At 39.0% G+C, this 72,089-nt stretch overlaps 2 protein-coding genes and 1 long non-coding RNA gene across 3 annotated transcripts in view; 2 read left to right on the top strand and 1 right to left on the bottom strand.

Annotated features, from left to right (window-relative positions):
• The window catches only part of LOC148212992 (uncharacterized), a 7,971-nt gene extending 945 nt beyond the window's left edge, over nt 1–7,026 (bottom strand). The window contains exon 1 of the long non-coding RNA XR_015789486.1: nt 6,826–7,026. This is a non-coding gene — a long non-coding RNA (uncharacterized LOC148212992). The remainder of the gene's footprint in view (nt 1–6,825) is intronic.
• A 19,920-nt stretch (nt 7,027–26,946) lies between these two features.
• On the top strand, nt 26,947–27,471 carry LOC111023348 (uncharacterized). The gene has a single exon (XM_022300769.1). It carries the CDS (start codon nt 26,947–26,949, stop codon nt 27,469–27,471), a length of 525 nt encoding a protein of 174 aa, XP_022156461.1.
• A 32,681-nt stretch (nt 27,472–60,152) lies between these two features.
• LOC111023350 (subtilisin-like protease SBT4.14) lies at nt 60,153–68,761 on the top strand. Its single transcript, XM_022300771.2, has 10 exons — nt 60,153–60,242; nt 60,335–60,435; nt 60,993–61,090; nt 61,260–61,403; nt 61,919–62,024; nt 63,446–63,962; nt 64,862–65,187; nt 66,419–66,527; nt 66,961–67,174; nt 68,069–68,761. The coding sequence occupies exons 1-10, from the start codon at nt 60,153–60,155 to the stop codon at nt 68,608–68,610; spliced, it is 2,247 nt and encodes a 748-aa protein (XP_022156463.1). The 3' UTR covers nt 68,611–68,761.
• Nucleotides 68,762–72,089: the final 3,328 nt, after the last annotated feature.

Here is a 72,089-nt window from a genome sequence, read left to right as displayed (position 1 = left end):
ATACAATAATAGAGTTACATTAGTACAACCTTAAATATTTGCTATTTTTTCTCTAAAGATTTCAAGTTCATAGCAATAAAAGCCATATCAAATAAACTAGAGCAATTTTTTTTCATGAACTTGAAAAAAGTGAGATCTAACCTTTAAACACCTCTATGGCTGAATGAGAGGAGAATAAATTTTAAAACAAATCTTATACAAAAAAGATAGGGGAAAAAAAACTTAAAAAGGAGAAATAGAATTCTACAAAATCCTACGAAAATGAAACCTCTTTGTATTTTGCATCAGTCATAGACAAAATTGTACAAAATCCTATGAAAATTAAACAACAGTCACTACTTACACCAGTTTAAATGAAGGACTTGTCTTACATCTTGGCCATTCCATGTAATGAAATGTTAGTTGAAGTGCATATTGGAACATTCATAGCAGTTTAACACAAAAAGCAAAACTACAATTAAAATAAATCACTCAAGCTCACATGTGCAGGGAGTGAGAAGGGTGGTTATAACATTCTAGCGAGAAACATAGGCACTGATCCATTGAAATTGTTAACAGACAAGTCACCAAGTCCCAAGTAATTACATAAATAGAGCTCCAAAAGTAAATTAAATCAACATAATATTCACATATTAAACTAGATCAACCACTAAACGGCCATGGCAAAACTATATATTTAATACTTTTGGCTATGGCAAAAAGTTAAACATACTCCTAATCTATGGCCAAAATTAAGAAGCCAAAGTTTGCCAGACTAATAAATACAAATGTGAGGCAGTGCCATATAAGAATAGGTTAAAGATTCAATCTTCCATAAAATCTGAAGCAAGCATAACTATATATTTTCTAAGGTTAACTTCTTGATGAGCTCTAATAATATTGCTTTATAAACAAATATATGCAAGTGGCTAGAAATGGCTATGGACTAGTAATTAAACGAATATAATATAAGAAGGATTTGAAGTTATAGGAATAACCTAAAAAAGTGTTGTTTTTATTGCATGGAATTTAGAAAAACTATTTTCCTTCTGTAAATATAACTTATGATTTTTTTAATCCTTGTTTACAGCTGTCTTACCTCATAGAGTTCTTCTTTTTGTCCAATATAAAGAAACAACATAGTACTTCAATTCAAACATCAATGAATCAGTTAAAAAGCCACAACCTTCTTAAAAGAAAATTTTTACTTCACTTTTTTATACATTATAGTTTGTCACTAAGCCCAAGTTAGAACTAAATGCAACCTACTGAAAATAAAGTTAATTTCACTTCAATTCTTTTGTATATTATAGTTTGTCATAAAGCTTAAAGTTAGAAATAAGTTATAACTAAATGCAACCTCTAATAATCTCAATTCTGGTTTTAAATGGAGATTTCCCACTAAACTTTGTAGGCATTTTTATCATCCCATAAATTCCCTTTTTCAAATTTTGGACATATTATTTTCCCACAAAGTAGCCTGCAACTGCATGCTTAAAGCAAGCCACATATAGAAGCTTTATTTTCTATATTTTCTACTTTCTTTTTCCAAAATCACTTTGTAGAGTGACAGTCACGTGATCCCCTTGCAATTAAAGAGACACCTCTGTTCTGTTTTTACCTTCCCTCTTTGTCCACTATTTTTTGGTTAATTCCATCCATTTCGTTCGGTTCACATTAAGTCATTAACAAGTTCTTACTTAGAAAATTGACCAAGAATATTTTAAATAATCAGTATCTCATATGATTTGTATTACATTTCTAGTTTATCCCCACCCCTACATGTTGTTGAATTCAAAAAAGAAAAGCATGGTCGGTGGCAGCAATATCAACGAAATATGCAGATCAGAACTTACCCATATAGACTTTGCATAATAAATAACTCAATTGGGACAATGTATTGAGAAAGTTGCTTTCAAAGCTTGAACATCCTTCTTTTGAGCTAAAAATTTTTTGCAATATTCAAGGAGGAAACCAATATTCAAATGGGTTGGGTTTTGAGACCTAAATTCTTGGTATCCCTTTCACATTACCAATCTTATTTTCATTTTCTGTCTGGAGCCATTTTTCTTTTCTTTTGAACAAGAAACAAACTTTTCCTTAATAATATGAAGAGGAAAAATTTCAAAATACAAACTCCTAATGGAAGAAAAAAGAGGAAAAACAAAAAACAAGGAACAAAGCTAAAGAAATACAAGATAATAGAACAATAGACCAAGACCACAAACATCAAAATGCAAAACCGACGCTAAAGAATCTAAAGCCATAGCAAAAATCTGAAAGGGCGGAGACTTTCAAAACTTTCTTCAACAGAGCTTGTCACTCCAAAAATGAGTGACTACTTCCCTCCATAGCAGCAATAACCCGACTCAAGGAGGACGAATGGCCAAGATCGCAGGACTCGTGAACTCCTTCCTTTGAGACCTACCTAAACAACCAAATCACCCAACTCCACTAAAACTTGAACCAAAACTTTTGTAGTGAGAGCATCATTGAAGAGTGAAACCAAGGCAAACAATCCTTACAATTGCAACTCCAAAACCCTTGAATCACTCAAACTTCCATCAAAAAGTAGTCATTAAAAGTCCAACTTCTTTAAAACTTTAACTTAAAGACCTATGAATCTTCAAGAAAGATGAAGAGACACGACCATCCAACCCCAGGAATTAGAAAAAGAGTAGAACTCTTGATTTAAGCGTATAGAATCTTCAAAAACCTTACAAATCATTACATTGGTAGCACCTAATGAACATTTCATCAAAGACATTTGCTGCAAGTTAGTTGCTTGAAGAAAGATTTCGTCTGAACAAAATTTAAAAAGAGTTTCTTGATCTTAAGAACGATTTTAGAAAATCTCGAAGAAAAAACTAACAAGGAGGATTATAAATAGGGACAAGAGTTAACCCTACAGCCGCAAAATATGGAGGAATTGACATTGCCTCTTCCATACTTGGGATTTTAACATCTGAAGGCACACCGACAACCTTACCTTGTTCCAGATCAGAATGGAGGTCAATGGACTCATTGTTCAATCCAAAGAAATTAATAAAATCTTCTGCAAAAGAGTTATCTGAGAGGTCTTCTGAGCAAGTCAAATGATCTTCCAAAAAAGGTGTAGAGTGCTGATATTAAAATTATTATCATTGTCTGAATAGAAAAGAATCCACCTAGCCTTTCTTTATTCCAGCATTGGTTGTCCTAATGGATTCAAGAGAGAGAGAGAGGCGGGTGGACCTGAAAGGATGTTTTTTCCTTATTTGAATCGATAACATACAAAAATTAGGATGGTGTATCTGATTACCCTTCCGAATCCCTTCTCTTTCCTCATTAAAATTGTTTTCTAAATTGGTTTGATTTAGACAAGCTATCATTAGAAAATCAAGACCAAATATATTTCTCTTTCCACGTTAAATGACAACTTTTCGTAATTCAAAACCGAAAAATATTGAGGATTGAGGCTTTTGCCATTCGGATTTAATTCTCTTTCATCGTTAGTGCAATTTCCTAATTCAGTTGGAGTGATTCAATTGTCCTTAAAGCTTCCACTTCATCAGAAAATTTCGAGAAAGGCTTCCTTCTTGAATAATTAAAGGGTAGGGGGAGGAATAAAATTTCTCCTTCACAATTTATCCAGTTCAATTCTAGGGCTGCTCACACCTGTCGCAATAAAATTCAAGACTGTTGTTTCCTCTTTCGAAAATCTTCCGCAAAATATCCGGATCAAAATTAGGGATAGTCTCACCTATTGCAATAAATATCGAGGCTATCGTTTCCTTTTTTCAGAAACTTCTCCAATGAATGGTAAGTCTTTTTCGAATTAATGACTCCTTTTTCCCTACCCACTTTCTTCTTAAAAGCAGCCTCACCTCTAACCAATAACTCTTCATCTACCAAAACTTAGTGAAACCTTTGCAGATCCATCTCGTTTGAAGACTCTTGAATCGAAAGCTTCATATAATTCAAGTTTTGTTGATTGACAGATTTAAACAAGGCTTCCACACGAACAACAAAACTCCAAATTTCGTATGTGTGTCTATTGAGGCTCGAAGGAAACCACAGGTGTTCAAGTCCACTTTAATTTGAGGCTCTGAGCAATCTAGCAAATTTAGAGTTTATGATGAAATCTTCTTTAATCCACCAAGCTGGACACCAATGGCTTGAAAACAATGCTTGTTTCAATATTCTAGAGGTAAATCACATATTTTAACCCAAACTCCATAAAAAACCATTACTTCATTTCTACTATAATCTTCAAAACTCCATTTTTCTAGCTTCACGTGAAGGTCACCTAATTTTCTCCATTTGCCATTGAGCTAGTTAGAATTTAGCATTTTACCATCCTCAAACCTTATCAAACTCTTATCAGCAAAAAAGGGATTAACTTGACAATCTTGAGAGAATTTTTCTTTTAAATCATCTGCTATTTTCGTCCAATTATCATGTGCACAAGTCTTGTGATTACCATGACATTTTCCCAATCTATCTCTAACACTTCAGTCTCCTTTCTGACCCAATAGTGCTTCAAATTCTTGAAATGCTTCGAGTCCCCCTTTGTAGCAAAGACTTTCACACCTTTCCCATTGAACATAGCCTCGTCTTCTTCTCTAATATTCCTTCTGTTTTTCCCTGTTTTTCCCTTCAAGAATCTCCGCAAAAGATAGCCCTATCTTCCAAAATTCTTTTACCCTCAAAGCTTCCAATGACCTTGAAGTTTCTTTCCCTTAACAACTTCTTTTGCTCGCTCAAATCCATAAACATCCTCTTTTTCCAGATCTAGCAGCAATGACAACCCCCTTTTCCTTCCTACAGTTGGCAACCAAACCACCAGTTCGACATGCCGTCTTGCATCATACTTTGATTTTGTAATCTTACACATACAAAATTCATCTCTTTTCTAATTAGAAAATAAATACTGCAACAACTGCATCAACTGAATCATCTGATCCTCAAACCAAGCTAACTGTGAAAGTTTCAATGGCAAAACCTCTTTTTGACTAATATCTTTCACATGAAGCCATAGAAAATTGCTTGAAAGACTCATATGAAACCATAAAGGAGAGAAGAGGGAGGAGAGAGGAGAGAGCGTCCATTAAAAAAAGGGGTGGATACTTAACAGTTGTATTTCCACAGGTTTAGAATGTGCCTTTAACTTTAACCCTTGGCTAGAAACCTAATTTTCTGTTCACTGGAACGGACATTTGGACTTTTGGAAGGAGAATTGGAACACTGCCTATAGCCATTTTGAAATAGTAAAATATTATAATGGGCCTAATAACAATCCATGATAATTAAACAAAACAAGATTTAAAAAAAAAAAAAAGAAGATAAACTGATAACTCAAGAAATGGAAACTTACAAAGAAAAAGGAAACATCAAAAACTCAAATTTTATAGGATAAGTTTAATAAAAAGTTAAAAACATAAACAGAAATGCAATTACAGAGATGAACAGAGAATGAAATGAGAAGAAATTAGGGAAAAATGTGAACAGAATGGCACAATAAACAATGCTTTTGGAAGTCGATAGTATGTGAAAAGTTTTGTGCGTGACTACATGGGAGGAAATTCAATCATATTGGGGGGTTTCTCTTTAATATTTCACCAACAACTTATTTATAAATATGTAGAGCAAGAGATTAAAGGAGATAAAACAAATGTTGAAGAACTGTCCTGCTCTAGTTCTGTTACGTCAACTCCCCACTAAATAGAGACACCAATGACTGGACAACTCCTCCGACCAGCCACCACTCTTCAACTTGCCACCAAACGAAAATGCCAACGGCTGGATGATTGTGAAGACAATTTTACAGAGCGGTGAAGATAAGTGTCTAAGGTGGTTAAGCAGCCAAATAGGAAGAAAAAGAAGGGAGCGCGAGAGAAATATTTAAGGGAAAAGGAGTGAAGATAAATTTTCCCAAAGAGAAGAGAGAGATTATGGCTTTTACGAAGGTTGGAAAGGAGAGAAGAGAAACTTTTACGAAGGTTGGAAAGATTGGGGCCTTTATAAAGGTTGGAGAGAATAGAAGAGGAAAGGAGAGGGGTAACACTAATTTTTTTCATCCGGGATTCGAAATTTTTCAGCACGCTTTATTTCCACCTTTTTTCCCGGCTTTTTTGTCATAGCCTATTTCTAAAAGGCTATATCAAAGAGCTATAAATGGTGATATTTCTTGTAGTGGTGGTTGAAGGTTTTCCTACAAAATTTAATAAGATGAGGCTCGCTTGGTTTTAAGAGGCAGCAGGTTCTTCTGTTGAACTAGGTGCCGTTACTCAAAATAGTGTTGCTTAAGATGATAAGGTAACACCTAGGCCTGCTATATGCATTACATATGTAACGGTAACACATAGGCTTAGTAAGAAAGTTTATTTCTGTTGGATGTCAGCCACGGTTAGTGGGGTTTGTATTTGATGCAATTAGAGCAAATGGGGAGGGTGTGCAGAATAGAAGCTAATTTTGATAGTACCAAGTCCCAACTTCTCAAATTGTCTAAAAGTGTTTGAAATTCAAAGTGATTAGAAATGAAAGTAGCAACTAACACTGATCTTTTTGTATGATAACTATCTAACAATATCTAACAATCTTCATTAATCAACATCTTTCTTGAGTTAATAAATTATTCCTTTTTGTGATCCCCTTGGCTGTTTGAGGATATCCCATCTCCTACGTCCTCTCTTTTTCTAATGAATTCATAATTAACATAAATAAGCATATATCCCAACCCTGGGACACCATCCTTTCTAGAAAAAGAAAATTCTGGACGTAGTACAAAAATTTTCTATTCTATATATATGAATAGTAAAAATAGTCTTTACCAACAAATGCAATTGGTAATTAGTAGCAACTTACTATGCTCAAAAGAAACCAAAACCTCTGTTGCAGACTACCATTAGCTGACAAATAAATGGAAGAAAATCCCCAACAGTAACAAGATTGAGATGAATGTTCCTCCCATTAGAAAAGATTGGAGAACTTTTTCCTTGTTCCTCGGGCTCATTGAGGTGAGCTGGAAAATAATTATCTCCAGAATAGATTCACCATCCAAATAATATACCTATAAATATACACACAATAATAAAGAAAGTTCAATAATTACTTCATATTTTCCCATCATGATCATTAGTTTAAATGTGCTTTAATTGTCAACTCGGCTCCAAAAGCAAGTGAACTTATGTAATTCGAGTATAATTTACTCTTACCTAACATATAAAGCAAAAAAACGGTGCTGAAATGTTAAGTATTCTTGGTTAACTTGGATAGAATCCTCATTCACAGCAACAAAATTTTTTCTTTATGTTTTTGTTTTTTTAAGATTGTGAATCCTGATAAAGAATTAAGATTGTGGAGGGAAAAACTCTAAAAAATTTACATCTTTTCAGAATGGTACATGGTTAAGTGGCTTATTGATACATTACAAAAAGTTGACGTTCCTTATAATCAAAAGATAAAAGGGTAAGCAAGAAATAATAATGGAAGGTTTGATCTAGGTAAGAGAATCTCTAATCATAGAGGTGGATTGTGAAAGACCCCCAATCACTAACGTCTAAACTAAGAAGGGTAAAAGGGAAATATTTTTAGTGCTTATTCAACGAAGAGTACAAAGAGAAATACTCCTTGACAAGTTAGTTATACCTTGTATTTAGGGGAGGATAAGTGAGTGGGGTAGGCAGATATCCTTTTGAATTGTGTTCGCATAGGGGAGAGCAAGCCAGGACTCTCAAATAGGTTGAGCAGTTTGTACTATCCTTTTACCACCTTTTGGTCTTTCAACGAGAAAAAGAAGAAATATACCTAACATATTGGTATCAAAGCACCTTCAAGCCGGATGAAAACTGGAAAAATAGCCAGAAGAAGCTGGAAGAACGATTGGACCTTATCGGTAAAGAACTTGTGGGAATCAAAGTGCAGCTCTAGTAGAAGATCTTACTCTTAAGTTATCGATGGAGCATATGGCTCAGAACTTCAAGTGGTTGTCATCTAGGTTGGAGGAGACAAAACAGTCCAACAAGGAAACATGGAGAGCAACAGCAACTCTTGTGTTATAGTTGTCAAGTGGGAAGTGGAGAACAACCTCTAGAAAGATGATGACCATTAAGGAAGAAGGAGCTCGCCTGAGCTGAGGGGGAATCTTTCCTACAAAAGTGGGTAGGAAACTATCTGACCAAAGCAAGTTTATGAAAGTGGAAATGCTTGTGTAAACTCGAGAGGACCCAAATGCATGGCTATTTTGAGCAGAATGATACATCAATACCCATATCAAAGAGCTGATTTGCGGGTTTCAAAAGCTCTTCTACTCTCTCTTTGGAGTTCGGGCAGTCCAAAACGAGTTAATATGTTAATTTGGATTCTATTATATGGCAAAGTCAATACAGCAGATATTTTGCAGAGAAAATCTCCTAAGATGGCTTTACAGCCATCCATTTGCTTTTTATGTGCAGAAAATGAAGAAAGCTTAATCATGTCTTCTTTTTCTGCCCTGCTGTTTGTTGGAATCTAATTCCTTTCCATACAGGCATCTTTCACTTGATACTCCTCGGTAACTTGATTGACGATCAATTCGGAATCGCTGAGAATAAAGAGTCGCTTCACGCCCATTCTCCTGGCGATCTTCAGTCCATTTATCAATGCCACGTACTCGGCTTCATTGTTGGAAGCTCGAAAACTGAACCGGAGTGCGTACTCGAACCGAAGACCACCGGGGCCGAGGAGCAGTATGCCTGCCCCAAAACCTTTCTCATTGGATGAACCATCCACGTAAAGTGTCCACTGGTCACGGACATCGCTCCCTTGCTTGGGTGGCGTCAGCTCGGCGACAAAGTCTGCGGCTGCCTGACCTTTCAACGTTGTTCTGGGCTCGAAGGTGATGTCGTGCTCACTGAGCTCTAGAGCCCACTTCATTAGTCAACCCGACGTTTCAAGCTTGTAGAAAATCTGCCTCAAGGGGAAGTTTGTCGGAACGATTATCTTGTGCGCCTGGAAGTATGGTCGGAGACGACGCGCCGAGGTTACCAAGGCTAGAGCCAACTTCTCAACACAGGGGTAACGGGCCTCGGCCTCGGTCAACGATTTGCTTGTGTAGTAAACAGGGCTCTTTCGTCCTTCTGCCTCCCTGATAAGTACTGAGCTCACTGCATTTTCCAACACAGCCAAGTACAAGTAGAGAACGTCGTCAGGCATCGGCTTGGACAACAACGGAGACGAGCTGAGGTACTGCTTCACCTACCGAAGTGCTGCTTCGCAGTCGTCAGTCCATTCGAAACGACCCTTTTTCCTTAGCGTTAGGAAGAAAAGGTGGCACTTGTCAGTGGAACGAGATACGAAGCCGTTCAAGGCTGCCAGACGGCCATTCAACCTTTGTAGCTGCTTAATATTACTCGGTGCCTTCATCTCGAGGACTGCTCTTATCTTGTCTGGATTTGCTTCAATTTCGCGTTCGTGGACCATGATCCCGAGGAACTTCCCTAACGAGACTCCAAAGGCGCACTTGCTTGGGTTGAGCTTCATCTAATACTTCCGAAGTACGCTAAAGACCTCTGCCAGGTCGGCCAAATGTGAGCTCGTCTGTTTCCTCTTGACCAACATGTCGTCCACATACACCTCCATGTTCCATCCGATCTGTCTGGCGAACATCATGTTGACCATCCTCTGGTAGGTCGCCCCGGCGTTCTTCAGACCGAAAGGCATGACGTTGTAGCAATACAGCCCTTGCTCGGTAACAATGGTGGTGTGTTCTTGGTCGGGCGCATGCATCCGAATCTGATTGTACCCGGAGTAGGCGTCCATGAAGGAGAGGAGCTCGTGTCCTGCCGTTGCGTCGACGAGCTGATCTATCTAAGGTAGGGGAAAACTGTCTTTCGGACACGCCTTATTCAGGCTCGTAAAGTCGATACAGACACGCCACTTGCCGATAGTCTTTTTAAGTAAAACAACATTAGACAGCCACACAGGGTAGTGAACTTCTCTTATGAAATTAGCGCGTAGCAACTGCTCGACTTCTTTACAAATTACATTACTTCGCTCGGCATCGACAGGCTGACGCTTTTGCCTCACAGGCCTATTGCCAAGATCTACATTAAGCCTATGCACCATGATGCTTAGGTCTGTGCCTGGCATGTCGTCATGAGACCATGCGAACACGTCGGAATTCTCCTTCAGAAAATCGATGAGCTCTTCCTTTACCTCGGCCCCCAGCCTGCTACCGATGCTGACCTGCTTATTCGGTCCCAACAAGGGGACAAGTTCTAGCTCCTCAGCTGGGGTGCCGCGGCTGGGCTCTGCTTCATCGGTACGTAGTGGCGCGGTTGCTTCTGGCTCCATGATTACCGCGCAAGTGTTAGTTCCTTTCATCGCAACTTTATACCATTCTCTCGACGTTGTTTGCTCTCCTCGGACTGTGGCGACTCCAGCCGAGGTCGAGTACTTCAACACTTGGTGGTAAGTAGACGGGACCGCTTTGACGTCGTGAATCAGAGGTCGGCCAAGTATGACGTTGTACGCCGAGCTTCGGTCTATCCCAACAAACTCCGCGACCTTGGTCATTTGCTGATCTCCTTCACTGACAGTGACAGGGAGTGAGATGCATCCTTCCGCGCTAACCGTCTCCCCGGCAAAGCCGACGAAAGGCGTCGAGCTGCGCTTCAAATGTTTCCTCTCCCATCCTAGGGTCGTGTAGGTCGAGAAGGACATTATATTAACTGACGCTCCGCCATCAACAAGAACTCTTCTGACCTTCACGTGGTCTATCAGTGGGGCGGTCACCAGAGCGTCATTATGAGGCAGGTGCACTCCTTCGCTGTCCTGCTCGTCAAACAAGATCGGCATCACAGGCTCCTTGGGGTACGAGGTACTAACCTCGTGTGCTGCCTCCCGAGCCAGAGCTTTTCTCTTCTGCCCTAACTGTCCCCCACTCGGGCCCCCATGGATGGTCTTTATCACTGCAGGACGATCTTTCTTGCATCTGGGTGGCGGTGTTCCCTCTCGCTTCTCCTCCTGAGTTGACCCCTCCGGCTCGACTCTTTCTCTGCTGCCAACGTACTTCTTCAAATATCCTCTCCGGATCAGATCATCAACCTGCTCCTTCAAGTGGAAGCAACGAGAAGTATCGAGGTCGTGATCATTGTGGAATCGGCAGTAGAGCCACTTGTTTCACTTCCCCGAAGGTCGGCGGAGCTTTTCTGGGGCTACGAAAAGCACCTCCAAGTCGGTATCTTCGACTGCCGCGTAGATCTCCACGATTGAGGCGTTCAGCGGAGTGAACTTGTCAAACTTCAACCCTCGACGATCTGAGGGGGCTCTCTCATCGCGGCCAGCCAAAACGAGCTCCGATCATCAACACGTTGCTTCTTGGGAGGAGGGGACTTTCGGTCCCGATCTTTACCGCGGCTGCTCTGCCTGGCTCCATTGGCTTTCCACAGCTCCAGGCCATCAATGTACTACCGAGCTCAGGCGAGCATTTCGTTCAGCGAGGTCGGCGGACAACTTCCGAACTCGATCGTCAGGTTTCTGTCATTTACCCCATTGTGAAGTACATCGTGGCGATGTTGTCGGTGCAACTTACCACTTTGACATGCTCGTCCATGAACCGAGCGATGTGAAGGGATGAGAATCCCAGAGCGGAAGCGGATCTTCGTTGCTGATTTTTAGGACACAAAACCGAAATTGAAAGAAGGAAAATACAGGGGAAACCAAATACCTTTGAAGAACTTTTCTTCTACAGTTTCCCACGAACACCACCACTACGTCTTCCTCACTATCCTCTTGGGTCTCGGGATCGTGCTTGTGGTAGTACCTTGATCGAAGAGAGGGAGAGATTGAGAGAGTTTTGAGAGAAATTGGATTTCATTCTCCAACACTTGGAGAAGAAGAAGAAGGGTCCACATCACAAAACCTCCCACTCCACTGCAATTTTGCAGGGCAGTTTAATAATATTATTATTATTAGTAATAATAATAAATAATAATTTATAATACATATATATAAATATATATATCATAATTAATATATATATATATATAATTAATTAATCAAATTAATTAATTAATAAATATAATTAATTATTAATCCAATTAATAATTAATAAATATATATATACATAAATAATTAACACTTAATTATTTATTATAAAATTAGAATCATATTCTAAAACATTTCTCTCGTATAACCTATAGTTTTAATTTACATCTTATGCACATTATTTTTAACCTATAGTTTTAATATGAATCTTATTCATATTAATTTTATTTGGATTTCATTCAAATAATATCTCTCATAATATATAGTTTTAATTTACAATTAACTATATATTATAATGTATCAATATACATATAATCCCTTAAGTAATTTGAACAATTCCAATTCTTCCAAAACCTTGCTTCTCGTTTTACCCGTTATGAGCTAGCAAGGGGACCTAATGGACCTACAGATCCGAGGCTCCAACGATGCAAGATTAATCGGTCAAACTCATTGACCGAGTTAATCTAGATCCGTTAATACGAGTCATTCTACTAAAGACCCGTAGTTGCACTCTTCTCACTGCAGAATGTTTTCGTGTCCATGGATATACGACCATTAATGACGAGTCAATCCTTCACGAGTGTTCGTAACTCAAGTTGGGTCAAATTACCGTTTTACCCCTGAGTTACATCTTTATCCTTAAACACCACTGCTCCTCTAATGAACAACCCGGTTATGGTCCAACCAATGACCGGAAGTCCCTCTCGGCCAATGAGATGGTGGGGCCCCTTGTTCAAGTCCCGGAGTCAGCATTTAAGGGAATACTCATATACTCCCCTCAAGTCGGGGAGGAGTGAATTCCATCTTGTGAAGTTATGTTCCCAGCTCCCCACTCGGTCTCGTCCCCAAAATGGTAGGAATGTTGAGTCGGCGACTCGGGCCACTCTCACCGATACAAATCAAAGGACGAGCCCTCATGTGCAGGAGTCCATAACTCACTCAGGATTGAGAATGAGTTGCCTGGTCATCCTAAGAAATAGCAACCTATTAGTTAACGGTGTTACATCTAAAGATTGCCTATTTCGTGGTCCGGTCTTATACAAACTCATTGTATAGGATACCCCCACTCGCATGTCTCCACACGAACGACTTGGATCGAGTCGTCTGTAACCTTTACAGAGTGGGCCGTATCCATAGGGTTGCTAGGATAAGGTACCAGCCTTATCCATATACTATAGACCCTTTAGGTTATTCACGGGACATTATCCATTCATATATCAGGGTATATCAAATATATACCCTGTATATCAACTATCTACCCAGTATATATACTGTCCCGATTACATCAAAAATAACCTTGGATGTTTAATTTATTGGATTTTGGACAATGCAAAGCTATGATTCAACAACAAATTTATTGAATAAAACTTTATTAAATAGACATTTGTTTTTACAAAATACAAACTACGAGTTTAGGGCAACACGCCCAACACGATGTACTCTGTTAGAGACTCATTGTCTCGTTGCTTCACTGTTCCGAGGTGAGAGGGCTGCAACTTCAACAACAGACGAGCTGAGAACTGGTTGATGAACAACCTCCTCAGCTGTTGATTACTGTCGATGGATCAGGGCTTCAACTGTCGGTACCATAACCTTGCCGAGCCTTCCAAGGCTATTTGAAATGCTCGGCACTTCATGGCGTCGCTGGCGGCCAGGAAATCCATCTTCCCCTCGAACACCTCCACGTGAGAGAACGGATCTCCAGACCCATCGTAGGAGCTCATGACCGGAGCCTTGATCCTTGGTGGGATAGGTGCGTCCAGGATTGCTTGGGAGAAAGGCGGCTCCTCTTGCTCGGCCACGCGATGCGGATCTACAGGCCTGCACTGCAGCTTGAGATCTTCTATCTCCTTCTAAAATTGATCTCGGAGGAGGTCCACTTCAGACCGAAACGAATGATCACCCTAGGAGGACCTCTCTCGATCGTCGACCTCCGGACTTCCCTTCTCGTCATCGATCCGGTACTTCTGATCTTCGGGCGCCACCTCTCGTCGTCTTGGTGGCCCCTCACCTCGGCCCTGACGGGCGTTGTAGCCATCGAACGATGCCAGGGAAGTCCGAATTGGTTTGACCCTCGGGCGTCGATCCTCCCCCTAGTTGTCCTGCTAAGGGTGGTTACGTACTTGTGCTTCCAGGGCACTGCCTGTTCCCACCCGTTGTGGCCTTCGTGAGGGTGCTCCAGCTCGGGCCTCCCTACGAGGTTGGAACTGATACTCCGTTCTTTGTGTCGGATGCATCGGCCCATTTCCTCGAATGGGATCCCTAGAGACGGAAGAGTCGGACATCTCGCTGCCTCTCTCAACCGCTTCGAGCCTCGCCTTGACTTCTGTAAGCTCGGCGATCACGTTAGCTACCATGACGGGGTCCACGCCTGCGTCGGTACTTGCCTCGGAGCGCGCACCTGTGTTCCCTTAGCCGCGGAGACGAGGTGCATGGGGCAGCAACCCGTTCCTCTAAGGTTGTAGTGGTGGAAACTGATCTGAGGTGAGATGGAAGTCCCGGACTACTATGGGATCTGATGTGGCCGACCAACCTCCATTTTCCTTTACCACCACCATCTGGGGTCGTCGTTTGATGACAGGAGTCCCGGCCACCTGAGAGTATGTGAGGCGAGGATGGGCACAGGAAGTGGCAGCATCCCTCATCGGAGAGCAGATTGGTGAAAGTTTAGATCGTGACTACTAGGATCGGGTTTGGGCCATTGGCTTAGATTGCAAAAGATGAGATTGACTTCTAGATGTGTCGTCCCCACAGACGGCGCCAGATGTTTGAGCTCGAAATTGCCAAGCTCGAAGGAGTATTAGATCGAGACGTATGGATTGAGCTATTGGCCGCCGTTCCACACCTTCCCAGACCACTTACGAAACCTGTAAAACAAAGTTAGCACTCCGACAGCGAGTTAGTTCTAGTCTGAGCTAACTCGCCGAGTTTTTCTAGGATTGCGTACCTTGCATTTAAGGCAAAGGTTTCTATTTATAGAAACTGGGCCTGACAGGAATTTTGACACACCCTAAAAACGCAGTGTGTTGTTGGGTTCGGAAGAGACCGCGTTACAGATTTTATCATAGGTCGGCTCGATGTCCTAGCTCATTCTCCATCTACCGACCTAAGCGTTTTGGAGTCCATTCTTATATTTTGTGTGCGCGTTGATTTAACTCGCCTCTTCGAACATGACACGTGGCAAGTCAGGATTCGTATCCAACATCATCGATATACCTATTTTAAATGCTGATATACCATTAATATACCTCATATGATTGCTGATCTACTTGACTAGAAAAAATAAATTTGGAATTTTTATTTGGGTAAACGGCAGTTTTACTCGAAATTATGATTTTTATATAATACCATAAAAACTCTTCCCTTAGCCGGATAGAATTGTTCACTATATGACTCTTATTTAAAATTTTGTGTCATTTTAAAAATTAGGGGTAGTCGCAAATATGACAAAAAAATTTAAGGAAATAACGAATTTAGCATCTACATTTTAGATTTGCAAATATAGCAAAATTTTTTGAAAAAACGGAGGTCCAATAATAAAATGTCAAATTTACCCTCATAGCATTGATATACCATTGATATAGCACTGATATATATATATATATATATATATATATATATGATTATATTATTTCCTATTTATTGATTTACCACTAATATATGTGTAATATATTATTGATATGCCTTTGATATACCACCCATATAATACTGATATACAGTTGATTTACTTCTGATATATCTATCATATCTATCAATATAACTTCTAATATGGTTTACAACTGATATACGTATGATATAACTATGATTTATACTTATATAAATTCTTATATGATTATATAATTTGCCATGCTGATATAAAACACTTATATATCTGTGATATATACTTGATATGTTTTAAGTTACCACTTATATAACTATGATATCTACTAATATAACTTCTCATATGATTATATGATTTACCACTGATATAACTTTGATGCATCCATGATATATACTTAATACGTCTCTAATTTACCATTGATATAACCATGATATCTATTGATATCTAACATTGATGAATCTGTGATCTACATCTGACGTAGATTAGAAGTGTATCAGAGATATATCGGGCGTATATCTGATATACATTCATTGGGCTTATTTCAGATATACATCCATTGGGTTTATATCAGATATACATCGGGTGTATATCAGATACCATAAGGGTAAAACTGGAATAATAAAAATTTCGAAAATAAAAATTCAAATATTTTGTCATATTTACAAAATACAAAAGTGGTTGACATTTTTGTAAATATGTATAAAACATTTTTGTAGTAGTGAAAGTTTAGCTACCCAATACAATTTCCCAAAAATTATTGGTACATTTAATTAGAGGTTTTTCCGAAACCGACCGCAAGAGAAAACGCAAAGAGAACTAACATCCCGTCGGTTTGGTGCAATTCTTTTTTTGTTTTAATTTTTTAATGTCGATTTTGGCTTCGCCTTAAAACCACAACACTCTTAAATAAAATGCAATTAAATTGTCCCGTCCTACTTTAACACAACAAATTTAGTAATTATTATTATTATTATTTATTTTTTGTCACAACCTAGATTTTATTTACAAGTTTAGCTAGCTAACCAGCTTTACAAAAAATATGGAGGATACAAAACTAGTTATTACCTATCTTGTGTATATCACTATTAAATGTTTGTCAACTAAGAAAGGGAAGTGCAAAAAATATATAATTTATTTAAAAAATGAATATGAAGTCAAATTTTCGATAGTGGTCAACAATAGAGATAGATCCTCGTAAGGTAATACCTAAATATTTTCTTTAACTTTTTTGATGGTCATCTTTTTCTCTTTTTTGATGCCTTATTAGATGACAATTGGATAATTTTCATGAATTATGTTAATCACAGATTTTAACTGTCATTGAAGGCCAACTTTCTACTAGTAAAAGTAAAATAAAAATGTGAGTATTCAAATCTATATCTTGTAAACAATAATGTGATTTTATTTAGACAATTCCAAACCCCAAATCCCAAACTCTCAAAGTTCACATTAATTGGGACTGAACCAGAAACTATAGAAAAAATTACAACGACCAACTTTTGCATATATAGATCTATTGAACCATTTGTTATTTTCAGTTTGTTTATGCAAGGATATCCACAACAGTGTATTTCAGACTGCAGCTCGAACCCGGCCTCCGGACCCCTCTGAATACTTGGGCGGACCTGCACAAAAAGGTGAGCACTCCGACGATCAAGTCAGTATAGGTCGGATTCCCAGTTTAGTTCGAGGTCAGAAATCATCGTCGTACCTGATCGCGAAGTGAGGTCCTCTACTTATGGGTGGTAGTCCCGCTAATCTCGCGACGGTTACACCCGATAATCTCGGGACCGACTGTTACACCCGATAATCACGCCGCTGACAGTAGCTCACATCGGCCCCCACCGAGCTTCTCGGTAGGTCGGACCTCGGCCAGGTTCACCTCAGCCCTCATACTTAGCATCTGTCAACGCTAGTGGTGGTGATCTCGGCGGCCCGAGCTGGGGCATGACTCATGGGTCACCTTGGGGCACCAATGGCTGTCCTCCACGTGTCCTGGGTATTCTTTCCCCCAAACATTGGCCCCCTCTCTGTCTGGTCCGATCTCGACCTGGCAGAGAAGTTCATTTGATTTTCTTTGGGCACGTGGCGACTCCCTATTCGTGGGAAAACATAACCGTTGCGGTGGATTTATCATCGGAATATTCAAATATTCCGACGCTTCGGATCTCCGGAAGGATCCTAGCCGCTCGTTGATTACACATGTACGGTGGGGAAATTTTTCTGACGGACTATAAATGGCCCCAATCCTTTAGGTCATACCTTACGTTCCTTGAATTCTTGGAGTTCGATCTGAAGGCAGCTCGAACCCTTGGTAGGTAGGTCTCTTCCCTCACTTTCTCTTTCGAACGTAGTTTCCATGTCGTCCTCTTGTAGCAGCAACTTAGGATCCGATGAGGATTTAGCTCGTAGGTTAGAGTCCGAGCTTCAGGAGATAGAAAACTTCAGGCTCTCCAATGACGGGGAGGATAGTGATGCCTCCACCTCGGGTCAGGGTTTGGAATACCCCTCTAGGATACCTGAGCACTACCTCGGATCCCTTCGTAGGGGGTTCGCTATCCCTGAGAACATCCTCCTTAGGATTCCGGAGGAGAGGGAGAGAGCTGACAATCCTTTAGAGGGATGGGTCACTCTCTACTTCAAAATGTTTGAGTACGGCCTCAAACTTCCCCTTCACCCTTTTGTCCAAGAATTTCTCTTCTGGACTGGGTTGGCTCCGGCTCAAGTGGCCCCCAATGGGTGGGGTGTCATTTTTGCTTTGGCCATCCTTTTTTGGCTACGAGCTCGGGATAGTGAAGAGGTCGAGCTGTTGGACGTAGACCAGCTCCTCGCGTGCTTCGAAGCGAAAAGGATAGCTAAGAAGCCTGGTCGGTCCTATATGTGCGCAAGGAAAGGCGCAGGCGGTATAGTTAAGGGGCCGACCTCCATCAAGGGATGGGTGAGGAAGTGGTTCTACGCTTCTGAGGAATGGCTTGCAAAGGACGAGTCAGGTCGTTCCTTCTTTGACGTTCCCACTAGGTTTGGGAACGTAGGTACGTTGTAGTTCTTACTTTTTGTGATTTTCTTTCCTGTCATGCAGGTCTAACTCGAATTTTGTCTTCGTGCAGTTTCAATCCGACCAGTCCCCGAGCTTACGCAAGCCTCCTTCGACACGTTGAAATATTACAAGGAGCATTTTCCGAGGGGTAGGAAGGTCGGAACTTTGGTGACCGACAAGCTGCTGCTTGAGTCCGGGCTGCTAGATTACAACCTGGCAGTTCGTCCTATTGAATCCTCAAGGCCGAACTCCGGATTAGGTATGCCGAGCTTGCTACCCCCTCATTTTCCTCTAACTTTGTGCTGATTTCTTTCCTTTGTTTTGCAGCCATGGTTTGCGGGTTTGCGAGTAACGTGAAACGCAAGTCCAAGGGCCGAGCCCATGCTCTTGAGGCCGCCCAGAGTTCGAAACCTGCCACTTCTGCTGTGGTAGGGCCAGCCTCGGAAGATCCAGCCCCAGTGATGGAGCTGGAGTCTTCTGGGGGTCCCTCGAGGGAGAAGCGCCCCAGGGATCAGACCGAGGCGGTGGACGTCTTGCCCTTGGGCGAGGAGGTGAGGGAGGAAGTCCCTCTGAAGCGAAGGAGGAAGAAGAAGAAGACGACCTCCCCTTTGGAGGTCGGAGCTCGTGGGGTCTTGCCTGCGAGCTTCGCAGATCGGGTGGACGATCCTGAGGCCAGGATGGGCGGGACGTCCAATGTGACGGCACGGTTCAGAGTTGAGCCATCAAGTTCTGGGGTGAGGGACCAGGTGTCCCGCATCTCGGCCGCAAGTTTGGACCGCTGCCTAAGAAGGGCGTCCAAATTTGTAAGTTACCCAGGGTCCGTTCTGCAGAGGACCATCGACTACGCCGCTGAGGTAAGACTAGTGTCTCCATTTTTGCTCAATTTACCTAACAGGTAGCTCGGTCTAATTTTCTTCTTTGTACCTTTTCTCAGGCGTTTGTTGCTTCCATTCAATCGGCTCTGGCCGTGAAGACCGAGCTGGATGGGAGGGAAGTTCTGGCAGCGAGGGAGAAAGGGGAGTTCTATGCTGCCTTGGAGGCTGCTTCCTCTACCATGAAGGATGAGCTGCTGAAGGCTCACTCTGAGGTGGAAATTTTGAAGGCCGAGGTGGAGACCAAGGCCGAGCTGCTGAAGAAGGAAGAAGACAGACGCAAGGCCCAGCTCCGAGCTGCCCATGCTATCACCAAGGGCTTGGAGAAGGAGAAGTTTCAACTCCTCAAGGAGAACGACGACATGCTCCAGGCGCTTGAAGCGAAGGAGGAAGAGCTGAAGCATGCGACTGCCGAGCTGGAGACGGTGAAGGAGCGTCTCAGCAATGGAGCCCTATTGGAGGAATCATTTAGGCAACATCCTGACTTCGATGGATTTGCCAAAGACTTCTCTGACGCGGGCTTCAAGTTTCTCATGAAGGGCATTGCTTCCGACATGCCTGACATTCAGATCGATCTCGGTGGTCTGAAGAAGAGGTATGCTGAGCAGTGGGCGTCTAGGCCTAGCGGCACCCCTGGCCCCCAAGCGTTGGTGGATAAGTACGTCAGAGATCTGGACTCTGACTACTCCGACCTCGAAGAGGATCAGGTCGGCACCACTCAAGAGGGCGCTCCTCAAGCAGGCTCTTAGGCGACCACCCTTCAAGAGGCTTTTTGTTGTCTTTCTTCTCTTCTCTTTTTTTTGGTAAGTGTCAGGGCAGAGCTGCAAGGTCTATAAGCCTTGGCTCTGCTCTCCATTCAATAAAGAAGCTCCCATTTGTTTTTACTTTGTTGCCTTCCTTTCTTTGCTTTTTCTTTAAGCTAAAGCCAATGTCACCTCGTACCTCGTACTTTTGAGGTCGCGCCTTCAAAAATACTTGAAATTCTGAATTCGAATCTCTGTCTAGTATTCAATACATTGTACCAACTCTGGATTTTTTAACATTGCACCTTCAGCTTAAAAAACGTTAAAAGGCTAAAATCCTAAGTCCGTAGCTGTTCTTCATATCGCACCTCATACCCTCAAGTTCAAAGGCTTGATCATTTTGAACTTTTCACATCGTCCCTTTACCTTGAAGGTTTGAATTTTAAGTTCATCAGTGGTTTTGGCATCGCACCTCGTACCCTTAGGTTTTGGAGGATTGAATTTTAACCGACTGTTGGAATGTGATCGTGTGGGAGTCCGTGGCCCCCATTTAATTTCTGGTCGAACTCGGAATCATGAAATTAAATCATCACGTTTATTCCGATCATAATTCTTTTGAAACAGTTTTTACAGATCCATTGAAAACCATTTCGGCATTTCAAGGATAAGAACGCTTCAGGTGCTTCGCGTTCCATGGGTGCGCGAGGACGTCTCCTTTCAGATCGGCCAACACATACGTCCCAGGTCGGACTATTCCCTTGACATCAAACGGCCCCTCCCAGGTCGGGTCAAGGGCACCCACATGGGTTTGGACCTTCCTTAAGACCAGATGTCCGACTTGGAAGGTTCGAGGTCGAACGCGGGCGTTGTAGTGTCTGGCCATTCTGCCCTGATATTCCGCCAGGCGTAGCTGCGCCATTGCTCTTCTTTCTTCCAACAAGTCGAGGTTGAGGAGCAGCTCTTCCTCATTTGCTGTAGGCTCGTAATGCTCTACTCTGTCAGATGGCATGCCGATCTCAACCGGGACTACAGCTTCGGAGCCGAAGGCCAGGGAGAACGGGGTCTCACCCGTCGATTCTCTTTGGGTGGTCCGGTACGACCATAGAACCTCTGGTAGCTCCTCGGCCCACCTGCCTTTCTTGGAGTCCAGTCTAAGTTTGATGCCTCGCTTGATGATCTTGTTCACTGCCTCTACCTGCCCATTTGCTTGCGGATGTGCGGGGGACGAGCTAAGGTGACTTATGCCAAGCTTGCTGCAAAAGTCTTTGAACTTGGCGTTGTCAAACTGCTTCCCATTGTCTGTCACAATGGCCTGCGGTATACCAAAGCGACATATGATATTTGTCCATACGAAGGACGTGACTCTGGATTCCGTTATGTGGGAGAGCGCCTCGGCCTCAGCCCACTTTGTGAAGTAATCCACAGTAACCACAGCGAACTTGGTCTGGCCTTTGCCCAAAGGGAAAGGACCAATGATATCTACCCCCCACTGCGCGAATGGCCACGGGATCGAGATGGGGGTGAGCAGCTCGGGAGGTTGGTGGATTATGTTTCCGTAGCGTTGGCAATTGTCGCAAGTTCTAACGAACTTCTTGGCGTCCTGGCTGAGGGTCGGCCAATAGTATCCTTGTCGGATCACTTTGGCTGACAGCGACCGGGCGCCTGAGTGATTGCCGCACACGCTTCTGCTCTTCCTTTTTCTCTGCCGAGCTGGTCCTGGGCTTTCCCACAAATTTCTTGAAGTAGCCATCTTGAATTAGATCCTCAATTTGGCGCTTCAACTCCTAGCAGTCCGACGTGTTATGGCCGTGCTCCCGATGGAAGCGGCAATACTTGTCCTTGCTGCGCCTCTCCGGGGCTCCCCGAAGCTTCTCAGGACGCTTGAGTAGTTTTTCCATTCCAGACTCCTCGGTGTTTGTTAGGATCTCGGAAATTGGAATCGTGGTCGGGGTGAAGCGTTCGTAAGGTCGGCTCCTGGTGGGTCCATTCACCGCCCTTCGAAACTCAGCTCGGCCACTGGAGAAAGATCCCTTGTCCTTGGACTTGGGATCCCCCTTTTCATCCTTTCCGCTTCTATCCCGGCCGATCCTTAGCTCTGGTCGGCTGGTTTTGGTTCCGAGGAGCTCCTGCCCATCGATGACTTTCTTCGCCTTCTACAGCACTTCGGCGAAGGTGGCCGGGGCCTCCTCTCCCAGCTTCACCGTGAGGGCTTCGTCGGCTAGGCCGGTGAGAAAGTAGCACATGGCCGAGTCATCAGAGCAGTGTGCGACCTTCAATTGTTCCTCCTGGAATCTGGTGACATATTCCCGCAGCGTCTCACATTCCTTTTGCCTGATGGTGGCGAGATGGGTCGCTGTCTTTTTGTCATAGTGCCGAGAAGAGAACTGGGCGAGGAACTCCCTTCTCAGCTGAGCGTAGGTCGAGATCGACCTGGCTGGCAATCTCCGATACCACAAACGCGCGCTGGCGGTAAGCGCGATATGAAAGGCGCGGCATTTGATTGCGTCTGATGCCGCTTGAAAATCCATGAGGCCTTCAAAGACCTCAACATAATCCTTGGGGTCCTTCAACCCATCATAATGTTTCACGGTAGGAGCTTTGAACTTCGGAGGGATCGGTGCTTCCAAAATGTCCGAGGTGAAGGGCGATTCCCCCAAGTCGCCATCGTTTAGTGGACCTTCTTTCTGCTCACATTTGGCCTTTAAGGCCTCCACCTGAGCGTCGAGCTTGCCCCTCAGCTGGTCGAACTCTGCCCTTGTGATCACCCCTGCGGGAGTTGCTGGGTTGTGAGAGGATTCAGCCTGCTGGTTGGAGCTCCGGTGTGAGCGGGATGGTGACTGTCCTTTTCGGAGAGATGAACCTCTCTTTCTGTTGAGATGCTCACGAAGGTCTCCCCTCCGGCGAGTGTGTCCCTCGCTTTCGTTGTCTTCGGGATGTTCCTCCACGATTGGGCCGAGGTGGGAACCCCTTTGCTCGCGTATGTCAATGCGCGTCATTCGATTTTCAGATCGGGACCCTGCGCCTGCAGCTAGTATCATCTCATTATACATTTCCTCCATGGACCGCATTTGTGTGCGCATTGCCTCCATTTCTCTCTGGACTGCGTCAAAGTTCTCACTTGTTGGAGCCGGGGCTGGACCCCGGGCGCCCTTCTTAGAGGTCCCACCTCGGCCACGGGTGGCCTTGGATGTCCTTGGGTGCGCAGGTGGTAGGACAGGCGCGGTGATTCGTGCCGACCTGCGAAGGGGTTCTGTTGCTAGGCCGTCGTGACCTTGCCCCTCTACCACTGCTGCTCCGACCTCCCTCTGGTGGGCATCGCTGGCAGCTAGAGTCCTTCGATCTGCCGTATTGGTCGAGTTTGCTGGTTGAACCATGTTCGCTCGCGTGTTGGTCTAAAAGAATTGGGATGACTTAGATTGTCGTTCCCACAGACGGCGCCAAATGTTTATGCAAGAATATGCACAACAGTGTATTTCAGATTGCAGCTCGAACCCGGCCTCCGGACCCCTCTGAATACTTGGGCGGACCTGCACAAAAAGGTGAGCACTCCGACGATCAAGTCAGTATAGGTCGGATTCCCAGTTTAGTTCGAGGTCAGAAATCATCGTCGTACCTGATCGCGGAGTGAGGTCCTCTACTTATGGGTGGTAGTCCCGCTAATCTCGCGACGGTTACACCCGGTAATCTCGGGACCGTCGGTTACACCCGGTAATCTTGGGACCGACGATTACACCCGATAATCACGCCGCTGACAGTAGCTCACATCGGCCTCCACCGAGCTTCCCGGTAGGTGGGACCTCGGCCAGGTTCACCTCGGCCCTCATACTTAGCATCTGTCAACGCTAGTGGTGGTGATCTCGGCGGCCCGAGCTGGGGCATGACTCATGGGTCACCTTGGGGCACCAATGGCTGTCCTCCACGTGTCCTGGGTATTCTTTCTCCCAAACACAGTTCTAATTAAGGGATTGTCATGGTTGGCGGTTGTTGGGTTGACTTTTGATGTGTGTGTAGCCAGTAGCCATCGTGCCCAGGTCCTGGCCATGGAATATCATATTGTGGCGGGTTTTGACGTCGATAATCACATTGTCTTTGACATGGAGTATTACGTCGAAATGGCGAAGGATCACGTCCAAGTGATGTTAATCCCAAAACTTGGACTAAAGGGAGAAGTAAGGAGAGAATTAGAATGAGGAAGAGCTGAAAGAAAATAAGTAGATATTGGAGAACAAAAAATTAATGAAGAGATTGTATTTCTCCCAATCAATGTGTTTTCTAAGATAAACTATTCAGTCCCTTGAAAAATAATTTTATGGAAGAAAATTGAAGTGATCGAGAAACATACCATTTTCATTTGCAGCCACAGAAGCAAACGAACTCACGAGGATAAGCAAATAGGATGATCAAATTGCAAACTAAAATTTTCTCGAACCCCATTTTTTTCTGCCCACTTGTATAGATATTGGTGCAAAATTAAATTTTTGTTAAGTTAGATATGTTAAATGGGGTGGAAACTATATAAAGAATAAAAATTCTAATTGTACTGAAGTTTAGAATCAAATTTGATACAATTGAGAGTTTATCGTGAAGTAATATGTTAAGGCTAATATGTAGTAGCTTTATTTGTGTGGCGGGTTTTTTTACCAATAGAGTTTGGTCCTTGTGCGGTAAAAGTGGTATACATAGAGACTAGTCGTACATCCCACATATTAAAACTTGGGCCATACGTTAGATGATGAAGTTGACACAATAGCTTGTCTATAGCATTGATTAGGGCTCACTAGTCTTTGGTAGAATTATGACATTTATTTTCGAGATTTTTATTTTCATCACAAAGTCTTCAAATTACAACTCTCTCCTTCTTGAACATGTAAACATTGATAAGCCACGATGTAAAAGGTATTTCATGTGAATTATAGGTATTTTATCAAAAAATGACAGTAGGTAGCAAAAATATTTTATGTACTATTTCAAAATATGTCACCTGTTTTTTAAATTTTCAAATATAGCAAAAATTCTCACTAGTATATGAGATACTCATATCAAGATACTTATATCAATAGTATATTAGATGTATATATATTGCACAAATACTTATGTCAGTAATAGATCAGATGTATATCACATATATATACAATTTTTTTAAAATTTTTATATTAAAAAAAAACTAAATGTGGTTGCTATTTTTCTTATTTTACTAAAAGCTTTTTCCATATGTGTAACTGCTCGAAATTATTTGTTAGTTTTCATACTATTTATGACACATTGATGCACACCAGACATATTTTACCCGCAATGAATCATAGAGAGGACATGGAATGTAATTTGCTGAGATTGAGAGAAAATCAAATCCTGAGCTAATAAGGACGACAATCAAATAAATAATCGAACCCAAATATCCAATAGAGTAGCCTTGAGGCAACCCAAATGGCATCATGACACCTGCAGTAGAAATGAGTAGGAAAAACATGCAGAGACAGCGTCGTGGCACTCCAAAGTTTTTAACTCACATTTTTAGTTTAGCACAAGATCCCTACTAATGGCGTCATGGAGTTGTTGCAACATTTTATTTATTTATTTATTTGTAATAATGGGGTTTTCCGGTTACCAAAGAGGATGGATTTTTTAGAGGAATTTTGACCGTCTACAATTTTGGCTAATATTAGAGAGCAATAATTCCATTTGAGAGCTAAGGAAATTTCAAGGCTCGTGATTGTGGAGACCGATTTGAGACAAACAATTGACATGCCGAATTTTATTTATTCTTTATCTTGATCTTTTTAGTTTTTTATCCAAACTTCTTCAATATTTCTGTTATTTTAATTTGAATACGAGTAGCTAAATTGGTAGTCTTGTAAATTTATGTAGTCATTCAACTTTGTGGAGTGATAGTTTAGTTCTATAGATTGACTAATTTTAATGTTCTATTTATTCTTCTCTATACTTAATGTTATTGATCTACCCGTAATAGATTAATTTAACAATTCAGACCTAAAACCTTACAGGGAGGCGTGGTTTAGAATTAGAATTGGGTGCATAAATATTGTTCAAATTCACTAGCATACAAATTGTCACAAGTAATATAAATGTGAGTAGATTAAGAGCGAGTTTACACATTTGTTCTAATGCACTATGATTATGTTACGGACAAAAAATAAACATTAGTGAAAATACAGGGATAACAAAGTGTAATATTTTGAAAGCTAGAGACAACATGGAAACTAACCTTAAAACTTATAAGTAAAAGTGTAACATTTGGAAGCTTGGTGACCAAATAAAAACTAAACTTAGAACTCCGATGTTGGAGGTCAAACTGTAGACACCCGACCTGTTCAAGTGAAACCAAAAGGTTGACCGAACAAGTCGACCTCGAATACTTTGAAGGGGAAGCCAGGGAAAGGATCGGTCCAAGGCAAGGACCAGAAGTCGCTAAAGGAACCCTGGCGGGAGTAGGGAAATACCCGATGGGACAACTATCTACCCTATCACCCGCTATAAATACACTTCCTCCCCACCCGCCAAGGTATGAAATCTGTCTGAAGATGATCTATTGAACTTAGATTACTTACTGACTTGGGCGTCATAGTGGCTTACCTCCTTGCAGGTGTTGGGTGTGTTGCCCTAAACTTGTCGTTTGTATTTATATACAAACAAATTTATAATCAACAAACTTATATTAAATCAATCTATGTACCTCCTTGTAGTCCGATGCGCCGAGACCCTGAGAAGCGCAACAGGTCGAAGTTCTGTCATTTCCACAAGGATCACAGGCACAACACTTCTGATCGCTACGACCTGAAGAGGCAGATTAAGGGCCTAATCCATAAGGGAGGAGGAGATGGAGTAGGCAGCTCGAGAGGGGAAAGGACGGATATGGAGAGGACAATCCCCCCGAAGTGCACAGACCGACCTGTCGTGATTAATATGATCTTCGAAGGACCAAGTAGGGGCCAAACGGGGAACAAGCGCAAAGCACTAGCCCGAGAAGCCCGTCATAATGTATGCGCGAGCTTCGCGCAACTCGTCCCCTACCAGATCACGTTCTCGGAAGAGGATATGAGGGGCCTGCATGACCCAAACAACGATGCCTTGGTCATCGAAGCCCAGATCAACCACATGACGGTTAGGTGCATACTGATCGATGGAGGTGCCTCTGCTAATATTCTATCGTTTTTTACTTACATTGCTTTGGGATGGGACGAGGTCAGCTTAGATCGAGCCCCACTCCGCTAGTTGGTTTTGCAAGGGAACCCGTTAGGCCTGAAGGATGAAACATGCTCCCCATAACTCTAGGGAAAGGGGATCACTAGATCTCAAGGATGACGGAGTTTGTGGTGGTTGAAGCCAGGTTGGCGTACAATGCAATATTCAGTCGATCTATCATCTATGACCTACAAGTTCTGCCTTTTACACTACATCAAGTAATGAAATACCCAACTCCCAAAGGGGTGGGAATGCTACGGGGCGAGCAGAAGAACTTAAGGGAATGCTATGCGGTAGCCCTCAAACCCACTTGCAACGCAATCACCGGGGTTTCCAAGCTTCAAGTAGATAGGTCACTTGACAAGCAGAATCGTTGGAAGCCCGCGGAAGACGTGAAGCTTGTCCCATTGCTCGACCAAGAGAAGTGCGTAAGTATCGGCACAAATATGGGGGCCACCGAGAGAGAAGATCTCATCCAGTTCCTAAAAAGCAATACCGACATGTTTGCCTGGTCGCACGAGGACATGCCTGGGAATGATCCAAGCGATGCACCACCTTAGTATAGACCCTTATGTGCTACCTGTAAAACAAAAAAGACAACATGTAAACACTGAAAGAAGCACATCTATTGTAGAAGAAGTTCAAAAACTTTTTTAAAGATGAATATAGCAAGGAAGTTCATTACCCTGCGTGGCTCTCGAATGTAGTGTTATTCAAAAAAACAAATGGAGAAATGGAGGATGTGCGTAGACTTCACTGACACAAATAGGGCATGGGCATGCCCCAAGCATAACTCCCCCTCCCACAAATCGACCAACTGGTCGACACAACAGCAGAGCACAAGCTCCTGAGCTTCATGGACGCCTACTCAAGGTATAACCAAATCAAAATGCACACCCCCGACCAATAGCACACCTCGTTCATCACCAACCAGGGGCTCTACTGATACAAAGTCATGCCTTTTTGGCTAAAGTATGCTTGAGCGACCTACCAGTGCATGGTCAACAAGATGTTCATCTACCAGATAGCTTAGAACATGGAAGTATATGTGGACGATATACTTGTGAAGAGCAAGAAGAAGACCTCCCACATAGCCGACCTGACGAAGTCATTTGAGGTCCTCTGTAGGTATCAGATGAAGCTTAACCCAGAGAAATGCGCGTTCGGGGTCTCCTCTAGCAAATTTATAGGGTTCGTGGTAAACCAATGCGGAATGGAGGTGAACCCTGAAAGGATCCGAGCTGTATTAGTAATGCAACCGCCTCAAAATCTAAAACAGATCCAATGTCTGAATAGGAGGATCATCGCGCTAAATCGGTTCGTGTCACGATCTACAGATAAGTGCCTACCGTTCTTCAAGGTACTATGGAAGAAATATAGCTTAGAATGGAATTCAGAATGACAAATGGCTTTTGATGAGCTCAAAAGCTATATGAGCTCGACGCCACCGCTGTCGAAGCCGCTACCAGGCGAAGAGCTCGCGCTATACCTCGCAGTGTCGAGAAGCGCGGTGAGCTCGACACTAGTAAGATAGGACGATGGCCGACAGAGCCCTATGTATTACACAAGCAAGTCTGTGACGGATGTCGAGACTCGCTACCCAAAAGTGTAGAAGTTAGGGCTGGTGCTAACTATCACAGCACAACGTCTTCGACCTTACTTCCAAGCTCACAAGGTGAAGGTTCTCACTAATTTTCCCCTGAAACAGGTCTTCTAGAAGCCTGAAACCTCAGGAAGGCTCATGAAATGGGCTCTCGAGCTGAACGAGTACGACATAAGCTTTGAACCAAGAGCTGCGATGAAGAGTCTACCGGTGGCCGACTTCATCACAAAGCTTACCCTACTCCCCAACTCGGGTGTAGAGAACTTAAACAGATTGGTCCTTAATGTTGATGAATCCTCAAACGAGAATGGTAGTGGGGCCGAGTCCTCCTCCAGGCACTTAATGGATATCATTCGAGTATGCAGTAAGGTTCAACTTCCCAACCTCGAACAATGAAGCAAAATACGAAACTTTGGTAACAGATTTGCGTTGGCTGAGGCCATGGGGGTCATGCGCTTGGACATAGGAGCGGCTTGGATCTCTAGGTCAATCAGATCACCGAGGAGTATCAAGCAAAGAATAGCATAATGGAGAAATAATTACACAAGGTGTGCGAGCTGTTAGCTCGGTTATAGAAGGACACCATAGAACGAGTACCTAGGGCTGAAAACGCTAACACCGACAACCTAGCTAAGCTGGCATCCTCCTACCCGGCTGAGCTCCCAAGGTTGGTCCCAGTCGAGATCTTGGACACTCTCTATGTTCAGGAACCGGAGGCAATAAGCATAGAAGCCACGACCTCAACCTAGATGGATCCCACAAAAGTCTTCCTCCGAGGATAGGAACTACCAAGAATTGGTCAATTTCAGGAATATGCGACGAAAAGCAACAGGGTACATCCTTCTGGACGACGTGTTGTATAAGCGAGGATTCTCCCTTCCACTGTTGAGATGTCTAGACCCGGAAGAAGCAAACTACGCTCTAAAGGAGATCCATGAAAGAAGTATGCGACAATCACGCAAGAGGCCGATCTCTGGTTGCTAAGTTGGTTAGACAGGGCTACTACTATCCTACCATGGGGCGCGATGCCATGAAGTTTGCTCGTCGGTGTGATCGGTGTCAAAGTTTGCAACGACGATAAATCAATCGCCCGAGCTCCTTACGTTGATCTCAGGCCTCTGATCGCTCACTCAATGGGAATCGACCTCATTGGGCCCCTCCCACCTAGGAAGGGTCAAACAAAGTCCGCTTTGGTGGTTGTTGATTATTTCACCAAGTAGGCGAAGGCCGAGCCACTAACCACCATAACTGAGGCAAAAATTACGAACTTCGTGTGGACAAGTCTCGTCTGCAGGTTTGGCATAACCCACGCTATCCTATCCAATAACGGAAAGCAGTTCGACAATCCTAAATTCAACGACTTCCGCATACAGCTCGGGATAAAGTATTTCAAATCTTCCCAAACTCATCCGCAAGCCAATGGCCAAGTGGAAGCCATCAACAAGATCATTAAGCATGGCCTAATGCTGAGGCTAGAAGACCGCAAAGACAGATGGGTCGAGGAGCTGCCGAGGTGTTATGGTCCTATAGGACGACCACGCGAAACTCCACTAGAAAAACTCCATTCGCTTTAGCCTTTGGCTCAGAAGCCGTGGTGCTAGTCGAGATCGGCCTACCAACGACTCGGACTGAAGCCCTTGACGTGCCAACAAATGATAAGGAGCTCTGCTTGAACCTCAACCTCTTGGTGGAGAGGAGGGAGACCTAACAGCTCGAGCTTGCCCAGTATCAGAGGCAAATAAAGCGACATTACGATGCAAGAGTAAAATCGTGTCGCTTCAGACCTAGCGACCTCGTTTTATACATAGTTCTCCAAAAGGGTGGAGCCCTAGAATCCACTTTGGAAGGCCCATTTAAGGTGAAGTGTGAAAAGTGACTTGGAGCCTATACCTTGACCGACCTAGAAGGGAAATAGCTCTCCCACCCATGGAACGCACAACACTTGTGCATTTATTATAACAAAGTGTAACGAGCTCTTTAAAGACATTATGTACTCACTAAAGTATTTAAATGTAATTCCTCTTTGCTGAACCGAGCTACATTTAAATGGTGACCTAAGATGTGCAAGTATGAAAGTAGGGCCTAAGATGTGCAAGCAGCAGGATCATTTGTCATATAGGTCAGACTGGGCAACCTTAACTAAGGGATCATTCTCCACAAGGGCCACGGAGGCAAGCTCATCCAACTCTTTCACCCAGCCTGAATGACCTCCTCATAAGCCATGGTGCCATCAGTAGAGATTGTCCGGGATTTGATGTACGCGAGCTTTAAAGAAGTGAGGTCTAGCTCCTTGTGGTTCCTCTCCAAGAAGGCAAGGGCGAACTTGAACTCGTCATCCGTCAGGTTCTTGCAGAAGTCCACATTGCCTGGCAGTTCATGGAAGCACGCATCTAGAAGGCCTTATTCTTCAGGTTGGCGGCAATGGCAGCCTCAGCTTGCCACAATGTTTCCACCTCAGCTTGAAGACCCTCATCCTCTTACTTCAGGGTTCGGACCACGGAGGTCGCGCTTTCCAGTTGAGCACAGAGAGATCTTGCTTTCTCCTTCAACTCTTCTCCACTAGTCTCCAAGGTGACCACCTTCTTGGTGACCTCAACGATCTTAGCCCTAGCGTCCTCAAGTTCGACCTTGGTGAGGTTGGCCGCCTCCACAGTCTTGGCGTGGGCAGTTGTCTCCTTCTCGACCCATTGTTCACACCCAATAAGCTCGGCAGCCATGAAGGCCATTGATTTGCACATGAAAGCGTGTGCCTAGAAAAATGTACATGTAAGAAAGATTGATCACGCGGCAAAAAGTCAAAGTATAAAACGACGAGCATTTGGGAAATACACCAGTAGCGTGGTAGATGGCCAGCTGGATTGTCTCCCCAACTTTCTCAAGAGGCGAGCTGGTGCGGCCCAGGGTTCGGTCTGAGCTCACACGCCCAATCTGCGCAAACGGAGGTCGAGAAAATGGAGGTCGCAGCTCCTTACTTCTCTAATTCTGCCATGAGTAGAGAAGGTTCTAAAACGGAGGTCGCAGCTCCTCACTTCTCTAATTCTCTTCACAATGGCCCAACCCGCCGAAGTCAACTGTCACTGAGGGGCCAACCTTCTCAGCCCCCTCAACCCACCGTGAGCTCGAGGTCAACCCCTTCTGAGTTTTTTTCTTCTTATTCTTCTTCTCCGAGCGAGGGATTGTGTGGACCGCCTGGAGTAAGGCCACCTCAATTGGGTCCGAGTGCGGAGTGGCATGCACAGACCCCATATGGACCTCTTCGTCGGGGACCTTAATGGACGTGGAGCTGTTGTCAAGCTCGGCAGCTTTCCTCTTCCTACCGAGGAGGAATGCAGGAAGCATATCTACAAAGAAACCCCTGATTAGCATGGACAAGATAGAGGTAGAGAAAACAAGGAGTAAAGACGACGTACCTTCAGAGTTGATGGGAGAAAGGAGAAGCAACAGCGACCTGGATTGGCTTGGTGTACGGAGCTTAAGCACTACCTCTTCAGGCATGACCTCTTCCAGAGCAGCTCCCTCAAGGATCTGCATCTCGAAGTTGTACAAGTTGTCGTCCACAAGCAGAGCTAGGTAATGTCGAGCTACGCGACGAATCTAAGGAATTCTCACCAAGTACTCGCGTGTAAGTTCGTCAGGTCGAGGAACCGACTTGGGAAGAATGGCGAAACAGGCAATGAAAGTTAGAAAATGGGGAAGACCTGGAGACTTTGGGCGACTAAGGAAGAGGGGCGTTACCTAAGTTGCTCTCTAATATTAGCCAAAATTGTAGAAAATGGGGAAGACCTAAAGACTTTGGGCGACTAACGGCTTGGGAATTGGCGAGGAACCCGCCAGCCCAGCTCGCCTTCACGACCCCTAGCCAACCAGTTGCCATATACGTAGAACCAGTCCTCCTTCCAGTGTTTGATGGAAGAAGCAACCCGACTTTCTTCGGACGTTTTTTACGTTGTAGAAAGAAATGAACTGGCTTAGGGAGAGGTAATCAGTGCGTAAGGTATCTACCCCGAGCCCCCACCAAAGCATTCAGCAGCCCAGTAGGATACTCCAGCCATTGGGCGCAAGCTGTGCAGGGGCGATGTTGACCATGGCAAGAAACTCTTGAGCAAAGGGGTGAAGGGGAAGCCTGACCCCGAACTCGAACATCTTCTCCTAAAAGGCGACGTTCACTTCAGGAGGATTATTTACCGTCTCACCTCTCTTAGGAAATCTCATCCCAATAGCGCAGGGATGTACAGGTTTTTAAAGTAGGCTAGGCAGCCGTCGCCCAGGTCGGACCTGCTTCTTTCAGGTTTTTTCTGAGACCCTGGGGGAGGGACGTAAGGTTTGATAGCTAGGCATGGAGGCACTGTTGGGTGTGTTGCCCTAAACTCGTAGTTTGTATTTATGTAAAAACAAATGTATATTCAATAAAGTTTTATTCAATCAATTTGTTGTTGAATTCATAGCATTTCATTGTCCAAAATTCAATAAACTAAACATCTAAGGTTATTATCATGTAATCGAGACAGTATATATATTGGGTATATATTTGATATACTCATGATATACTAGGTATATAATTGATATACCCTTGATCTACAAGTGGATAATGTCCCGAGAATAACCTGAAGGGTCTATAGTATATGGATAAGGCTGGGTACCCTATCCTAGCAACACTATGGATATGACCCACTTTGTAAATGTTACAGACGACTCGATTAGGTTGTTCATGTGGAGACATGCGAGTGGGGGTAGCCTATACAATGAGTTTGTATAAGACCGGACAGCGAAATATCCAAACTTAAGATGTAACACCGTTAACTAACAGATTGCTATTTCTTAGGATGACCAGGCAACCCATTCTTAATCTTGAGTGAGTTATGTACTCCTGCCTGTAAAGGTTCGTCCTTTGATCTGTATGGGTGAGAGTGGCCCGAGACGCCAACTCAACATTCTTACCATTTGGGGACGAGACCGAGTGGGAAAATGGGAACATAACTTCACAAGATGGAATTCACTCCTCCCCGACCTTAGGAGAATAGATGAGTTCTCTTAAATGCTGAGTCCGAGACTTGAACAAAGGGCACCACCCTCTCATTGGCCCGAGAGAGACTTCCGGTTATTGGTCGGACCATAACCAGGTTGTTCATTAGAGGATCAGTGGTATTTAAGGAATAAAATGTAACTCAGCGGTAAAACGATAATTCGACCCAGCTTGAGTTACGAGGACTCGTGAATAATTGACTTGCCATTAATGGTCGTATATCCGTGGGCACGAAAACATTCTACAGTGAGAAAAGTACAGCTGCGAGTCTTTAGTGGAATGACCCGTAGTTAACGAATGTTGATTAACTCGGTCAATGAGTTTGACCGATTAATCTGTAATCGTTGGAGCTTCTGATCTGTAGGTCCATTAGGTCCCCTTGCTAGCTTATAATGGGTAAAACGAGGATCAAGTTTTTGGAAAAAATTTAAATGTTCTAATTGCTCAAGGGGTTATATGTATATTGATACATGATAATATATGATTAATTCTAAATTGAAACTACATATTATGAGAGAAATTATGTGAATGAGATTTAAATAAGATTAATATGAATATGATTCATATTAAAACTATTGGTTAAAAATAGTGTGCATAAGATGTACATTACAACTATAGGTTATATGAGAGAAATGCTTTAGAATATGATTCTATTTTTGTAATAAATAATTAAGTGTTAATTATTTATTTGATTTATATATATATATATTAATTGTTAATTGGATAAATAATTAATTATTATATATTAATTAATATGATTAATTAATTATATATATATATTAATTATTATATAAATTAATAATTAATAATATTTATATATATTAATTAATAACTAATATTTAACTCCGCTGCATTTTAGCATGGGAGTGGGGAGTTTGATACCCCACATCATAAGGTTGTTTTTTTTTTCTGTAGAATGGTTGTGCTATAAAAAGAAAATACAGAACATTGAATCCGAAGAACTCCCAGAATAATTCTCTCAAGCTCTTTCTTCTCTGTTCCTTCTAGTTCCATATCGAACGCTCCCACAAGCGTGTTCTCGGTACCCAGAGGATAGCACGGAAGACCATTTGGTGGTGTTTGTCGGTGTTTTACTTGAAGAAGTGTTATTCAAAGGTAAGAAATGTTCTTTTCCCCTTTATTTCAAGTTTTGTTTTATGGGTTTTTGTTCTTCTAAAATTCATGAACGAATATCATCGCTTCCGCTGCGGGATTAACGTCCCATCAGGCACAACATCCCCACCCGCGTGGGAAGAAGACTCAGTGGAGGCCAACCTGTTGGAGGCCGACGTACCACTTGAAGACGCTAAATGGGGAGACCCCTCTAAAGGCGACCTAAACATCTCCTCCGAGCTCCCAGGCCCCAACCTAGAACTACTCCTCTCCCTATCAGACATCTCCTATGACATACGTGCAAAAGGAAAGAAGGAAGAATGAGATACTAACCTCGATGCAAGAGCGGAAATGAAGTCTTGGAAGCATAAAGTGAAGGGTAAGCCCTCAGGCTTATAAATAAGCTACAAGATGCAATTTCAGTCCTACACATGTCCTCCTAGTGAGCAGTCCAGATTACACGACCAACAACGGTCAAGTGTTCGAGAATTCCTAGGAGGTCAAGCTCGACGTGAAACTCCCCCGACAGCTATTAAATGCACTTGTTAGAGGGACTGATTGGTCCACGTCACTCTTGCCCAGCTCGGAGGCAAGGTCAAAAACAAGTCAGCCGCTACACCCCCCCCCCCCCCCTCTTCAGCTGAGCGACCCATCACCCTACCTGAGAGGGGGCCAATGTTGGGGCTCCAACTATAGACACCCAACCTGTTTGAGTGAAATTGAAAGGGGATACCAAACAAGTCAGCCTCGACTACCTTGAAGGGGAAGCCACGCGCTAAATCCCATCTGCCAAAGCAAGGAAAGGACCGATCCAAGGCAAGGACCAGAGGTCGCTTAAGGGACCCCGACACGAGCAGGGAAATACCCCAATGAGACAGCTATCTACTGTCACCCGCTATAAATACATCTCCTATCCACCCGCTAAGGTATGAAATATGTCTGAAGTTGACCTGTTGAACTCGGATTACTTACTGACTTGGGCGTCAGAGTGGCTTACCTCCTTGAAGGTACCCTAGGAATCGCTCTAAGTGCCGCCAACCGACCTCCTAGGTCATCATCTGTGCCTTTGAAGATTTTTGGATCAACATCAGGGGTAAAACTGTAACATTTCAATAACTAATAGGGATCAAATGGAAACTAAACATAACACTAAGAAACCAAATGGAAACCAAACTCAAAACTTAAGGACAAAACGTTTTTATAAATATTTATTCTCAAAACACTTTTCATACAAAAATACATTTAATTAAAATACTTGTAGTAACATTTTCTTAAAAGTGATTTTAACATCCTAGTTTATTTTATTGAACTATATTTAAGGGATATTTTCAATCAATAACTTGTATAATGTCACAGAAGATATTTGTGACATTTATTATAAACATCACAAAAAATGAGTTTCGTGACGATTAAAAAACGTCACAAGAAAAAAAAAAAAAAGAGGATTTCGTGATGATTATAAAACATCATGAAAAATTGTTTCGTGGTGGTTAAAAAACAAATTCGGTGATGTTTAAATTTGTAGTCAAATTTGAACTACTTTTTGAATAATCAACTTTAAAGTAATTCTTAAAAAATTTATTATAAACTAATTTGATTATATCAAAATGATTTTTATTTGGCACCAAATACCCTAGATTTTAAGAAATACTTTTGAATGAGATAAGAGATTAAAGCAATTATATTGTAAATGGACGAGACTATGGTATCCTAAATTTTGAATATAATAGTCATCAGTATCACATGGTTGTTAATCTTTTTAATGAAAAAAAATACAATATAGTTATAGTCAAACTTAAGTTGGGAAATTTAGAGGGTTTTTGTATTAGATTCTACCATTCCGTTTGATAGTCACTGTATTAGTTAGCTTCTGTGTAACTTTTTTATTTGGTCCATATATATAGCATTACACGTATCAACCTCGTCCTTCAAACTAGTTTGAAGGCCCTTAATCGTGTGTTGCCATATTCGTGTTCCCCAATCGAGGTTGTTGAAGTAATCCAAGTCATCCACTTCACCAAAGAGTTCCTTGTAGACGTGGCATTTGTTATTCGCTTTACCCATCATGGCCAACTCTGCATAAAGTATCAACGACACCTTCACTGCATCAACGTCATTAGCAAACATGAGCTTCTTATAAGTTTTCTCTAGAGTCGAAATCTTCTTCCGATCGAACGTCTTAGCGAAGTACTACTGTACTAGATAGCCCGTCGTCTCCTTCTGCGCAACCATAACATGTGTCCGTCACAATCCGATGATTAGCAGAAACTCATTCTTCGAGAATGGAATGATGTTGAACCCCCTTATGTTAAAGGTGATTACATTTGGCCTCACGTCCACTGCCTCTCTCAGCAGGAAATAGTGCAGCAACCCACTGCAAAAGACGAAGTCGACATCCACAAACGAAACTTCTCCGTATGTGCCTAATTAGTCATGTTCTTCATTATAATCAAAGTAGCATGGTTTAAGTGAACTATGCTCATGGCCTCTCCAGCAAACCGCTCAACCTCGCCTATCTTCAGAACTTGTTCCATAGTCAATAATGCAAAAAAAAATAAAATTCATTTAATTCCGTGTAAACTTCATAACAATGGAATGATAGAGGAATCCAAATTTTAAATTAATTACGTTATCTATAATTAATGGCGGTATGGATATCGCTATTTATTGTTGGTATCGTTACTAGATTATGTCGATATCGATATGGTATCGACACCTATATAATGGTGGTGCTAACATCTATAACTATCTCGATATCTTTGCAATGACAATAACAATAATGATATCTTGTTTCCTCCGCATCGACAACCATGAAGAAATGAAGCAAATTGATATACAGAGTCTACAATCCTACCGCGAATCAATTGCAGAATCGTAAATACGTGGAGTCAAAATCATGCTATTACACTATTACTGTCTAAATGAAATACCGTAGTTCAATGAAATAACATTCGAACGAACAAAAATCATAGTCTTTAAACTGAAAGAGGAAATCTCGACGAACTGTAAACACGCTGTGAAGGTCGCATTACAAACAAATACAAGTTTAGAAATCAGTGGACAACGCAAAACGAAGAAGTACAACTGGGTTACAGTGCATGTGCAAGTAGTATTACATGGTATCTCTGGCTTCTAACCAATTCTATCAAAATTGAAAAGAGGTTGACAAACAAATCAAACACGGTTGCTTTACCTACGACGACGACCGATTAGTTGTGAGATTGGATGTTGGTGAAATGAACAATCAGACAAATGTTGGAAATTGGATGCTAGTGAAATGAAGAATCGAACGTTGAGACATTACAAGTCAAATAATTGAACGAATTCGAGTTCGTTTCGTATAAAAATGGCAGAATCCAAATTAGAGGAGGGGTACTGGAGTAGTTTAACATAATAAGTGTAATTTGGACAACCCAGTGACGTAAGCAAATATTAGAATAACATGTTTTGTATAACCATGTCATATCTCATTGACGTAAATAAATTAAGGTCATCTCCCGCAATTTCCTCGTGCATATGTTTGGTCAAAATCGATCTATGCATTTGTTTAAATAAATGAAATACCAATGTATATAAGATAAAAACGGACTAATAACATGGTTTACTGCGACGGTTAATCTGTAGTGGTTTGTTTTACCGTGACAATACGTTTGATAAGAACATTGGTCTTAGTACAACATTTTTTAACAATATTAATAAAATTGACCATCAAATTCACCAAAATGGAAGGAATGAATTTTTTTTTTTTTTTTGACAGGTGGAACAACAAATAGAAATTAAACCAGAGAAATAGCAAGATCAGAAAGAACTATGTTATAAATGACACGAGGCACTTCTTCAAACCAAACGTGATCCAACTCATGTGAGAAAGCAAGACGAGCAAGTTGTTGAGCCGCACCATTGCTCTCCCAATGAGTGAAACCAAAATGAACACAACCGAACTGCAAACAACACTAACGAAGATTCGACAGAAGCTGACCCACCTCTGAAAGGTCTTCCATACCATGTTCAAGCAACGAGAAACAACGCATCGAATCAGTTTCCAAAAAGAGGTGCCGAAAACCCGACGACACCGCAAGAGACATACCCTCGACAAGAGCAAGAGCTTATGCTAAATCGACCGGACTGCAAAGGAAATGAATTTAGAACCAGCAAGGAGAACACGACCAACAGCGTCATGGAGAATAAACCCAAAACAAGTGCGGAGTGAGGAAGGACAGAAGGAGGCATCAGTGTTCAACTTGAGAAAACTGTAAGCTGGAGGGAGCCATTTACAAATCGGATGGGAGCCACAGGAAGCAAAAAGCAATGATCAAGGAAGCAAAAAGCAATGATCAAGAGGCATGCGCAGCATGGGAAGAAGCCACATAATGTATCACCCAACTATCCATAGCCCCCACGGTAAAAGATCCGCCTACACAGAGTCCATTGCATAAATTCCAGATGCCCCAAAGAAGGACAAAAAATTCTTCAAAATCGCGGGTCGCCAATCGATCCTACGTATCAGAAAGCAAAATAAAAATACTAGGAACATGCCACCACGAAAGGTGGCTAAACTTCGACTGAAGCCATATGGAACGGGCAATAGAACAAGACCATAATAAATACACGGAGAACGTCCTCCCCGAACACCCACACAAACTACATATATTTGGAAGATCTACGCCACGAGTAATAAGGCCTCCACAAGTGGGGAGACATCCAGACACAAACGCCAAATAAAGATTTTGATTTTACTTGGGAGATTCAGTTGTCAAACACCCTTCCACCAACGCACCATAGATTTGTTATTACATTTCAAATTGTTTTTTTTATTATTAACATTATAATTCCTAAATTTCATAGAATTATTTATTCTTATTATTATTTTGCTTTAATTGTATCAAAATTTAAATTAAAGGGTTTGAATCGTTTGAGTGCAGTAATCTTAATAATTCACAGGTGATTTGTGCATTTTGAAAAATGTTACTTTCAGGTTCATAGGATAGGGTTTAGCTACAATAACTTTGTAATGGTCGTGGTTTTAAATATTTTATTGATTTGTGCCTTTTTTTCATTATTCAGAATGATAAAGTATTAAAGGTATTGCCATAAATTCAAGAAATGATTCCGAATTCATGTTTTCAAATCTGTATTTGAAAGAAAACTGTCACCTTTTATTTGCAACTTCTTTTGGAAATAACTCTTTTACATTAACAAAAGGTTTTAGATATTTTGCAGAAATTCTCTATATATGGTTAGCAAGAAGGATTGCATGTATATTTTGACCAAAAATACTTCGCTGCTGACGAGTGAAGACCAATCTTGTGTTCCTCACCGTTACATGTTTGACAATTCAGTGAGACAAATACATACAAATAGAGATTTATTTTAAAAATTAATTAGTTTTAAAAAAATTTAATAGTGGGGAAGACAAGATGGGTCTCGATTTGTGATGAACAAGTATTTCCCATTTGTACGTCAATATTCAGCCCTTTGAACATTGAAAAAAAAAAAAGATTCATCAAACAACATCTACATTCATTCTATTTTCCCAGCATATCAAGTTTGGGGAAAATAGATCAAATATCGAGCATCAAATCCAAGAGCAGGAATACAAATTACACTGCTATGAGAATCAGTTGTCTTGAAAAACCATACCCTACTTGCTTGATGTGACAAATCAATAAAAAATTTCTTTGGACGGAGAGAGATTCGGAATTGAGTTTCAACTTCTCCTTCGTAACCTATGATTTCACATTGTCCTCTCTGCATAACATCAACAAACAACTCCTTTACTCATCCATAGAATACTATTGAGTTTGATATTCAACCCTTCAACAATTTGATACCTCTTTGGTAAGAATAATCTCGTTCGTCGGAATATAGAACCTGACTTGTGAATCCGTTAGAGTAATATGAACTGTGACGAACGACAAGTTGTTACAAATATTTGATTTTGAAGTAAATATGAAAAAATATGAAAGTAGAGGTGCATATATTACTTGATCCATGATAGGGGATATATAATCCCGTTATAATGCGTCTGAAATCTTGTGAACCAATTGAGAAAAATTTTGCTTCGTCAACCTGTCGCATGTCTTCCCTTTCCGGATGAAAATATTCCAATTCACGATCCATTAGTGGCACGTAATCTACAAGGGATATTGAAATTATAAAGAAATTGTTCTTGAAATCTAAAGAAACAAGATTTGTTGTTCTTGATGACACATTTTCACACATAAATTCTCAGAAAGAAAGAGAGATATATTGGTAAAGAAAGAGAGTAAAATCACAAACTTGGAGTCTCGAATGTAAGGACGATTCGACTTGTGTTCTCCTTGAGACGGATTCTCATGAAAGGGTAAATTCTGCCCTCCAACATAGCATTGCGGAAGGAGTGGATGAACATCATGAAGCCGTGATTCCGATCGACGAAATAGTCGACAAAGGATTCAGGCAAAATTTGAAACGTTGCAAAGAAGCGATGAGAATTGTTGAAGGTAATTATCGACAACTTGGACGGTGAGATTCTGAGATCGGCATTGTTAGAGCTTTGAGTGAGTATGGAGGTTGCGTTCAAAAGAAGATCAATGTGTTCAAGTCTTAAGAACAACATGGTCTTGATTGAGTCCTAGTGGAAAATAAGGGCGGATAACTCTCCAGTTCACCCTTTTTATATCACAACCCTCCCTCGCCCACCCTTTTCATTATTCACTTATTCTTCATTTCCTTTTTACATTGTTTATTTGTATTTTACAAATTAAACTATTCGAATATACATTTGTTACTTAAAACTTATTATTTTGGTTATTAATAGTTGAATATATGAATAACTTGATATGATTAGGTATTCCACCAACAAATCATAACGTTAGTAAAAAGTGAGCAGTTGAAAACGGTTGGGACTGGTGGAGCCAAAACGACGTTGGAACGAGTTAGGAATGAGTCGGGATCAAGTCAGGATCGAAGTAGGGATGAAAAACAGGGAAACGGGATGCTACAGGCCACTCGGGCCAATAAGACAGCGCCACGACGCTAAGGGATAGCGCCGCGGCGATGTCCAGATGGAGGTGTTGCGGATTTTCTTCGTCCGTAGCGCCATGGCGCTGTTTCGATGTTTATAAATACTGCTATTCACGTTTATGGTTTTTCAGTCAAAAAAGGGTTATTGTGCAGCCGTTTTTAGTGGGTTTTGGCAGAAGCTTTAGGGTTGATCAAGATCGACATTATCGCGGTAATTGTATATTGATTCTTGTGAGTTTTTCAAATCTGTACATAAGTATTTATTGTGTAAAATACTTAGAAGCTAGGGGACTTTTTTTGGGACCTCGAGGGATATTTTTGGGGAGAGTTTTGTATCTAATCCTTAACAATATTAATCAATTACCCACGTCTGAGTGGAAGATTGAAGTAGCCCTTAGTGGTGAACCAGCATAATTTGTTGTGTCGTTTACTTGTGCTTTACTATTTTTCTTCCTATTTGCATATTCTTGGTTATGTTCGATATTTTATGTGGGACCAGAAATTATACAGGACCGTTAATTTCCCAACAAAAAACCAATGTAGCAGACGAATACTATGAGACACATGGGGAGATTGCAAAGGTGTGCAAACAAAGTCCCACATTGGTTAGGGATGATCCATGTTATATAATAGAAGACAATTATCTTCATTGGTACGACGCCTTTTGGGTGAAACTAAAAATAAAGTTGTGAGGGCTATACCCAAAGCGGACAATATCATACCATTATACAGATACGAGGGGTACCAACATAAACACAAACAAAAGCTCCTCATTAACCAAATCAAAGGGAACACACACACAAACAAAGGCTCCCTATTAACCATATCAATTTTGATGTGATCATAATTGGCCTCAAGACCTTGGAATCAAGTCAAGCCAAGAGGAGAGCTCGACTACACGCAAAATGCCCACAACGTGCACGCCTATGCCACCAACGATGAGCTAACCTCACAAGACGCTGCCCCGCGTGCGCCTGCCAGAGTCTAGCCCGCGCACGCCTACGCCCGCACCCCCTACGCGCGCGCCTGCCAGCATCTAGCTCGCGCGCTCACGCGTTCCTGCAGTGCTAACCTCAGAAGAGGCCAGCGGCCCCGCCAGCATGCGCGTCCGCCTGATGCTAGCAGCCAACGCCCCAACGCGCGCGCCAACCACTCTCAAGGCCACCCACTTGCAGCGCTAACATCGCAAGCGCGCACTCCTGCCATGCTAACCTCACAATGTCACACCCGTGCACCAACCTTTGCGCGCACGACCTGCCCATGCGCGCCCCGCTTGCCGCTCACGCCTGTGCGTCCATGCCTTCCGTGCGGCCCTACACGCCCATCAGCAATCTAGCGCGCGCCCACCTGATCCATGCACGCGCCTACACGATGCTACCTGAACACCCGCGTGTCGTGCCAGTGCCCCTGCGCACCTCGCCTGCCCACACCCAGCCACCCCCTATCGCTACACCATGCCAACGCCACCTATGATCGCACGCGCCTTTCCAGCACCAACTTTCTTGCGCACGCACCACATCCACATCTCTACCACTTGATGTTGCCACCCGCCATGGGTGCCCCCAACTTGTCTTGCCGCCCACTCCATGACACTTAAGGAAAAGATTATTTTCTTATTTCCTTGGTTTATTTTGTGGGATTTGTTTTTCATTTATTCTTTTTGATTTATCAATTTTAATTTCAACCTTAAGTAAGTTTAGCACTTTTTAGGAATTTATCAATTTTTTCTTTTTTTCTTTTTGTTAATTTCCTTTAAAGGCCATGGGTCTTAACCTATAAATAGACTTCTACCCCCTTTGTTTGGAACACCATCCAAGAAGTTTTGTTGAATAGAAATTTGAGCGTGTTTTTCACCTCGCCTTGTGCAAACCCCCTCCCCCCAAATTTCGAATCTCTTTGTATGGTTGAACTTAGACTTTCGTATTTAACCCCTCAGAGCATGCTTGTTTGACTGGTCATAAAACTCGTGGAGTGTTTCCGGTCTCGAGCATAATGAGTATTTTGTCTGCTCAAGGTAACGACTGCAAAGGTAATCTCTCTAACTCTTAGTCTTTCGGGTTGAATCAACTATACGATTGGATTCAAGTCGCTTGTGACTCGAATAGCTCAATACGCTTGGGTTGTCGTGTATCAAATTCAAAGAATTTGGACAACACCAAAGGGAGTCACTTACAAGCTAAATTTAGATGCATTGGTGGTTAATCAATCAATTGGCTATCAGATGATTATTTGGAAGAAAAATGGAGAAGTTGTAACACCTACATTTTTGGATTAAGCGTTTGAAAAAATAATAATAATGAAAAAAAGATAAATAGATATTTTGCTTTTATTTATGACATCTAGCTTAAAAAAAGAGAGAAGAAGGAAAGTAAGGGTACTTACTAAGCTTGTGTAGGAAGCTTTAAAAAAAACAAAAAAAAACCTAGTGGTTCGTGGGTTAAAAAAAAATGGTAAGAGAGAGAGGGGATGAGAAAAATAGAGAGGGAGAAGAATAAAAATGGAAGGAGCAAAAGGTCAAAAAGTTGTCGGAATGGATCGAAGAGGTTTATAGGCAACTATTTAAAATCCAGCAAGTCGATTACAGCTTCTACGAGTCATTTTCAAGAGAACAAATATGAGTTAAATTTCTTTTTATTCAATAACTTTTGTGGTCCTTAAAATTTGAGTATTCTTGCTCGGGATGGAGATTTAAAAGGAGGAACAGGAGTAGAGAGCGAGTGATCGAGAAGACGATCGGTTGAAAAGTTGTGGTCTCTTGCTAGAAGAAAAATTTAGGTTCGAAGAGCCTTTACATCTTAGAGATTCAATAAGCATTCTCCCTCGAGATTAAGTAAGAATAAAATAGAAATCCGGATCTAAAATTACAAGGTTTTTGGGTTTTAGAGTAAGCAAGAACAAAATGTATGGAGTGCTTTCTATCCTCCAACTTATATGAGGTGTACTTTGCTGTCTTTTTTGGCTGTAGTGTCATAAGAACAAGAAGAAAAAAGAATGTTCGACGATATTTCGATCTCGGTTGGAACTAGTTAAACGAATGGCTTGGAATGAGCATTAGTTGCCGCCTAACAAGGAAAGACCTCCACAAGATAAGCAAATACTCCGACCCTTGAGTCAATATAGTTAGACCTTGGTATTAAGTTTGAGCTAGAATGTGATACTTGATTTTGGAGTGAGGTTTTCTATTTATAGGTGTAACATCCAACACGGTATTAGATCAGCGGTTTTGTTGTCTAACAATTCGTTGCAAAAGGTCGACCTGTCGGGTGTGCAAGGTTGGAGATGGGAATACCTTCAACCAAATAGGATAGTTTACTAGTGTGATTCGATTGCTAAGTATGAAGGTCATTCATTATCCCGAGTCTTCAAGGAAAAAATTTTCCTTTTCGACCTTCCTATATTCTCCACATGGCAATGCTACATTTCACCCCTAACATTGATTGCCTCCCTAGTAAATTGGAAGTTCTAACCTGGTCGAAAGGTCTTTTTGGAGTATGAGCTTGCAACCGTGCAAACTTTGTGGCCTCTAAACTTGGATTATTCTGAGCTTGATTGGATATAGTTGTTGGAAGAAATTGAGATTGAGCTACTAGTTGTCAGAACACTTGTGTGCCTCCGACGGTTGAGCTTCCACTTAATGTGGAACGTTGGTTACGGATACATGGATGACTAAGATCAATATAGATGATACGATATAATCCCAATATCTAATTCCACTTTTTATGCTTCCAGATATCTCTTCTTGTTAAGTTTAATCTTCTAAGCTCGGTACCTTCACCTAGGTTTGTTTTTTTTTTTTTGTTCCTTGTGTTTTATTTCTTAACATGTTTAATTCTAGATATGTGTCTCATAGTGCATCTAGAAGATCGGACGGCTCTCGCAATTCGCCTCATAGTAGTCGACCGATCATGGACCTGCTCGGTCCATCGAAGATCCACCGACATCTTTTGGACAAAGACGAGGTTGTCCTTCCAAATTACCTGAAGTATTCATCGACTCTATTATGAAAATATATGATATTCTCGATAAAACAGGATTGCATCTTATGTGGAGGCAGAGATTGCTTAGGAACCTCAGTAGGGGTGTGTATCTCATTACATGAAGATGTTTGAATCTGTGTTTAGGCTAGCCTCCATCCCTTCGATGAGGAGTTCTTCACAGAGATCAACTTCGTTCCCACGCAGTATGCTCCTAGTGGGTGGGGTGTTTTGTTTGGGTTATATATCATCTGATAGGTAGAGCAACTATTGGTCTGCCATGAAGTAGAGAAAGTAACTAAGAAGGTCGATGTAGAGATTGGTCGAAGAAAGATCGACATGTGAGCATCTTGGTCACCAACAAGATGTTGCTGATTGCAGGCTTCTCGACTTTGTGAAGAACGTGTCTGGGGCTTCAACTATTACTCTTTCCGAACTAGGTAAGCTCAAACTATAATTATTCCTTTTATTTAGAATTGTTGATGTGGTCTTAACACTGAATTTTTGCAAAGCCATGGTTTATACATTTAGTGATACGGTGTAGAGAAAGAGCCTCGAAAGTGAGTGACCTTCCAAGGTTGTGGCATGTTCAAATTCGACCAAACCCTTCTGAGCAAGGGCATGAATGTTATAGTTGGCCTAAAATGTCTCATATCTACTTTTATTGTTGCGAAAGGGTGACCTTCCAATGGGGGAGCATCTCTGAATATCCCCTCCTTTAGTCTGTCCATGAAGAACCTTACCTAGCTATGTGAAAAAAAGAATAAGAAAAAGGTGGCAAGCTCAGACGAGCTTGAATAGAAGGGTAACTCCCCCAAGGAGTAATTTATCGGACCGATGACCCTTCTAATAAGATTGAGTATACATCTGACCTTTAGATTCACTTCTGCATCCAGCCCAACAATACAAGTGTTAAGGAGGAGGTGGAAAAGATCGTGCGAGCGAGCTTCGGGCTCGGTGATACAAGTGTTAAACTAACTTACATTAAACACCTACCCCCGATATTGATTTCTTTTATATCAATCAGTCAATCCTCGATGTTCATGTGTGCTCAAGGCTCAATGATATAATAAATAATCGACTATACTGCCAAGATATGACCTCTGATTCATCTGAATATATAATTTAGATTGTCTCTGATATTACTTAACCTACTCTCTTTCTACAACCTCATCTTGCTCCTTGGCAAGCTACGCTCATGATACAAGCAGAACTAGACAACCGCAATGCTTTAGTTGTTGCTTTTGATGCTATTCAAGCTGAATTATGAAGGAAGTAAAGGCCAAGTTGGAAGCATAAAAGGTTAAGATGAACGACCTTGGCATGGACCTAGCAAAGTCTCTCCATGAAGTTAAAACTAGGAAACTTGAGGAGAGCTTCTACCACCGTGAAAGGCCTAGAATGTGAGAAGGCCAATCTAGTCAACAAGGTTGAAATTTCCAAGCGAGCTCTACTGAGCAAAGGGTCGAACTAGAGTGTTTGAATACCTGTCTTGAGGACGAACTATTCTTGAAGTAAAAGTTAAATCCTATAAGGACTTTGACGCCTTTTCAAAGGACTTTGTCGATGTTATATTGAAGTCAGCCTTATATAGGTTGAAGAAGCTTCAACCTGACCATGACCTCAATTCATTAAAGCAACTATATGTAGATAAGTGACCACTTATACTTATGGAACTGAGGTTTCGAAGGAGGTTGTCCAAACTTATTTGGCCGACCTTAACACTTAGCTTGAAGCTAAGGTGGATATGCCAACTGAAGAGAGTGATCCCATCCAGCCCTCACAAGACTATATTGAAGTCAACCTTATCAAATAAGTGTCGTGCAACCATGTTAAGGGCTTCATCGCAAAAATCGATCTTCAAAAGGGCTATGAAGCATAGGATGAACTTGAATATCTTAAGAATATAAACTTCAGAAGACATATCTTCAACAGCTTCCATTTTATCTTGAAGGTTTAAGTTTTTCAAATTGACCTTAAGAACATGGGAATGGCTTAACTTCACAAAAGCTAATCAAGGTCTTTCACACAATTGGGCTTCCGAACATAAATAAAACGTCTCACTTTGAATTTTAAAAGCATGCACATACTGTGGCCCTCATTTGAATGTTGGAATATGTTGGTCTGAGGACTCTGTTCAGATAAACAAGTTAATTTTATTCATACTAATTTCTTATACATTTCCATTAGAAAAAGGTTGTTTTTACCATTCAAGAATAATAATGCTTCATATGTTCTGCATTCTACAAGTGTGGAAGCAACTTGCCACTAATTTCAACCAACATATAGTTGCCTGGACGCACTATGTCTTTGACATCGAAGGGACCTTTCCAAGTTCGCTCTAGTGCTTCGATGTGCTATTTGACTTTATGAAGCGCAAGGTGTCCAACCTTAAAGGTGCGCGATTTGAGCCTGAAATTATAATGCCTCGCCGCTATGTTTTAGTATTCAGCTAGACGTAGTTGTTATGCCTTTATCTTCTTACCAAATATGATTAAGAACAAGGGCTTCTTTTTGAGCTATTGACCATATTGCTTAATTCTCTCAATTGGCATTTAAATTTCCATGATAACAACTGTCCCTAAGACAAATGTTTGGGCAAATCGAGTTTCTTTTGTAGATCCACGTTGAGTAGTTCGACAGGACCAAAGAACCTCAAGTAGCTCCTCTGTGCATCTTGAAGACACGCTTTGTTATTTTATTGACGACTCCAACTTGGTCATTTGCTTGAGGTTGTGCAGGGGCTTAGCTTAGGTGTTTGATGTGAGCTAGAAACATAATTCTTAAACTTGGTATTGTCAAATTATTTACCATCGTCAAAGACAATGGCTTTAGGTATGCCAATTTTAAATACTATGCTTACCCAGATGAAGTTCGTGATTCAATCTCCAATAATAGTAGCTAGATGCTCTACTTCAGCCTACTCCGTGAAATTATCTAATGCGACTACAATTAACTTGGTTTGGCCTTTGCACACTGGAATAGGTACAATAACATCGATCCCCATTGTGTGAATGGCCAAGGATTGGAAATAGGGGTAGAAGCTTAGACGACCGATGGATTGAGTTTGCAAATTGTTTGCTTTCATCACATACCTTAACAAATTGTTTACCATCTTCGTTCAAGGTCGGCCGATAGTAACCCCACCGCACAATCCTTGCTACCAAAAGTCTTGTCCCTTAGTGGTTGCCACATACGAGTTCATCGGTTTCCCTCATAATGTAGATGGCCTCATCTAGGTCCAAATACCTTAATAGTGGTAATTAGAAGCCACAGTTATAAAGTTTCAGTCATGGTGTACATATCAAGTTACCTTGCGACCAAGCTTCTCGACTTCCACATGGTATGCACATGAGTTTTTCCATATGAACTATTTCATTTCATCCACGATACAAATTAAGCTTCGATGTCCATGAGGTCAAGCTCCAAGATGGATTAGACATCTAAACTATCGACGAGGACTAACCTGGCAATGTCGGTGTCATAGGCTGATGCCAATTTGGCTAGGGCATCTGCATTTGAATTGTCTAACTGAGGTCTACTTAATAATGTACTCTTTGAACTATGCTAGGAGAAATTTGGTCTTGCTCCGGTATCTTTCCATGCAAACATGTTTTGCTCGATACTCTTTAGTAATTTGTTTAACAATGCATTGGAAATCACTGTAGATTAGAATATTGGATGCTCCGAACCCTCTAACAATGCATGACTTGCCAATACTGCTTCATACTCGGCATCGTTGTTCAAAGTTCAAAGTTGAACCGCTGCCCATCACGTTTAATGCGAGCGGTAGAATACACGAACTTCACCACATTTGTCATTCGAAGATCCATCAACGACAATGTCCACTAAATGGAGCGCTTCTTGGGAGGCATAAGCATTTTGAAGTCCAAGTCGACACTTTAGGGAAGCATTCTCTAACCTTCCTCTTTATCTTGTTTAATATGGAGACAATATTAAGTTTAAAGTTGTGGTGAGATCGACTAATATTCTTCTATGTTTTGCCTTTTTAAGTTTTTCAATTCCTAGATGAGTTCTGATAGATAATTATAGCTGATGACGGCAAAGGCAAAAGAGTGCGAGGAAGATGATGAACTTTAGGTTGTTTGAAAAGAACATCGAAAACATATAAGGAAGAAAGCAGTTCGCAAAAGGGGGTGATTTTATTTAATTTATTTTAATTTTATTTACCTAGAATGAAAAAATGATTACTATATTAATATTATACATGAAAATTTCGTTAAATTAGCTTATTTTGTTGGTGTTTGGACACAAATATGTCATTATTTATATATTTTAATTTTTTTTATAAAAAGTTATATCTACTAAGTTTTTATTTTTTATTTTATTCAGAAAAATTAGGGCTTCTTTCTATTTCTTTCAAAAAGATCCTAGTAATGTTCTTACAAATTTGGGCAAGAATCTCATTGAAAAAAAAAAAAACTAATTTTCAAAACCAAGATTTAATTTAAAAATTTTTATCTAAAATTCAAAATTTTATGTTATAAAAATTTTAAAGTTTACTAAACCTAACTAGTTCCAATTTAAACCAAAATTAATTCTTAAGCATTCGATTAAGTTGACTACCTTTCATTCCAATTAAAAAAAATCAGGCTATAATTGAAATATGAATATTTTATTTACGAAATGCTTGGTGTAACTAGAATTAGCTTGTATTATTTTAGGTTATCATCATATTTTAATTTTCATGATGAATTAAATTTATTCAAGGAAATGCGGATACGAAATAAATATATATTATTTATTTTAAATGTAAAATATATAGCTTGTAATATTAAATTATATTTTTTATTGTAAAAAGTAATTTTTTTGTAAAAATATAATAATAGAGGGTTGAAAAATTAATTGAAATCCACTTGCTCAAACTCAGGATCGAAGAGGAAAGACACGTAGGTAAGCCGACCACTATACCAAATACCATTTTCTACTTATTTCATAGAATATTTGAGGAAAGTATTAATCATAAATCTATACTCGATACGACTAGAGAATCTTGAAATAATTAATATCATCTAATAATTAATATCATACATAAAACTACAGTTTTTCCGATTGAAATGAAACGCGCTCAAAATCATTTTTAACATTTTTTGTATGTCATAGATTCTCAAGATGATCTAGGTAATTGTCACGAAATACTTGAATTTTTTTTATTTTTCTTGACAATTATAAAATGTCATAAAACATGGAAATTTTCTTAGATTATCGTTTTTTCCTGCCAAAATCGCGCATCCACCATTTCGTGACAATTTTTCACTGTCATTGAAAAATTGGTTTTCATGAACGGTCATAAAACTAACAAAATCCGAAAAGTTTCGTTTTTTCCCACCGAAAACGCTCCCCATGATTTATGAAAGTTTTTTTTTCTCCATACTTTTTTACTATTTACAGCCGTCACGGAAGGTCATTTTTCTAGTAGTGTTAAGCTTTGAGGTTTCAAGTTAACCCAACAGTGGTTCTATTTCTCCCACAACATTGAGGTATGGTAAAATATCTTTTTAATGCAAGAATTTAGTAATCAATATCTCTTATTGAAAAATAATATTAATATTAAACATGTGATGTGCAAAAGTTTCTTATGAGGAAAAATAATATTTATCATTATAGATGGTTTAATTTCCTTCCAACTTTTAACTTGGGTTAGCCAAGAATTGCAATTTCATGAAGTATAGTTGTGCTCTTTGAAGAACAACTTTGAATCTCACATTTGTTTGCATTGGTTGTATACTAAACTCTTATTACAGATTTGAATCTCACATTTGTTTGCATTGGTTGTATAGTAAACTCTTATTACAGAATGAGATACTCATATTTAATTACTGGAAATGGTAGAATTATCAATTCTATTATTTCTTCGTTGTGCTACGATCTAATCATAATAGTACTCTCTATTAGGTTGTTTTCTTCATCCTTGAACCTTTCGAAGATGTTGAGTACTTAGAGCCATAATGTATGAGAATAAAGTATCCTTATCCTCTCTCAACTTGTTTAAGCATTAAGTTTAGGACGACTCATAAACTCATTAAAAAATCTATTTTCGAGATAATAAGACAGAATACGAATGAAGCTTTAAGTTTTCCTAACTTTTAAAGATACGTGCTCTATTACTACCATGAAATCTGCCAGTTGTATTAGGTTTAACTATCATAAAACCAATGGATTAGTTAGCTTGAATTTAAGACCTGTGTTAACTTTTTAACACTAGAAGCAAGTTTTAGCTGCCTTATAGTAGAATGGTAATGAATAACATTTATTCTAGAAGAAATCATGAATAACATTTATTCAAATCAGAAAGTCTTTGAACATTTATTCAAGAACAATTAAAAAAAAACCCACATAACAATAGTTCTTGGCTAAAATAGATCCCAACATTTTGGATCTTTATTAATATAAGTGCTTGGACCCAGTCAAACATATAGAAGACATTATCTTCTTGAACATTGCAATTGCTTGCATTACATTCTTTTTCCTTTCTCTTCCCCGCTAAATACTTTGAACAGTTTCTCTTCCAGTGTCCAGTGTCGTTTTCTGAGCAATGGAAACATTTTCCTTTTGCCTTTTTCTCACTTGGCATTCTAGCCGCTTTTAGTTTGTTAGAGTTCTTGAACTTCTTACTCTTAGTCTTTGAAGGAGATAGAATTGAGACAACATTTGCTTCTGCTTCATTTTGCTTCTTATCATGCATAATGAACCGAAAAGTTTGTAGTTTATTAAAAAATGGAGTGATTCTGTAGTTTAACTTATCTGTATGTAGTTTGTCTTAAACTGAATAAAACTCATAGGAAACAGTTCCATGATAAAATCAATTTGGCTATTCTCGTCAACGACAACTCCATTGATCTCCATCATATTCATATGGGCCATTAAGTTAAGGATATGCTCCCAACCAATGATCCCTCTTTCATTTTCGAATTGTATACGAACTTTAATGCCTCGTGTCCTAACTTGTCATAAGGATACCGAAACAGATCATGGATCGACTGTATAATCTCATATGAAATTTCCATCGATTCGTGTTTCTTGGCTAGAGTATCATTCATACTAGCCTACATGTAAACCCGAGCCTTGTTATTAACTTTAATCCATTTGTCATATGTATCACCAACAGTTCGAGATGCATTTCCAACAGGTTTTCCAAGACATTCCTCAGTTGTGACAGATTTGAGATATTCGACAACCAATATAGTATTAATATTTGTCTTTCATTTAGTCAAATTTTTGTTGTTAAGAATAGCTATCAACGTAAAAGACATTTTGCTGAAAGAGTGAGGAAATAACTTGTGCACTCGCATTCAATAATCTAGCATAAGTCGAAACATAGCAATTGTTTGATGAAGATAAATCCCATAAAAAGTTCTACGCCATGATAGATCAACAATAAAGGATGAATGTCGTCTTATGGAAGGTCAATCACCAGTGGCGGATGCAGAATTTTCATTGAGGGGAGGCTTCAGTTAAATCTTAGTAGAAATAATTTATGAGTTAGCAATCTCAAAATTCAATAACTAAGTTAAATTATTATTTTAATATAACATAATTTTCATCTACAAATTTTCATATTACGAAATCGATGCATAATAACTTCAATTAGTGACAGATCCAAAACTTTATATCATAAAGTAGTAATATCAATATTTTGATTACTAGTTTGTTCCATAAAAAACATGATGGATTTTTCTATATTAATATAGAAGAAATAAGGAGAATGAAACTTGAAATAATAAGTATAATTTTTTATTTATAAGAATTATAATGTTTTTTATTCGATTTAATTTTTTATAAATTAATGTTTTATTAACTTATATTTATACTTGATATAAAAAATAAAACAAAAATTGTAATTGTTGAAGGAGAAATTTTGACAAATTATTAAATGCCACGCAACAAATTAAAAATTATATTTATCGTCAATCACAAATTTACACGTGTCCTAAATTAATTTTAAAATTGACGAATCAAATTGTGCCACGTGTCTCTCTTATTGTCGTCCGATGAAATCAACTAATTGGATCAAAACCCATGAAGAGACTGGGCCCAAGCCCATGGTTCATAGACCCACCAAAACTCTATAAATAGAGGAGTCACCTCTCATTTGAACAGGAGGAAGAATTTGAGAAGAGATCCAAAAGAATTGGAGATTCAGAGCCATCAGAGCGTTCATAGTCGTCTATAATTATAGGGAAGCATCCCAAACCAACAAGACTCGAAGAACTGAAGACTTGAAGAGGACGAGACTTCAAGAATACTGAATCTTCTCTTCGCCAAGCAACAAGACGTGAAGCGGAAGACTCCATCAAGTTACAAATTCTTCATCAAGCAACCAACCGAAGAACTTCATCAAGCTTCAAAGTCAAAGAACTTCTCAAACTCCAAGCCGAATAACTTCACAAGCTACAAAGCGGAAGAACCTCAACACGTTGTAAAGTCGAAGCACTTCACAAGCTGTAAAGTCGAAAAACTTCAACAAGCTACAAAGCCGAAGCACTTCACAGGCTGCAAAGTCGAAGAACTTCAACAAGCTGCAAAGTCGAAGCACTTCACAAGCTGCAAAGCCGAAGAACTTCATGAGCGCAAAGCTGAAGACTTCAAAAATTCTTCAATAAGCTCAAAGCCAAAGAACTTCATCAACAAGTCAAAGTCTTCAACAAGCTCAAAGCCGGAGACTTCAAAAATCCTTCGACAAGCAAGAAGCTGAAGGCATCAACCATTGATTCAAGAACAAGCTCACGAGCCCTTGAATTAAAGTTTACATTTGAGAAAATTAATCAGATGATTATACATTAGAGATTGTAACACCCGCATACATAAATACAAATACAAGTTCATAAATTCAAGTTTTCTCTTGTTGAATTTCTCGTCCAACAGTAATATTATATATTAGTTATTAGACAATTAATTTTCTAAAAATTTTTTATTTCAAATTCAAAGTAAAATTATATAAAATAACAACAATTAAATATACAAAATTTGATGATATATAGAGGGAAAAAACTATAATAAAATATTACCTCTATATAATGCAACATATGAATTGGAAAGAAAAATAAGCCTCGAACTTGCTAACAATAATTTGACCAATGAGGCTGCAAATATATAGTTATAAAGTGAAGAAAAAAACTTTTAAATTTAAAGAGTAGGATGATTGCACCATTTAAAAGTGTCAAATAAGAAAATTGCTTTTATAGAAAATTATGATTTAAATATCCTCACATAATCTTTCCTTTAAAATTAATATATTTATATAAAAGAAATTTTAAAATTTTCTATTAAAAATGGTAGAGAATCATGGATTGATTTTTTCTTTCATCTTTTTAAATGGAGAACTATTGTTTTTCTTTTCTTTATTTTCAAAATTGAGAGATTATATGAAAAATAGAATGTAAGTTGAGTGGCCTTGAACCCAGGCTTCGAGGGGCTTAAAAGATTAAAAAATAAAAAATAAAAATAGAACTTGAATAGGCTCAAATCGAGGTTGGAGGGGGGCTGGCATGTATTTTGCCACTAATCCAACACAAGATTTTGAATAAAATGTTGACAATTTATATATATTTCAGGGGAGGCTCGAGCCCCTAGGATCATGCTAAATTCGCCCGTATTAGTCACTCTTTCTCGTTGAACTAAGATTTATATAGTGTTAGTAACTGTGTTTTGGTCAAGATGTTGCCAACTACTTTAGCAAATTATTTTTTCATGTGACCCATGTTTTAGGTCCATGAGACTTAACCCAACATAAAGTCGCCTTAGGGTCGATCCATCACTGAGATCCATCTCAGGCTCATATCTCAAAGAGAGGTCCACCTTGGTATTGACTCACATGAAAACCTTCCTTAGGGGAACGATAACAAAGTCGTCATGAGACATTTTGTGGATCTCACGGTGTGAGCCCAACAATGGACATTGTATGATACATCGTTGTTGAATCAAGAAATTTATCAACTACGCGAACGTCGGTTCGGCTAGGATGAGTTAAAAAGTGAGCTCCAAATACCATGTAGAAGACCTGCAAAACAGAGTGAACACTCGATGCCAAAGCCAATGAAAGTCCGAAGTAAGTCGAGAGAGAATCAAAATATTCGCGTACCTAAAAATGAACGAAATGATTCTATTTATAGGCGAAGAACCCTACAGCGTTTCCGACAAGGCCTTAACGGCTCTTTAAGATTACCATGAAACGCGGCGTGTTGTAGTGGAGTTTGTTGGAGATGAGACCAAGGTGAGGTAAGCTAATCGGTTCAACCAATGATATGAGAACGCGATTATGAATAAGCTTGTTCGGCTCGGTCACCTATCGGATTCGGCTCGATCAAAGGGTCGAGCCAGGATATGCATACTTGGGTTAATCCTCTGCGGGATCTAGGAACCACGTGTCACGTTCCATATCCACTCGTCTTCAGCCACGTGTATGCTGAAATCTACCTCCAACATTGGCCCCCACTCGGTGCCGTGGTAGAAGTAAAATACTGATCTAACTCGTCGTCGTGGTAGTTGTGACGAGTTTGAAGTAGGGCTGACGTGTGATGACGTCATCCTTAGTTGACCTTTTTGGCGGGGATTAAATCTTGGTCGTTAGATTTGAATTGTTCGAACGGCTGAGATGAAGTGGTCGTTTTCTTTAAACAGGCAGGTTCATTTCATTTATTTCCTCTATTTTAACTCTGAAATTCTCCCAAGATTCTCTCTGCTTGCAGGACCACCTCGGCTCAAAACCTACGTTAGGTTAGTCATCTAGTGTTTTTCGTACTTTTAATTCTGTAGAATGCCTTCGTCATTTGAGTAAGGGGGGCTATCATCCGAGCATGCACGAGACGTGGGGACATTGTGTCGGGCTCTAGTATAGATCTTAACCATTATAGTAACAAACTAGACCTAGATAAGGCTGCCACTAATATAGCTGAGCCGAACATAGACGAGGCCACCACTTCAGGTCGGCCTAGGCAAACTTAGGGATGTTCGGCACACGTGCCCCTGATTAACTCAAAAAAACTGGAGCCTCATTCAAAAGTATGCCTATTCATAGGTTATCCTAAAGAGACGAGAGGTCGTCTCTTCTTCGATTCTCAAGAAAACAGAGTGTTTGTATCGACAAATGCCACTTTCTTCGAAGAAGATCACGTTCGAGATCATAAACCATGAGGTAAGGTAGTGATAAACGAGATTTCTGAAGAGGCTACAAACACGTCAACAAGGGTTGTTGATCAAGTTGGCACTTCAACAAGAGTTGTTGATAAAGCCAGCACATCACGTCAGATGTAGCTATGGTCAAGTCCATAAGAATACTGTCTAGTGCCACATATTATGACTATGAGATTTGGCAAATGGACGTCAAGACTGCCTTTTTGAATGACAATCTTGAAGAAAGTATTTATATGACTCAACCCGAATGGATAATGGCACAAGGTCAAGACCAAAAGGTTTGCAAGCTTAAACGATCTATGGATGGATTGAAAGAAGCATCTCGATCTTGGAACATAAGGTTTGATACTGTGATCAAATCTTATGTTTTGACCAAAACGCGGATGAGCTTTGTGTATACAAAAAGATCGTCAACAATACTGTAGCCTTCTTTGTATTGTATGTGGATGATATCCTACTCATTAAGAATGATATAGGATACCTTACTGGCATAAAGAAGTGGTTAACTACTGAGTTCCAAATGAAGGATTTGGGAGAAGCTCAGTATGTTCTTGGCTAGCTACACGTCCGTTATGGCCGTTACGACAAGGCGGTTAGATGTCAGGCCATAGGTGAGCTATAGATGAGCTTAGTAGCTCAAGCTCGGCCAAAGGTGAGCTTAGGAGCTCAACCGTAGGTGAGCCTAGGATCTTGGCAATAGGTGAGCTAAGGAACTCAACCATGATGCGACGTAAATCCCGCAGTCGAAATGGAGATCTTTGTTCTTAAATTTTGAGGAACAAAATCACAATACTAAAGAAAAATACAGGGGAAAAAGGAAACTTACATTTGAAGACTTTCTTTAAATATTCTCCAAAATAGAATCATATTCTAAAGCAATTCTCTCATATAACCTATAATTGTAATGTACATTTTATACACATTATTTTTAACTTATAGTTTTAATATGAATCATATTCATATTGATTTTTATTTGAATCTCATTCAAATAATTTCTCTCATAATATATAGTTTCAATTTAGAATTAACCATATATTGTAATGTATCAATATATATATATATTCCCTTGAGCGAACATCTCTAATTTTTCCAAGAAACTTGATTCTTGTTTTACTCGTTGTGAGCTAGCAAGGGGACCTAATGGACTTACAGACGAGAAGCTCCAACGATACGAGATTAATCGGTCAAACTCATTGACCGAGTTAATCAACATTCGTTAACTACGAGTCACTCCACTATAGACCCGTAGTTACACTCTTCTCACTGCATAATATTTTCATGTCCACAGATATACAACCATTAACGGCAAGTCAATCATTAACGAGTGCTCGTAACTCAAGCTGGATCAAATTACCGTTTTACCTCTGAGTTACATCTTACTCCTTAAATACCACTACTTCTCTAATGAAAAACCCGGTTATGGTCCGACCAATAATCGAAAATTGCTCTCAAGTCAGTGAGAGGGTGGGGTCGGAGTCAACATTTAAGAGAACACTTATCTACTCCCGAAAGTCGAGGAGGAGTGAATTCCATCTCGTGAAGTTATGTTCCCAACTCCCCACTCAGTCTCTTCCCCAAAATGGTAGAAATGTAGAGTCGACGACTCAGACCATTCTCACCCATACAGATCAAAGGACGAGCCCTCACGGGTATGAGTCCATAACTCACTCAGGATTGAGAATGAGTTGTCTGGTCATCCTATGAAATAGCAATCTGTTAATCAATGACGTTACATCTAAAAATTGGCTATTTCGCGGTCCGGTCTTATACAAATTCATTGTATAGGATACCCCCACTCGCATGTCTCCACACGAACGACCTGGATCGGGTCGTCTGTAACATTTACAAAGCGGGTCGTATCCATGGTATTATCAGGATAAGGTATCTAGTCTTATCCATATACTATAGATCTTTTAAGTTATTCCCGGGATATTATCCACTGGTATATCGAGGGTATATCAAATATATACCTAGTATATATATTGTCCCGGTTACATGATAATAACATTGGATGTTTAGTTTATTGGATTTAGACCATGCTATGTTATAAACTCAACAAAAAAGTTATTGAAATATGAAACCACAATTAAAATTAAGTGTTAAATTCTATCTTATAACAATTTAATCATTCTAATTTATAATCATATTTGGTCCGAGAACTAAATTGTAAGAAACTTAACAATTTAATCTTTCTAATTTATAAAATTAAGTAAACTCTTTAGTTTATCAATCTATATAGGTAAGAAACTTAACAAAAAACTGTCACAATAAGGACTAAATTGTTACCAATTTTAAATTACAAGACTAAATTATTACATATTAAAGTTCAAGAACTAAATTGTTACCAATTTGAAAGTATAGGGACTAAATTATTACAAATTAAAGTTCAGGGACTAAATTGTTACTTTGGCGAAAGTACAAGGACCAAAAGTGTTTTTTAACCTATATACATTTATAGACAAAAATGATAATTGACAAAACCGCATTAACAAAACCTAATTATTAATTAGTCCGAGTAGAAACTATAATTAAGATATCATAATACAGCTAAAAACTACAACACTCCAAGTAAGAACTACAATTAATTGACATTGACAAAAATGGGTAATTGACAAAAGATTTCCCAATTTTGAAATAAGAAAAGGAAAAAAATAAAAAAACAAAAGCCAATCTCTCGTTAGACCATTTCTTCTGTGTGTCTTTTAAAAAATTAATCCTTTTTCTTAGATTTCATATATTCTATAAATAGATAGCCATGGAAACATTCTCATCCTTTTACGTTTGAACAAATCACATTATAAATACAGAGAGTCGGAGATCCCTCGATTCATTGGTAATCATGTCGAAAGACAAGACTTTTTGTGTGGTTGTTTTTGTTCTTCTCTCCATCATAGGATATGTTTTTGCCGTTGAAAACGACCAGGAAAAGGTTATGAGTTGACAAATTTATGCTCCATTTTAGTCTTTTATAAGCTTTACTTCTCTAATTTTCTTTATTTTTTTTTATTCTATTTTTTGCAGAAACATTTCATTATTTTCCTTAAAAATAATGAAATTGCTTTGAACAATGAAGTCGATGCAGCAGAAACACATCTCAATGTTCTCAAAACAGTGAAAGAAAGGTGGGTTGTGTGTTTAAATTTGTTGTGCTAGAACTGTTGGATTTGTAAGGTAATTGTAAACCAAATCCCACATTGGCGGAATGATCATGGGTATATAACAAACAACAATTATCTCTATTGGTATGAGGTTTTTTGGGTGAAACCGAAAGCAAAGCTGTGAAGGCTATGCCCAAAGCGGATAATATCATACGATTGTGGAGATACTCGGATACTGAAACTAATCCAAATGATGAATACTTTTTACTTGGGATTGGAGGGCTAAAATTTAATCTCTATTCTTTGATTTATCGCTTACTATATTGCAATTAATATTGAGATTTGACATTTTTATTGAATTAAGTCTTCATGACTGAGGTTGATTTATAAACCAATATGTAGAATATATATTTTTATTGGAATAATCCACAAAGTTTATCCAGGACAAAGCAGCCCAAACAAAAGGGTTGATAACAAATAAATCTCAAGACGTGATTGATTCCAAAAATCGAGTTATGAGAGTGACAGTCATATCAGAACGAACGCGACTACTCTAAAAGAACGTGTTTATATGTTTGCAGCCATGTCGATGCAAAGGAATCAATGGTCCACAGCTACACAAAAAGCCTCAATGCCTTTGCTGCCTCGCTTACCGGAGAGGAAGCCCAAAAACTAGCAAGTACGTCTTTCATATATCCTTAAGCATCATTCTTTGTTTTTGCTGGATTTGCTTTTTACCTCGCTTCACATTTTTTAAATTTTCTCTTTGGGGTCTGTATTCATCTTTATTTACATTTTAACCCCTTTTTTTTCTATTTATGCTTTTATAAACCATGTCTGTGATTTAGAGATGGGAGAAGTGCATTCAGTGATCCCAAACACATATAGAAAGCTACAGACAACAAGATCATGGGACTTCATTGGGTTGCCTTCCAATGCAACAAGACATCCCCAACACGAGAGTAATATTATTGTGGGTGTATTTGATACTGGTAATTTCTGTTCTTTTTTTTAGATAAAACTTTCAAATTTATATATCTTTTAATTCATTTATTCTCGAATTAAACTCTAAACTTGAATAAGTTGTGAAAATAATATCCGCTAATTAAATCTCTAGTTTTGAAGATTGATGCTGACACTCGTTAATAGTTATTGATACTTTTAGGGTTAAACCGACTATTTTTCTAGCTATATGAAATGTCTTTTTATTACTTTATAGTGTGGCTCGATTAAGATATTTATGTGGTTGTGTTTATGTATGTATTTTGTGACCTAATTTCAAGTGTTTTATTGGTTGAATATCGTGTAATTTGTTGATTAGTTCATAAGTTGGATTCTTTGACGTCCTCTACAAAAGGAATAATTTCATAATTTATTATTATTTAGGGCTTGACCTAAGTAGAAGGACAAAAGAATAATTATTTTTTCCAGTTTTTAGGGTTTATCCACGCCATTATTAAAAGTAGTACAAAAATTGTAAAATTTTAATTAGACAAATTATTAACAGGGATCACTCCAACGGCGGAGAGCTTCAAAGATAATGGATTTGGTCCTCCACCAAAAAAATGGAAAGGCACTTGTCAACACTTTGCAAATTTCTCTGGCTGCAACAAGTAAAATTTTCTTCCCTTTTCTCATTTTCATTTCTTAACACAAAAAAAAATAGCTTAAATCCCAACCTTAGGCTTGCGTTTTCAGGGTTGCTTCTATTAATAACTGCTTGGTACGGAACCAGAGTGATTTTTGCAAAAGTGATTTAATTATAATTGGTTTTGTGAAAGTGATTTTTATATTATTATTTTATACTTTTTAAAGTGATTTTTTATATAATTTAAAAGTGATTTTTGAAGGATTAATATTTGAAGCTTAGAGAGAGAGTTTGACAAAAGTTTTAGATAAAGAAACGTTAGAGAGCAACAAAAACCTTAGATTATTATAGAGTGAAAGAAGATAGAGAAATAAAATGAAATGTCAACTAAAAATTTAAAGAGTGATCACAAAAATTTAGAGAAAAAAGTTTGAGAGAATAAAGAAGATTAAAGATAAATAAAGTTGGAGAATGACAAAATTTTTAGAAACAAAGAAAATAAAAATCTTAAATTTTTAAGTGAAAATAAGACGAAATAATAAGACAATTTTGAAATTTAAAAATTAATTTTCTATTATTATTATTATTATTATTATTATTATTATTTATCATAAGTCACTTGTGAATCACCTCCCAAGTGATTGAGCACATAAATCACTTAATGTAATCTTTAATTTTTTCAAAATCACTTGATAATTATTACGAAAGGATGTCATTTTAAAATAGTAGGCAGTGATTTCATGGTGAATGTGATTCTAACCATATTAAAATTCCTTCCAAACATGTCATTTCCTTCTTTTAGTTATAAATTTAGTGTATTTTATGTCATCTCAATCGCCCGCACCATTAACTAAGTCTTTGTTTTATGTAACTATTTTGTTTTTATTTTTCTAACTTTAAGAGTTATTATTGGTCTATTTTCTCTCTCTTTTTTTGACATAACTTTTTTTAATCATTTTTTATAAACAAGGTTGAATGCTTAACCAAATTTAAAAAAAAAACATTTTTTAAAAGTGTATAACAAAGCAAACAAAGAAAAGTAGTGTTTATAAGTTAAATTTAAAAAAACACAATGATTATGAAACAAGACCTAGATATTTATAGAACATAACTATTTGATAAATGTTTGCTGATTTAACAAAATAAAAAAATAACAAAAGAAAGTGAGTAGTTAGAACAAATTAGTTGATACTTGCACTGGCTACTTTACTTTGTCCACCTAGTTGCCGTTTGTCAAATAAATATATCATATTATCATTTTGATTAATTAATAGTGTCACATAGGAAATTAAAAAGGAAAAAAAAAAGTAAGGACTACATAAGATTACTATTAAACTCAAGGATATGTAAGTGAAATTTTTAAAGGTTTAAGTAATTAAACAGAGAACAATCATCAAAACTCACGGTTTTTTTTCCTTTTCGGCCATCAATCTTTCATTTTTTAAGCAAGCTGATCGGAGCAAGATATTTCAAGCTAGACAAGATCCACGATCCCATCGACATCTTATCACCGGTAGACGTTAACGGCCACGGTACGCACACGGCCTCAACAGCGGCAGGCAATGCAGTTCCTGGCGCCAACCTGTTCGGGCTAGCCGAAGGAACAGCACGTGGTGCCGTGCCCTCGGCCAGAATCGCCATATACAAAGTCTGCTGGGCCAGCAGGGGGTGCGCTGATATGGATATGCTGGCTGCCTTCGATGCAGCCATACGTGATGGTGTCCATATCATCTCGGTATCGGTTGGTGAAGGTGGCTTTGGCAATTACGCTGAGGACGCTGTCTCCATTGGCGCGTTTCATGCCATGAAGAACGGCATTGTCACCGTGGCTGCTGCGGGCAACAACGGCCCGGCCACGGGCAGCGTTATCAACCACGCGCCGTGGATCTTAACGGTAGGAGCCAGTTGGACCGATAGAACATTTACCAGCAGAGTGGAGTTGGGCAATGGGAAGAGCATCTCTGTAAGTTTGCATATCTATTGTGAAATTAATTTGGGAGTTAGAATCCATTTTTACGCTACTTATACGTTAAAATGTTGGGTTAAGAAGACCAAAGGGTAGATTTTTATGAAAAAAGTTAATAATTATAACATAACATTTGAGAGCACAATTTGAAATTAAAATATAGTTTAACCTTAAATATAAAAATATTGGAAACAAATTATAGGAAAGTTATTTACTCATTAGTAAAAATTTTTTAGTACAATGGAAGACTCAAACTCACCATCTCATAGTTGGAGATAGGTGCGAATACAAGCTGAAATCATGTTGGGCACACAAGTATATTTTTTAAACCTTACTTATTAAAACACTCTCCAACAATATTTAATTAATATTTTTTAAAAAATTAATAATAGAAAAAGAATATTAGATAAATTTTAAAAGAGTCAATTACACATTAAGAACTTTGAATTTTTATTTTAATATTTTACACATGAAGAAGTTTTAGTTTTTATTTTAATATTTTGCAGATATCCACGTGCTATTATTTAAATGTTACCGTGACAGATTGACTAAACTAACAAATAACACAACCGGTCTAACATCAACATCGTTTATTGGTTAATACATCTATTATTTCAAGAGGTCGGAGGTTCAAACCTCTTTTGTTTGACGGTATACAAACCATCACGAAGATTTGATTAGGTCTGACGGTTTGAATCCCGATCAGCTAGGGCATAAACCGTTGGGACAATGGGATTCTCCTGATTTCCAAAACCAGTCGGGATGACCCTTACTTTTTTCCGATGCAAAATCCCAACGATTTTTAAATTTCTTTTTTATGGTTTTAAGCGTCAGAAAAATCCTTATTTCTTGCATTTGAAAGGATTTTTGTTTGATGGTATGAATTGTGCATGCAGGGGATGGGAATAAACACATTCAACCCGAGGCAAAAAATGTTCCCTCTAGTGGACGGAGCGGATGTGGCGAGTAACAACCCACAAGCCAGAGGCGGCGCGAGCATTTGCGCAGAGGGCTCACTTGATCCAGCAAAGGTGAAAGGGCACCTTGTGTTGTGCAGAATGATCACTTGGGGCTCTGATTCTGTGGTCAAATCAGCTGGTGCTGATGGAACCATTCTTCAAAGTGATCAGTTTCTTGACCATCCTCATCTCTACATGACCTCAGCCACCATGGTTAGTACTTCTGATGGTGCTTCTATTGACGCCTATATCAGGTCCACAAGGTACGTACTAATTCGAGTTCGATTTTAATTAGGTTAAACCTCTTCAAAATGTGTCTACATCGTTACTAACTTGAGGTTAGTAGTACGTGAAGCCCGTGACGCTCAAATCAGTATTGATTTGATCTATACTTCAAGAGAATATAGTTTTTGCTTACTGGATTTTTTTGCTTTCTTACACGTACGCATATAGTATTTTGCTTTGAACATGTGGAGAATGAATTGAGGTTTAGTAGAGCTACATGTGAATTTTAAGTTAGCTGAGTGGTGTTAATTAGGAAATTAGAAATGAGATGGGATGTTTTTTTTTTTTTTTTTTTTTATTTCTAGAATTAATTAGAGAGTCAAAGTTACCCGTTACGATTTTAACTTGAATCTATATAACGAAACTTCTAGATAAATCTTAAGGGAGTGTTTGTTTGGTGGTAATCTGAGATGACCGTTCTATGGATTACGTATTTGATTTTTTTTTCGTACCATCAAGGTATCTTAGAAAGCCCTATTTGAAACAATCTTGATTTCGGTTTAAACGGACGAGTGTCTAAGATTATCTCCTATCAAGCATCCATTTAATCACTACATTTATCTCTAACCCTATTATTAAGTTAATAATCTTTCTTTCTCCATTGGCCTCATTCTTCTTTTGGACTATGTTTTTTTTTTTTGTTTGACAAAAATTCGCTCAGAATCTACTATGCATATTTTTCTTTCTTCTGTGTATCCTTCCTCCGTATTTTTTTTTTTTTTTTTTAAAAAATGAGATGAGAGTTTTTTAGTTTATAGAATTAATTAGAGTAAAAAAAACCCATAGTTAGTAAATGAAAAATCGAGGTTGTACTCGAAATAGAGTAAAAAGGAAAGGAGTTGTGTGTAAATATAAGGGGTGGGTTTTGAACTTAGGGGTTTTTCACAATGTGCAATATAGGATCCACGTTTTTTCTATCCTACTCGTTCTTTATGTTGTGTTCAAAGAAAACGTGCTGTCGAAGTGAACTACTATTATCGTCGGGTCGGGTCACGATGTATATAGTCAGTTATTACCAATGAACCATAAGAATTATAACTATAATGAAATTAAGTTGTATAACCATAGGGACCAAGCTTTTGTTTAAAATAATTTAAAACTATATTAAAGACTATGGGAAATTAATTTTGTTCCCCCAAAACTTGAAATTTAAACAGTAGTACTAGAGAAGGCATGCATTAATGGGGTTGGTTGTGAATTTGAAAGCAGGACACCAACGGCAGTGATATACAAATCTACTGAAGTGAAAACACCAGCTCCACTGGTGGCTTCCTTCTCATCCAGAGGCCCAAACCCAGGCTCCACCCGAATTCTAAAGGTAAAAAATCCAATAACTTTAAACTCTTTTATTACTCTTAATCCTCACAAATCAATACCTAAATATTATTTTTATTAGGAGGAGTGACAGTGAGTCTTTTATGTATTTTAGAATACGTCACCTGTGTTTTAAAATTTTTAAATATGACACAAATTTTCACTTATATTAATAGTATGTTCGATACTCATATCAATATAATAGACACTAAATGTTTATCACAAATATTGCAATTAATATATTAGACACTCATATTATCAGTATATCATATGTATATCTCATTCATATATCGACAATTAGATATATTACAGACATATATTGCAGATGTATATCATTTGAGTAAAGTTATTATTTTAAAATTAGAACTCGGTTTTTTTACTAACTGTTTTTGTCATATTTGTAACTGCTTCTTTTTATTATTTATGCCCGTATACAGCCCGACATTGTAGCTCCAGGAGTGAACATATTGGCCACGTTCACGCCCCTGAAGTCTCTTACGGGTCTGAAGGGAGACACCCAATTCTCCAAATTCACGATCGAGTCCGGCACTTCCATGGCGTGCCCTCACGCCGCCGGAGCGGCAGCCTATGTAAAGTCTTTCCACCCCGATTGGTCTCCTGCCGCCATTAGATCCGCCCTCATCACCACTGGTACGGCGCTGCTTATCTTTTCTCTTACCTTAGAATCACATAAACTAATCAATCCTTCTAGCTTTGCTCTCTTTTTATCTAATTCATTTCCACCTTCATCAGACTCAACTCTTATTTCATACACATGTTCAACCATTTTTAGATGTACCTCCGAGCTCTATTTTCCCTTTAATTACAAGCCTAAAACTTTTGAGAGTTGATCAATTTTGATTCTAATAAGTTCATGATACTTAAAGGAATATTAGTGATGATTCGACACAATTGAGCAAAGCATCGGGTGAGGGAGTCGATTAGTTGAATAAAATAATGGTGGAAGATAAAGAAATGACATGCAACTTAAAAATATATTTCTCTCGCATCTTCCATACTCTTATTTTATCTAGTTAGCCTATTTTCTTATATTGATCCGGCCAAATAATCCCTTGTTTGGTTTGACAATGCGTCATTTTAACATAAACACAGTCTAAAGTTTGTGGATTATTCAATATAAACTTTTTATAATTTATAGAGATAAAATAAGTCAAAGCGAATATGGCTTAACCGTAATTGACGTTTATCTCTAAGTAAAAAGTTGAGAGTTCGAACCACATCCTCACATATTGTACTCAACAAGAAAAAAATAATAGACAAAAGAAAAAAATTATTATGAACTAAATTTAAATAATTTATAATACTCCATTAGATGTGGAAAAATATTAAACTAATTTTATACTAGATTTGTTAGGTTTATTTTATTATGCTCTTTTAAACTTTTATAATTAATGTTTAGTTCCAAAACTTAATTTTATTTTGATTTAAGTTGGTTCAATTCTTTAAAATGTATATTTAGTCATAGAACTTAAAAAGTAATAAGTGAATAACGTGATAATAATTGTTTTCACTTCCAATATGAAGCGACGCCGATCAGTCGACGAATGAACGCAGAAGGAGAATTCGCATACGGTGCTGGAAACCTAAATCCAGAAAGGGCAGTAAATCCAGGCCTAATCTACGATGACGACGAGATGTCCTACGTTAAACTCCTCTGCAGCGAACGGTACAGCCAATCGTCAATTGCCACCCTCACTGGACCCAAGCCCGTAAACTGCGCATCTCTAATGCATGGACTTAGCCACGACTCGCTCAACTATCCAACCATTCAACTTAGTCTCCAAAACACTCGAACCACGACGGTTGCTGAGTTCCAGCGGCAAGTTACCAATGTCGGCCATGCCGTCTCCGTCTACCACGCCATTGTCAGCGCTCCCCCCGGGGTGGAGATCACGGTGTCTCCGACGACTCTGTCCTTCACGCACGTGCTGCAGAAACTTACGTTCAAGGTCGTTGTGGAGGCGGGACCGTTGCCGCCGGGGAAAATGGAGTCTGGATTGCTGACTTGGAAAACTGCCGGCCACGTGGTCAGAAGCCCAATCGTTGTTTACAGTCCCTCCTCGTGAGAACGGACAACATGTAGAAACTGTGTTTGTACATAATGCTTTTATTATTAAGAACTTATATGTTGTGGCATAATTGATGGAAATAGTTATTTTTATTGAGTATTAATCATCTGTCAACAAAAACTTATAATAGTAAAATTGTTGCCATTAAATCCAGTCGTTAATACAGTTTTGTTAACAACACCAAACTATCTAATTTTTTCATAGTATATATATATTTTTTTTTTTCTCTCCTTTTTTGTTTGTTATATCTTTGAGCCTCTTAGCTAGAAGTCTTGGGTCCACTAGTTTGAGATTCGAACTAAGTTTTGGAATCTAAATTTGGCATCTGGTGGTTCCACCTGACTATACCTCCTTGTTGACCTGCGATGATTTCAAAAGCAGGAGTGATTAAACATAGTTAAAAAATCAAATAGAATCGGTCGGTTTTAGAGAACCTACGTTCCGACCTGTCAATCGATCAATCTCCCTGTCCATATAAAAGTCTGATCGACAAACTATTGATTTAACATAAAATTTAATTAAACGAATATATATCACATATATATATATGATTTAAAGTTTCTTTTTCTCCTTTCACACGATTCGTTGAAACAGAATTTCAAGACAGTGGCAACCTTGTCCAAAACCAGATCTCATGATCGCAGTATAGATGATTATTACAAATTTACAGCTAGTATTATCCCGATTTTTCCTCTCTTTGATAGCTTTTCAAACTCTCCTTGCAAGCTATCATTTCTATTCCTGAAATTTGGCTTTACTGCCTTATTTGTCCTATTTAGTGCTTTATTACTTAGTTGTTTTTTCCTTCAATAACACATGTATTTTAGGCATCTTATTCGAGACAAACTCATGGGTCAATTGGACTAGTCATTGATACCACTAGTTCCCTTTTATATATACTAGTTAAAATCACTAGTTAATATCACGTGCAATGCACGCGGTTTTAAATATTTTAATATAATATTTATAACATTTAACATATAGAATGATAACTAACCCAATTTTTAAATTGTACTATTAGTTTTTCAAATAAAATATATTAGTCTTTGTTGATATTTTATATAAAAAATATAGTATTCCAACTAAAAAATAAGACAATAAAATAAGATATGTAGAAAACGATTCATATGATATAAATTTGAAATCATAAATGTGGTTATCAACTTTTAATTAAAAATATTTTTATAAATTTAAAAATAACCAAATCTAAGACATGATACATTAAAACAAATTATGTCACTAAAAATTCAAACAATAAAATTATTTGTTAGATAGTCAAAGTTATAATAGGAATAAATAAAATTGTCCGTTTATTACTCTTAAGCTACTTTTTAAAATTGAAAATTGACAAATCAAATATCATTTTTTAATTTTTAAAATGATAAATATAAAAATAAAATCTCAAATAAGAGAAATTAAAGACTTAAAAACTTGAAATTTGAGAAAGAAACTGAATAATGTGTACTTGAATAATGTATAATGTGTACTTGAATAATGTATAATGTGTACTTGAATAATGTGTGTACTGTCATAATATCATTTAAAATATATGGGATAAAGAATCAAACCACGAAGAAAAATAAAATAAAAACTACACCAATGAAAAATATATATTAAGATAAATAGGAAAGTAATACTAAGTATTACTTTCCTATTTATCTTAATATATTTTAAAACTTGAAAAAAGATTAACTGAATATTAAATTAAACTTGAAAAGAACCTTAACTAAATATTAAAACACGAAGGTATCATGAACATAATATAATTTAAAATAATCTACATAAAATGATTAAAATAATCTTAAAAAAACTAAAAGTTAAAAGATAACAAGAATACATAATTTTATACTTCACCTCTTTAATAGATTAAATAGATTTTTGAATTCAGATATACGTACAAAATTAAAAAATATAATCATAAAATAAGTAGTTAAGATAACAACACTTACCCACATCAATGTAGGAAACAGATACTCAAAATAATCAGGTAGGTACAAAATTAACATCAATTTTAGAAACCCAACAATTAAAATTAATAAATACAATTTTTTTTAAATCTTAGCATTCGTGACCGATGAAGATGGACAGTTTTTCAGCAGATGAAATAAACAAAATCATGGAAACAACTTAGACAAACTTGCAATCTCCTTGGAACAGAGACATTGTATTACAATTGCTATGGTTGAATTGCAAGATCATAAAAAAGAATGTGTTATATGATCAATTTTTCTGTCTATTCTTAAATTTATTTCAACCTGGATCTTCATTTAGAGTTAAATGGGGAATGAAGGAGGAAGATGCTTGTATTTTGGCCATGAAAGTATATTGTCAGGCTTATTCATCTGTTTGGTAAAAAAATATATAAACATAAAATAAAAAATCCAAAAGATCATGAACACAACAATAAATGAGATAAATACAAATATTAAATATAATTTTATAGGGATCCAAAAAAATAATTAAAGAGAAAACAACAATCACTCCATATCGGTTTATAAAAAATAATATGATAACAGTACAATAATTCACATAAATTTATAAAACATAACGCTCAAAATTCGCATCAATTTTTATATTTTACCTCTTCATCGGCTAAAATTAATTTTTGTAGTCACAAATCTTGATTTTGACATACTTCAATATTTCCCCTACGAACAACAAAAACTTTTAATTTCCACAACTCTTGGAAATGTATTAGTTCTTTGATAAAAGAAGAGATTTTCGTAGAAATTTTGGGAGAAAGAACATATGAGTTTTTAATTTAGACTATTTCCTTTTATAAATGGTTTGTAAAAGAAGAACAATCATACCTTTTCAACGTACTGCTTCTCTAAATAGACACTTCATTCAAATAATAGCATCCCGTAGTAGAATTACATGGAAGAATATATAATATTGATGAAGGGTAAACTTGATATATCTATATATGTCTATATATCGTGCAACCATTATCTATCTCTCCCTTCAATCCCATTTCTTTTCATCTCATGTTTGTTTTCCTTCACCATGATTTTCACTGTTTGGTTTTGTTTGAATTTTTTAATAAAATTATTTTTAAAATTGAAGAATCACAATTTTTCATGAAATGATGTGTCTTTTGTAAATATTACGTATTTTTATGAAAAGACATAACTCTACACGAAAAGATATGACTATTTTAGTAACAACAAATAATCTATAAATATGTGGTTTTTTTCATATTTGAATCTTGTATCAAAATTATCCTCCTTTTTCCTATGTACTATTACTTAAGTACTAAAGGTTCGTTGAGTCTTATGTATGAAGCACTGAATTCACAAGTTGGTAAATCCGTCATAACATGAGAGACAATATTTTTTGTGAAATCCTGAACACCATAGAGGAAATAAAATTATCTTAATGAAACAATGTTATTGTTGCATTTGGATTGTTTGATTTTTTATTTCCTTAATTTCTCTGCATATTTTTCTCCAACAATTTTAACATAATTTTACTAT

This window comes from Momordica charantia, assembly GCF_013281855.1.
Source record: "Momordica charantia cultivar OHB3-1 chromosome 2 unlocalized genomic scaffold, Mcharantia_2.0 BLBB01000002.1, whole genome shotgun sequence".
Lineage (NCBI taxonomy): Eukaryota > Viridiplantae > Streptophyta > Magnoliopsida > Cucurbitales > Cucurbitaceae > Momordica > Momordica charantia.
The sequence above is the reverse complement of the archived record's forward strand: the minus strand, read 5'-3'. Positions and strand labels throughout refer to the sequence as shown.

Bases quoted from the DNA above. Each gene is read 5' to 3' on its own strand.
- LOC111023348 (XM_022300769.1), top strand. From the start codon at position 26,947: ATGCGCCGAGACCCTGAGAAGCGCAACAGGTCGAAGTTCTGTCATTTC.
- LOC111023350 (XM_022300771.2), top strand. From the start codon at position 60,153: ATGTCGAAAGACAAGACTTTTTGTGTGGTTGTTTTTGTTCTTCTCTCC. The intron at 61,091-61,259 runs GTACGTCTTTCA...TCTGTGATTTAG, and splicing joins GGAAGCCCAAAAACTAGCAA to AGATGGGAGAAGTGCATTCA. The intron at 61,404-61,918 runs GTAATTTCTGTT...AATTATTAACAG, and splicing joins TGTGGGTGTATTTGATACTG to GGATCACTCCAACGGCGGAG.